Here is a 72089-nt window from a genome sequence, read left to right on the forward strand (position 1 = left end):
AGAAAAGGCATGCCCATTTTAAATGGACGCTAACCAAATCTTAAGCACAGCAGCTTTATGGTCAGTGAGTAGAGCTGAACAGGGATGCCCTTCTGACCTGGCAGTGTTGTCACAAGAATTCAAAAAGTTCTTTTTTTTTCCCAAGAAAATAATCTCAGAACAGGACTTGTCTCCTTCACTGGAGGTAACCTCTGCTGCTTGGGGCATGAAATTGTGGGAAGTGACAAAAAATGGCATCTGGACCTTCTTGGTGCAGGGGTCTCTGAAAGACCCCAGAGGGACACTGGCAGGGGTCACATATCCAGTGCCAACTTCCTCATAGGGTTATGCCGTGCACGGACATCTTTCTAGGCGAGGAGATGGGAGCAGGACAGCCGTGCCTGTGCCTTGCTGATGAGCCCTTCAGGCTGGTGCCTTGCTTCAGAGCCCATCAGCAACCCCTGGTGCTGATGCTGCAACCCCTCCTTCCCCAAACGCCCCAGCCCTGCGGCGCACCGACCCCTGAGCCCTCGGGGTGGCTCAAGTGCTTTTCTTATGCAGCTTAAGAAGGCTGGAGCAACCCCAAAAAACTATGAAAGTGCAACGGGATCCTTTTACTCCCCGGCTCCAGTTGCGGGGGACTCGCTTGGCAGGGGGGGCAGGGAGCCGAGCAGGAAGGTACACGAATTACACACACATCAGTGTCAGATGCGTGCGATAAGGACACCCCCCCGCCCGCCCGCGGAGGTGTGCAGGGCGGGGGGGCCGCCGGAGAGAGGGGGCGGGCGGGAGGGAGCGCCCGGTCCGGCTCCTCCCTGCGCACAAACCCGGCCGCGCCGCGCTGGGTGTGCGGAGACGCCGCCGCCGCTCCCGCGCTACTTAAGCGCGGAGGGCGCAGCCCGGCAGCCCCGCGGGGAGATCCGGCGGGGGGCGAGCAATCATAGTAGTAGTCGTCTATCTCTAAGAGAACGAGAAAAGCACAGCCGAGATGCTCCGTCCGTGACCCGCAGGCGGGGAAAGGGGTGGGGGGGCCAGGTTGTGAGTCCGCCAAACACCTGAGAAATAAAGCACGACCGAACAATTTTCGAGGCGGGCGGGGGAAGTGGGGGGCGAAAAGTTTGCCGGAGCTCGGGCGTCTCTGGGGGGGGCGGGCGCGATGCCGCCCTGGCTGCTCGGCAGCCTCTGCTGCGTCCTGGCGGCGCGGGCGGCGCTGGGCGGCGGCTCCGCGGGCGCGGAGGAGGAGGAGGAGGAGAAGCTGATCCGGGTGCTGGTGCTGCTGCCGCAGGACGACGCCTACCTTTTCTCGCTGGGGCGGGTGCGCCCGGCCATCGAGTACGCGGTGCGGAGCCTGCGGGAGAGCGGCGCGGGTCTGCCGCCCGGCTACGCCTTCCAGCTCACCTACGAGGACTCGGCGTGCGGCAACCGCGCCCTGTTCAGCCTGGTGGACATGGTGGCCCTGCAGCGCCGCCGCCCCGACCTGCTGCTGGGGCCCGTGTGCGAGTACGCGGCGGCGCCCGTGGCGCGGCTGGCGGCGCACTGGGACGTGCCGATGCTGTCGGCGGGCGCGCTGGCCGCGGGCTTCGGCGCCAAGGCCGGCGAGTACTCGCACCTCACCCGCGTGGCCCCCGCCTACGCCAAGATGGGCGAGATGCTGCTGGCCCTCTTCCGCCACCACCAGTGGAACCGGGCCACGCTGCTCTACAGCGACAGCAACCCCGAGCGCAGCTGCTACTTCGCCATGGAGGGCGTCCATGTGGTCTTCCAGGAGGAAGCCTTCCACATGGCCGTGCACAGCTTCGACGAGACCAGCCGCCACCTCGACCTCGACGACGTCGTCCGCGCTCTCCAGACCGGCGAGAGGGGTGAGTGAGTGTCGGCGAAGCGCCCGGCTTGGCTCCTCGGTTAAGGCTGAGGCAGTGGGAACCCCCGGGGAGGAAGGACCTGCGGGATGGGGGGAGTCATGGTCCGTCCGCGCCTCTGGGGAAACTCGCTGCGGTGCTGTGGCGGCATCCCCGGGTCGGGCATCCCCCGGCAGATGACAACTAGCAGCCCGGAGTGAGAGCTGTGCCCGCAGAGGTTCATTAGAGCTTTGCCTCCCGACGGCGGAGAGGGCGGCTTGCCCTCGGGGACCGCGATAGGAGAGTTTTGTGGCATAGTAGGAAATCTGCTTTCTGCTGACCGTCTGGTTTACTCAAAATTGCCCAAATCTACAGGTTTGCAAATGTGTTGCTTATTCTGTGACATTTCTGCAATGACTCTGTAAGTTCAAAGACTAAGCAAAGATGTTTTCTTCTCACCCCACTGTGTCATGTAGCGGGAGCTATTTTCACACGCCTGCCACTGGACGCCCCTTCGAGTACTTTATAAATAACAAATGCGTTTAGGTGAGAGGGTCATTTCAGGGGATGGGTGCGTGGGAATCGCTTGAGCGCGTGCTGTGTTATTTGCCACCAACTGTTAGCAAAACAGCGTGGAGATAAATGGCTTGTAAAACGTCTTGGACAGTCACCCCTGGGCTGGATGAACTGACTTTGCATCATGAAACACTAAAACAAAGTGCTTCAAAACGTGCAGTTTTGTATTTTAGATGTATTTTAAAGTGAGATCTTGCCAAGCAATGTGTGGGTATATGGGCTTATGAGAAAGATGTTTTCTGTTAGAGGGTTTTACCAGACACAGGCTTCCCCAGCAAGTTATTGCAAAAGAAAAGATGTATTCTGGGAGTGGACCACATGATTAAGTACTTCAATATCTTCCAAAAGAGTCATAGATGTGCAGAGCCCTTTGTATAATTGTTACATATCTTTGTTTTAGAGTGTTAAAATGGCATCAGAATTGGACAGATAAAGATCACGCGATGTGTGGTTGGCAGAACTGGTGTTCTGGTGCTGTAGGCTGTGGATGGAGCAGCCTTGCACTGCTAATGTTGTGCTGCTGTGAAATCCTTAACGTGCAGGAGTGTGTGTGAGATAACTGAGGTCTAACAGCATATGGCTATTTAATTCTCTATTCGTTATTCTATTCACTAGGTGCTTAAAATAGAGCTTTCCTTGTAAGTATGATTCAGGGAAATACAATGAATGGAGAGAGAGAAGTGTGTCAGTGCTGAAGAAATTGCTGTATGGGGAAAGATGCTTGTCATGTGTCTCTGTGTGTAACTTTCCTGATGCTGAGAGGAGCATAGCAGTGTACTTAGAGCAGGAAAAGACAAGTGCTTACTCCAACCCCACTCCTCAGACCATGCTGACAGTCAGGAAAGAGAAGCTTGCTTTCAGTGTGACTTAAATGTTTTGCTGAGGTGAGACCTTTGGTCTTTCACCATTCTGGAACTTGCAAATGACCCAACAGGAGTATTTCCCCCCCCTTGTACCCTGTGGGGTCACTCCATCTCACCTCTTCATTTGTCACCTGGCTCATGCCACTACTGCAAAATGCAGCAAGCGGGGCCCTCCAGCTTCCACTTGTGCCTTTCTGACTTTAAAGACTGACTGCAGGACTCACTTGGCACGTTCCTTTGGGACCTTTCAGGTTACCACAATATTTTAAGTTGTGCATTGTGTGGGTGCACTGTATGCTTTAGCTGACCAGATCAGGTCTTCATGTCTCCTGGGGACTCCTTGGAGCTCCCCGTTGTTGCCAACAGGGCATTGTCCAAAGTGCTTTATAGAAATGTTTTTGTTTGATTGGTTCCCAGTTTTTGACAGCTCCTGTGTCACAGCTACTGTGACACTGTGTTGGGCTCTGACCTTGCACCATGTCATGTTTCCAGAGATTGCTGCTGGCTAGAGTCCCACTCAAGTGGTCAGGCTTCGTTGACCTGCCTGAGTGGGAGTGGGCTTTCAAGCAGGTACCTACTTGAAACTCTCTCAGAGCTGAGAAGGAAACTGCCCCAGCAGCTGTCCTGTGGGGCCCGAGACAGGGGCTGACCCTATGGATTAGGCTGCTGCTGGCTGGGGGTTTGCACTGAGCTCTCAGCGGTCTGGGAGGAAGAGGTATACTCAGCCATGCACCCCTCTTTACCAGGGACTGCCTGTTCAGTCCCTGGAGCCACTTGAAAAAACTGAAGTCTTAGAGCCACAACAAAATCCTGAAAAATATGATACTAAAAGTTAGGCACTTGTCTTCAATTAATTTCATTAGTAATTCAAGCTCCCTTACAGGCTCAGTTAGCTGCACTGCAGACTTGATGCTGTAGGCTCAGGTCACAAACGCAGAACTGTACTTAAATGCATAAGTATGTAGTCCATGGGATATGTGTAGCAAAGGGAACGCTTACTCCTTTATCTGGAAATAAACTCTAAAAATTTGCAGGACGAGTCAATAATCCTAGTCAATAAATTCAGCATGCTAGTATTAGAATTACTGTGGTCTGCGTGTATTGTGCTGGAGGGAGAACATTTTGTGTATGTTTGCACTTACGTGTTTGTATGTACACAATAGTATGGTACAGATGCAGATTAAATACATAATTTGCGTTTTTTGAAGATCTTGTGAGGCATGTCTGCAGTTTATTTGCTTCAAAATCTTGAAATATGTAATCTTTGCTCTCCTGCTGGGTTAAAACCCCCATCCAAATAGTTAATATTACTTCCATTGCATTCCTTTAGAGGCTTACAAAATATGATTTAATGTATTTTAAAGTAGTTCCCCACACACACTCTTTCTTTTATTCTTTTTGGTCAAAGTCTTTTACTGGTGTTGTGGGAATCTCTTTGATTCCATCTACAGATTACAATTTTATGATAGATGTGAATTACAAAGGCAAAGTCAAGGGAGAATTGAGAGGGCAGCAAGGAAACGTTTCAAAAGGAAATCTCTCACCTATACTGAAATTAGGAACAGTGAGACAAATTCATTCCTGATGTGCATCTGGAAAAGATTTGGTCCAAATTTTATTGTAAGAATTTTTTTCTTCCTCTTTTCCTTCATGCTAATATACTTCACAATAGTCATGAAATATGTCTTGCTCTGTTGCTCTGGAAATTATTATATTACTCTGCTATAATCAGTAGGACAGAGCTATGCATGGTATAACTCTCCTGAAGCACGGGGATGTACTGAACGTGACTCACTCCGGCGGCACATCTGGAGGTTATGCCTGAGATGGCATCCAACCAGAAAAGCAATGGGAGAAGATTCATTGTGTGCGAAAAGATTTGGCCCGTTTGGCCTTTTCATTTCTTATAATAGAAAACACTTCTACCCAGAAGAGTTGAATGTGGTTTTGATTCATTTTTATTGTTGGTTTGAAAATATTTGCGTACATTATTGTAGCTTTTGAGTCCTGCCATGCGTGACGGCGTTCTTGGAAACGTGCGCGCAGTCGGTTTCGAATCATCGTCCTAGCTGGATCTCTTATGACTGTTGTAGGATATGTCCCCAACGTACACACTGATGAAACACTTTCCTGCTCCCTGTGATGTCAGTAGCTTCTTACCTGTAGTCTTGTGAACTTGCATAGCAGTTTATAGTGTAACATGCTCTGTGTGGGAGTTGTCTCCCTATTGCTGAAGACCTCACCTGAGTTTCTGCTTTCTCTTTGCAGAAGGAAGGGATAGCAAGGAGAGTAGTCCCCTGCCCAGCAGGTCTGGGGAGAGACCTGTCAACCACAGTTGTCACAGTGTGGATCAAGGTGCCCACACAGAGCACACCTGTGGGCTTGTAGGTCCCATTGCAGCAGTAAGGCCCCTGCTTAGCTCTTGGTCGGTGATAAATGAAACTCTGTGGTGTTTAATCTTGTACCCACCTTTAATCTTGATGCTTAGAAAGTGGCACTTAATTTTCCTATTTCTTAATATTAAGCATCCCATCAAAGATTGTTGCTTAGACTTATTGTATGGTCTCTGGAGAGAAAGTCATATTCTGGAAAGATTCATACCATTGACCTTGCTGCACAGGTGCACAGATGCTGATCTTCCTTAAGTGCAGAGAAGCAACAAATTCTATATCTAAATATTAGATATCTGAAGTGAAAGTGGTTGAATCTATGCCAGACTGTTCAATGGAATGGAAATTGAAATGGTAGTGCCATGGTATCACCTTAATTCTCCATCTTCAGATTGTTTTATGTTCACTAAGAAGTAACACCAGAGGCTTCTGGTTGCAGTGTACTCTACAAATATATGCAGCTAAAGAAATTTGGAGCCAGAACTTATCACATCTTGCACAGGTACAAAACTAGATCACACAGAGGCTCTATTTAATTATCTTCTTCAGAGGAGACAAGGGAGGAGGAAGCCTCCCTGTGTTTGCTACCTGTCTTTTCAGCTGTTTGGGAAATCAGCTTTGTTTGCTATCTATGTTGTCATGTTTGTTGCAACACTGGGAGGACAGCTGAGGTCACTGTCTCTGGCAGTATTCATGCTTAACAGGCTGTTCCCTGAAGTTCTTGAACTGCTTCTTATCTGTGTTTCTCATTTTCTTCCACCAGTTGTAATCATGTGTGCCAGCGGTGACACTATCAGGAACATCATGTTGGCTGCTCATCGGCAAGGAATGACCAACGGGGACTACGCTTTCTTCAACATTGAACTCTTCAACAGCTCATCATATGGTAGTGTTTTTCTTGCCCAGGTGTATTACAAAGTCTTTGTAAGCTTGGTAGTATTTCTAGATTTGTTAGCCTCAAAATATGCAGCACTGAGTCCCAGAGAACACCACTGTCTCTCCCTGTTGTTGCGGTTGTCTTCCTCTTGGGCTGTGGCATTGCAGGAAGTAAAACAGACCTTGTGGCTGTAGTTGATACTGGGTGGGTCACAGCATAGCACAGGGGTTACTTTTTTTGTTACTTTTCAGGGAATCAGCACCAGGCAGAGACATTGGTTATGGTGTGGGTACCCCACTCAGCACTGTACTCAGGTCTAGGTGACTTGCACTATCCCCACACTTGTGACTGCCAAATCTTGGAGCAGGGGTACTCCTGGCTGCCTGGTGACCTGTGGTCTAAGCAAATGGCTGGAAGGAGGCACTAATGACAGCCAGTGCTGTGGGCAGCTGCGGGCCTTGGGTCTCCAGAAATCATCTCTGTGCTGGAGTGTCCACACATCTAATTTATTTCACATTTTTTCAGAAACAGTATCTGCAAAAATATTCAGCAGTGCTATGTTGAAGGGAAAGCGCTAGATGGGACACAGGCAGTCAAGATTTATTAAAGTGGATAAAAGTGACTGACTCCACCACTAAGTGAAAAGGATCATATTTGTCAAACTAAACTATGATTTCAAAATGTGAATTAAATACATTTTCTTTTTAAAATACACCTAATATGTCTGTATGCCATAGTATCAAGTGTAACTGCATGTTACATCAGTGCATGGCAGGGACTATACCTGCTCTTAGGTGCTGCAGCTGTCCCAAATTTCCAGTAATATTGGAGCAACATGTTTGCTGAGTTTAAACATTAGATGGCTGAAGCTGGGGTAAGTTAGTGTCTTGAAACTAGGTCTTATTAAAGTGTCAACACGGCTTTTGAAGAGAGAACCTTCTTTTGCTTTCTTTAGAAAAAATATTTAAAAAATAATTTCCCCCCTGCAGATTGCTTTAATTAATCCACTACAATAACAAATTATTTCAAATTAAAAACGAAATGGGAGTTGAGAAGTGAAAACTTTGGATTTTTTCTTTCTTTAAGTCTCAGAGGCTGAGCAACAAGAACAAATAAATTCAAAAAAGGATAATTTTTTTTTAATTAATCAGTTAATCATAAATTAAGGTTTTTTGCATAAACTTTTTGTTACCCATCTACCACCACTGAGATTATTTCACCGTAACCAGTGCTGTTTGACACACTGTATAATGAAGGTATGTAACTCCTAGAATGCAGAGATCTAGATATGTACAGAAGTACAGATACTGCTACGTGTCTAGGTTAGCTAAAGAGTGCCAAGTTTTGCCAGGTAATAAGGAAATTGCTTAAATAACTAAAAGATAAAGTTGCAAAAGAGGATCATAGCCAGGGGTTTGAATCAAGGTTTGCTTGTTCAGTTGAGTGACTTTGGAGTGACTTTATCCCTGGGGACAAACAAAGCTATTTGGCATTGCAGCTTTATTCAGGACCAGAGCAAAAAGCTGAAGTTCTACCCATATCAGCAGTCACAAAATCCTGGAGTTTTTGCCCTTGTGTTAGACTGTGGGAGTTTCGTAGACTTGACTTTACTAGAAACCACTGATCAAATAACTCTTCTGACTGCCAGCATTGACTCAGAGTAGAAATGCATCAGAAGTGATTCACCTGGCCATGTGCGCAAGTCTGCGTGTGAGCTGGGCTGTCTTTGGAGAGAAGTAGGCACCTCTGGACAGCAATTCATTTCATCCTTAGGTATCCACTGTGGCTCAGATGGATCCCTTACAACTGGTGGTTTCCTTGCCTTGGCTGAAATGGGCTCAGGGTGACTACCTGGGAAGTAGTAATGTGGAGATTACAGCTGATGTGGGGTGAGTGTCCCCAGTGATGCAGCCCCAGGTAGATGGCACTTTGCCCAGCCAGGTACAGGGCAATGCTGGAATTCTGACATGCAGCCTCTGTGGGGGACAGTGGTGGGAGCAATTCCCATTTGCCCCCCAGTTTGTGGGAGCCTCAGCACCACCCTCCTTTGCATCACAGGTACTCCTATCTTCTTGTAGCCTTTCTAAGGGATTAATGAGAACTGGCTGTCTTCTGATGTAGTGTAGTTGGAATGTGGCATTTCCTGACATTTCTTTTAAACCAATTTTTCTGTTTGTGGATGTGTTTCCCAGGAAATGACTGTGCATCAGAAGTTGACTTCTATGCAGATGGTAACTGCATATGAAAAGAAAGCATAAGAGAAGTCTAGAGAAATTCCCCTAAAGCTCATTCTTCCCAGTGTGCGGAGATAGTAGATTTTGTACTTTATAAAATCTAAGAGTGGGAGTGATTGGGCAATTGGCACTGCCTTTATGTTTAGATGATTTTATTGCAGTTTGTTGTTGCCCTCTGTTCTGAATATTTTTAATTTTTCAGAAGAACAGGCATATTAAATGCCAAGGCTGCAATAGTTGTACACAATTGAACTGTAACGAGATGACCCCCCACAAAGTAATCCATGAAGGAATTTAAATATGTAAATTATTCTAGGAAAACTCTTATGCAAGTGTGCTGTCCCCACTCTCAGTGTCAGGATTTTTAAAATGAAACATGTATAGTGTCCAGGACAGAAACTTACACTACCTTCTGTATTTGCATCTATAATCTTACACTTTTTAGCCATCCCATCTCCATTTGTAAATGCAAAGCCCTCCTTTCTGTAGTCTCTGCTCTACTTGAATGTTGCACCTCTAAAATGCTGGTACCCAGCTGGGGCATAAGCTTTTTGAGACTCCTGCAGGGCTTGTACTTCTCTTTTGGGGAATGCAGCAAGATGTGCTAGCTTACAATTGCTGGAAGTGCATTTCTTTCTCTTGGAAAGCAGTAAGGAGGACAGGTACAGGCGCTGAAGGGAAGAGTGGCAAAACCAGACACTGGGATGTTAGTTGCTCTCCTGTATTTCCACTGGGTCTGATGAATAGAGTTTTGGTGTAAGTTATTTTGGCTGGTTAAATTTTGTATGGGGAAAAAGTCCCTAAATGGAGGCATATGCATCTAGAGCTTCTTCCTAAAAAAATGAAATCACTTAAAAAAAAAAAGAAAAGGAAAGAAATATCCAAGTTCTTGATATGTCCTGAGTAGTGTTGGGCTGTGATAAATAAGGCTTTCCTGGTGTGGAAAAGAGAAGGAAAGGGGCTTAGGTGCTCCTGTGTTTCCTGTCTTGTGCTGGGAATGACAGGAGCTGCCCTGGAACCAAAAGCTGCAGGAGAAAAGACTTAAGTTCCAGAAAAATGCAGGTCCTTTGCTCGTTCCCATGTGCTTTCTGAGAAAGCAGAGCAATTCTCCAGTTAATTCCCAGCAGCAGTGCCAGGGTGCTGGGAGGACAAAATGCAAGTTCTGTTCACCTGCTTCAGGGGACAGAGGTGGTATGTCTATGACTTTGCTCTTGCAGCCATGTGAGGCAGCTGGTAGTGCTGTGCGAGGAGCATCATGGTTTTGATGCTTGGATTCCATCTTCCTTAACGTCTCCACTCCCAAATCACTTACTTCTCTTGGTCCAAATGACACCATGGTCCTCAACCCAAGGAAAACCTCTCTCATTCCAGGTTCCCTTGTGCTTCCAGATCGCCCTTGGGAGTTTAGCATTAGTCTTTGCCTTGGCTCATTTAGCCATAATGGGGATTATTGCTGCTGTTCAAACAGTAAATTGTTTAGCTTTTAATTATTTGTAAACGTTTAAAGGCACACTGCTTAGGGCTACCACTGTACCCTCTAGCCTTTTTAAGTTATCATTTACATTTGAGTTATCGTTTATATTTTAGCTATAATTATTATTCACCTGCTCCAGAACAATGTGAACCTTTCCACTGACATCCTGAAGCTTTGGATCAGGGTCTCAGGGCCTGCTGTGGCCAGTGTCTGTTCTGCAGAAGGACTCCTCTGCTAATAAACAACTAGTCAGCTATCCTGCTTTTTAAAAATGTGGTTTCTTTACTGGTGGTCTGAGTTAAATTGTTCCCTTGCTGTGACACAAAACACGTGTAAATACAGCGTAGGCGCAGGATTCCATTTTGTTTCCAAATGTTCCTTTTCCTCTGAAAGCTGGGCTGGTATGGCAGCCACGGCACACATGGTTTTTTTCCTTGACTGCAGTGGGAGAGCTGCACCGTGTGCCTCCCATTCAGGGTGATGCTCATCATATTGACTTTACTGGTGCCTTTCTGACTGTCCAGGAATGTCGCTGGTGGAGTGTTGTGTAAGAAAGTCTTGGTGCTTGAATCTTCCCTCCCTTCTTCTAACTTAAATATCTCTGCGTTTGAGATCCAGCTTGTGTGTTTTGTTCCGAGATGTCTTCTCACACTCAGGCTTCACCCCACCCTTTGAAAATAATCAAATACAGCAAGGGAATAGTTGATCTTCAGTTTGCATGTTTACTTCCCACCAGCTATTCCTCACTGCCTGGTTTTCTTCGCATCTGGAGAAGGTTCAGTTTTCCCTTGTATTCTGCTATCTCCCCAAGGTGCACGAAAGGGGACTTTTGGGTGGAAAAAGGAAGGCAATCCTATAATGGTACCTAGTTTGGAGCAGGAAATGTGCTTGTTTTCCCCTTTAGGAAATGGTTCTTGGAGAAGAGGAGACAAACATGACCTTGAAGCCAAGAAAGCGTACTCGTACCTCCAGACTGTCACTCTGCTAAGGACCGTGAAGCCTGAGTTTGAGAAGTTTTCATTGGAGGTGAAAAGTTCTGTTCAGAAGCAAGGTCTTCATGAGGACGACTATGTAAGTACTTGACGAGATCATGGCATCTTCAAAAACTTGCTCCTAATTAAAGCAAAAACATCAGTGAGATCTTCCCAAGACAGAGTCACCTGGGTTCAGTTGCAAAATCCTCCTGTTGCATATATAATTATTTTTTTTTTTGGTGGATAATGTAAATAGCAAGAACAGACTTGGTCTAGGTGCACTAGATCTGTACACCACTATCCATGACTAGTTGGCCTGTGCTCATCCCTTAGTTCATCAGCAGGAAGGCTGGGGAAAGGCAGGTTGCCAGGTCTCTCACTTTACCACCAATTACTTGTCTTCTTCTAACAGGCAAAGAACTATAGTCTTCTTTTTTGTTTTCTCAGAATAATTATTTTTTTTTAGACTCAGGTCTCAGAAAGGTACACTCTCAGTATTGCATCTGACGAAGTTATTCTTGGTGTGAGTGAGAAAAGGGGTCTTATTTTCCAGCAAAGCATATTTAGGTAGTTGCTGTTTTTCAATTTGAACTGTCTAAAGTATCACTAAAGTCCTTCCAAGTTGTTTTAAGCCTTGGGGTATGCCCCTGTTGTCCCAAGATGGACGTGGGAAAGATTTTTTTAATCTCTCAAAATGTAGAAGGAAAATGCCTTTGAAAATTGCTTTTGAGGTACTGCTAAGCTAGTTCGTTAGGCATTTTTGTAGAAAAGTCATCTGTGAAGGCAAAAATGTATAGCACATACCTATAAGGATTCCTTCATGCTGATACAAGTGCTTCCCAGACAGTCAGCCTTCTCTCTGGTGCAGAGTAAACTTTCCAAATATAAAGAAAAGAAGCTTGAAGAGAGTTCGGTCAGCCTTTAGCTGTAAGAAATGAGAGCAAGGAATTAATGCCTGAAACTCGCAAATCAACCCAAAGCCTTCATTTTCCAGCTCCCACTTAGGCACCTACCTCACATCTTTGCTTCAAACATTGTGTCCCTCACAGGTAGAGACATCATCTTCAGTTGCATTATGTTGTGTTAAAGAACCTTTCCTGCAGTTTATTCTATAACTTATGCTGCCTTTACAAAATTTGTGCTTCTTAGAAATAGAATATATTTTATTTAAATATTAAAATGCTAAACTTGAATCACATCAGTAGTCTGTATTTTTCCTGTGGTACTTTCAAAGTCTAGCCTTAGTCTTTTGAAGGCATTTTTTTTTCTTGGGTTAGTGGAGAAACCCAACTAGCAATTTCAAGGTGCTGCTCTCTGAAGAACCTGCTAAATGAGTTCAGAAGAAGGCATGGAACTGTAATTTGTGCTGTTCCTCCCTTTGCTCTCTATGTGCCCCTTTGCAGGTGTTGCTTAGCAAGCAATGTACCTTGAATATGTTCTATGTGCCCTTGGTTATGATTGGTGAAAAATGTGATTTTGAATATTAAAGATCCATTCACCTGCAGTTTTGTGACTTTTTTAGTCTGGGCAGTGTGACATCTCCCCAGATCAGAAAAGCCTTATACTGCTGAGAGCTCAGGATGCTGCCTGTGGGTAGCTTGGTGGCAGGCGTGGGGATGCTTTGCTGTTCTGTAGGATAGGGACCCTCTGCAAACGCTGTACCGTGTGGATTTGTTCTGGACAGATACAAGATACTCTGTCATGGTCAAGCAGAAGTGAAAAGCAGAAGAGAGCAAATTCCCCTGTGCCAACATGGGGGAGATTTTGCAGGCTGATGTGCTTGTTGGGGAAATGCAACTGCACACCCACTGCCAGAAGTGCTCTTTTCTGATTCCTCACTCCATGGTCTGTCCTGGAAATGCTGTCTGAGAGCAGCTGTGGGGAATGTCTCCCTACCATCTCATCCTTGAGCACCTTCTGCCTGGCTCTGAGGGCTTCCTCTCTCTATGTCCCATTTCCACCTGTGATCCAGAGTTTTTCATCTTGTTCCAAACACTCCTTCACACAAAAACATCAGCTTTTGCTAGGATTGGGCAGTGGCATGGGCCCCCTCCTGCTGCTCTTCCTCTTCTTCCTTTCCCACCTGGCTTTCTGCACTCTTCCCACTCTGTTCTTGCTGGGACAGAGGGAGGATCTTGTTGTCTCTGTACACATACCACAGCTTCCTGCCATCTGAAACATCAATCCTTGATTCATAGGAAGCCTTAATAGTGGAGGCCGTAGGGATCTGGACTCTCAGTGGAGGAGCTACAGATCATGGCTATGGGGGAAGGAGGTTTGATTTGAAATGCAGAGCGTCCTGGATGCTTACCTTACATAGCTCTTAGCAGACCCTTCTCTACCTGCTTTCTCACAGCACTGTAACAATGGTAAAATAAAATGTCTTCATGAGAGTTGGTCTTGGGTTGAGTATCTCAAAAGAACATTAGCTGTGTTTCTCCATTAACAGCATGTGAATTTTAACTTTCTGGTTTGCTTTTCATAATTTATGGTGAATTATACATTTCCCCAGTTTGAACAGTGGGAAAGAGATGCTTCATATTCCCTTAACTGATTGTCCTGCTACCCTGTTCAGAGGAGAAACGTTTTGGTGCAGCTTTCAGAATTAAAAAAAAAAAATCCATTCTGAAAATTAATTGTGAAAAAAAAAAAGCCAGACTGAAGACCAATTCCTTCCTCTCTGAAAGATTTGTGGATAGTGGGCACCCATTAACAATGCTTCATTGGCAACATGGTAAGAAAGTGCTTTGGGTGTGCATTAAGCAAGGCTGTGTCCTCCAAGGGAAGACTTGGAGGGAGAACTCCTTGAGTTGAGTGGGTGGAAAGTGACAGTGATGGATTTTTCTCTGCTGGATTCTGCTCCTGAAAACAAAAACTATGCGGAAAGATAGTCAGTAGTTCAGTCCATCTCAAGTCCTATCTACGGGTGTTGAAATATAGTCCTCATTCTTTTCTGCAAGCTTTGTCCCAAGAGGATGAACTTAGGGAGGTTTGGATTTGAAGCATTCAATATTTCTGCTTTTCTGTGTGGATTTTTTCAGTGTCATGGGAAAGTGGGGCCCCAGGTCTGTGGTCTAAATTATCTCACAGTGACCCTAAGTCAAACAAAAGTCATTAGTGCTGCCATTTTGTCCTGGCTGCTTGCCAGTACTAATCCTAATGGCATTATTATCTAACAAAAAAGAATATCATAAAAATGGAAAATAAGCAGATGACAGAAGGAAAGATAAGGGAGACAGAAAGGGCAGAGTTCTAAAGCAGCAGCTGTCCCATTGCCAGATGCAGAACACATACGGCCCTTGGAGAAGTAACAGGTCAAAGAGTGTTGGCCGTCTCCATCTCCAGCTGTGAAATTACACAGAAAAGAGAAAAACGTGTTCGGGGTATGGCATTCCCAGGTCAGAAGTTACTGTGGTTTCTGCATGGGTGTTATCTTGTGGAAATAGAGAAGGTGGAGGAACCTGTGCCTTATGAATGAGCAGGAAAGTGTGGAAAAAGAAATTTCTTTGACTCTTCCGGGAATCTCTCTTCTGAGGGGAAAAAGCTTCTTTAAGCACCTTTTAACTAGACAGCATTGAAAATAAGAGAGGTTCTGAGAAAGCATCTCAGAAGTATTTGGGTAGGTTGTAGTTGCACAGGATGGGGCTAAAAATGATGATGTTCCCTCTCTGCGATGTCCCATTGCAACATCCCATTGCAAACAGTTGCCTGAGACCACTAGCAAATACTATTAGTTTGGTTGTTCACCACTCTCTGAGTATTGTCATGTTAATGCAACCCAAAGAACTGTGGGCTGAAGCATTAAATCTGTGCAGCCATTGTTTGAGCATTCAGCAGTGTCATTATGTTTTTTCAAGAAGCATCCTGTAGTTTTGTGGAAAGCCTGACCATTTTATTTTGTGCTTACCTGGAGAATGAATTTGCTGATAAAATATCCTCCAAAAAAGGAGGAATTTTTTCAAAAATCTATTCAAATTTGGGGTTCAATAAGGACATTAGAATCACTTTAATGCTTTTATACCAATGACAGCAGTTTTATGCATTATGCAGTTAATGCATTAACAAGACATTAACAGCAGTGTGTTCTGGTCTCTATAAACCAACTGAGATCCTTGGTTTAATTGCAAAATACAGGACAAGCTCTCCTTGCAGACCTGTAGCCTAGTTGAGCCAGACAGCAGTGGGAATTGCATGCAGTTACTTGAAAGAAGAATTTGAAACTGTCTCTAAATTGGTATGTGAATAACTCCCAACACATACTGTAGTTAAAAATGTTTATGAATAAACAGTATTTCAGTTAAAGTATATGCATAAGCCATTTTTATTAAATAATGCTGAACACTTAATGAATTGGCGGTAGGCTGCAGTTTGGAAGCTCTTAATGCACCTTCTGTTCCTGACTCAGGCCTAGGATTCAATAAATGCTTTTTTTATGTCCAACCCAGTATTCTGAGCTGGGATGATTTTACAGCCCAGGATATTTGCTCTTCTGAGGTTACAGACCACCCATGGCTTGTTTTTTCTTGTCCTTTAAAAGCTGAAAATGTAACTAATCAAACAAATATTTCTGCTGTGTTAACTACACGACAGCATTGTTCATGAGGTAGAGGCATGGGTTTTATCCTACCCACAGCCTTTTTCACCCTGAAAATGAGCATCAGGAAAAGCAGACTGGAGCCTGATTTGCCAGTTCAGTTATCTCAGTAAAAGAATGAGCTACATAGATTAATTAGATCAGCAAAATGCTGCTACCTATTGGAAAGGGCAACTCTGTTTTATTTAACATTTTCAGCCCTCTGAAATGAGAAATGGTGCACTTAGGAGCAACTGTTCTAGCTCCAGCAGTTAACTACAAAAGCTACATGGGAGGTAGCTCATAAAGTTTATCATCTCATCCATAACATCCGTGCCAGGCTTTTCTCTGTGTGTATTCCTTACGTCAGCCTTTTAATTAGGATTGCACACCAGCTAAGATAAGGTTGGGATAAGCGAGCAATTCATTTGTGTCACTGAGATGCTGAAAATGTAACTTATTCAGTGGTGTCTGTCCCAATTCTCTTTTTTCAGACACAGGCAGGCAAGATTAATGTCCAGCTTTTGTGTCTTCTGACTACATCAGAATGGGAGAGCGTTTTGAGGAGATTTAAGGAAAAAAAAAGGCGAAAAAAACCCCTGAACCCTGGCAGGGAATAATTTGTTCAAATGAATGGGTCTATTCAACTGCTGGAGTGCTTTGCTAATTGTGTTTGAAAGAATAAAAGCAAACCACAAGCTGCTTTCAGCAGCCGGAAAAAATGAGTTCACATGCCAGCTTATTAACAAGATGAATTCTATTAGGAAAACATAGTTAGGATTTTCATGACCAGCCCTTCACCCCTTGGAATTAATGAGAGTTTCTTCAATTTCTGTAAGAGCAGCATTGAACTGTAGACTGCTAAATTTGGTGAATACAACAGACACTTCTTTTTTTTCCTGAAGTTAATGCTTTCTCAGTGGAAGGCTAGTGTCATCCACATCAGGGTCTCAGGCAAAACTGCAGTGTAATAGTATGTTATTTGCCATTAATAGATGCCATAGAAGACAGTAAAAGAAAGAAATTATTCTTCTTTCTTCCAGTGGATTTGTTTAGTTTTTCTAGCCTATCTAAGCATATTTTTTGACCCTGTCTTAAGCCATGGAGGAGATAGTACAAAACTGTATGTATATATGAAAATAGTAACATCTGAACTCTTTGGGCATGTAAAAGTTTAGAGTTGAACTTCATATACATGTTGTATATTTTCCATAGCCCCATGTTTTTACTTGGGTTTCACAGATATTCACATTCCACTTTACTAAACAGACACTCAGACATTTATGAGTAAGGCATTCTCACTTTTGAAGTGCTTGCTAGAAATACACCTTATTTCCCACTTTCAAAGTGTGAAAAATATGTCTTCCTACAAAGTTCATAACCTGCTTCTGTTTTTAATGCCTCTCTATGCTGTTTGCATTGCTAATAATCCAAAGCTAATTTGTCCCATTGAGGCATCGTTTTTATGTAAAATCATAGGATTTTTGATGCTGATATTTAAATGGTCCTCAGGTTTGGCTCTGAAATGTTTGAATGAAGGAAAAGGTAGACTGTATCTTGTTTAGCATAAAATGACACTTAAAAGATGAAATACCTTTGCTAACTGACTTTCTAGCAACCAATACCTTTGTCTATGACTCCTGTTCCTGGATATCTTATGAAAAAAACCTCAGCTCAACAAAGCATGCAGAGAAGGTTTGGATGAGCCTGTCCTATGTCAGGATGCTGCTTCCAGTGGGCAACTGGAAGCTGGTTTTTTGTGGGAGTAGTGGACTTGCAGGATGGCTGAGGGAATGCTCCAGCCTCAGTACCTTGGGTGCCATGGATGGTTCACCTCACCTGTGCCAGTAACCTCACACTGTGGTAACACAAGTTGGGTTAAGAGTTCAGTGTTTGACTTCTGGCTAAGCCAAACAGTGTAAATGAGAGAGTTTGATTCTGCAAGAAGAAGGAGGGTGGCAGACGTTGCTGGGAAGGAGACATGATTTGTTTTCTTCAGGGGCGTAAAAAAAGGACAGTTCTTCAAGGCCAGAAATGTGTATTCCTTGTTTGAGAGCCTGAGAGCAGAGGAGACATTGCCTCCACAGTGGCAGATCCCACATGGAGTTGATCCAGGGAAGCTTTCCTGAACTCATTTTTGATACAGTGAAAGTGATCCTGAATGAGAGTGGGGCAAGGTCTAACCTTGTGGTATTCAAATGACAAATCTCCTGAGAAACAGTATAGATGGCAATCAGTAACAGCTGTGATCTCCCGCTGTGCCAGAGTGTTCATGTCGTATGGCTGAGTGCTCTGAGGTTAAGCAACCTGAATGTAGCTCTGACAGACTCATTCTCCAGAGGGACAAGTCTTTTTAACATGAGGGTATGCCAGCCCCGTGGGTGAGTCAAAGCACCCCAGTGCAGGAGTGTTGGCAGAGCAAAGGCAGGCAGCAGGGCTCAGGTGTGCTCCTGTGCTGCAAGAGATGAGTGTACCATGCTGCCAGCTCTGATGGATTGTTTTTTTTCTTTTTCCGGGGGATATTTAGCAATTTGTCCAATGCAGAGGGGGTAATGTAGTTGGCCTGTGAGGATGGGCTGGGTGAATAAAGGCAGCGGTGTTTTTGTGCATGCAAGGAGGCGTAGGAACCCACAGGAGGATACTCACAACTTTTCTTCTCTCTTTCTTCATTAGCAAGAGAAGCCTGATAAAAAAATCAAAAGGTCTAGCCCATTTTAAAAAGAACTAATATATCAAGGCGTATTGAAGAGACAAGGACTGTCTCTGTCCCAGAGCAAATGAATAAGAGGGGCATGAGAATGGGGCACAGGACAATGGGAGGAGGGAAGGTGGGGAGCTCTGGATGCCCTGCACTCTGTGGCTGGGAACAAGGTGGCATTCACTAGACAGGAGGACATTTACATTTGATGGGACACATATTTGTACAATGCATCCAGTTAGCCCATCAGCCTACAGACTCTGCAATACCTTAGAAAGCAAAATCAAGCAGGATCTCAGGGATCAGTCAGTCAATAAGGAACCAAGAAGCTAAGACAGTGAGGTTTTAGTTTTTTTGGACGGGCTGCAAATACTCAAATTTGGAGGTGTTAACTATCATGCTGCTGCTGAAGGGTGGGAGGATGTGTTTCAGATGTGTAGCTGGAACGTTACTGCCTGCTGATAGGTACACATAAATATCTTCTGACATAGCTGCTGCACCTATCCTTTCCCATGCTAGTGCAAGTATGCCAGCAAAGGGGTAATTAATCAGTCAGCTGAACACCTTTCATCAGATATCCACTATCTGGAAGAAAATAACAAAGCCAAGTAATTAATTTTTAAACTATTTGGTATGGAAGCATGATTAATAGCAGCCTGAGGGTTTACATTAGTTCCATGCCATTAAAGTTTACAAGTTCATATGCCTATTTACCCTGGTATTTCATAAAAGGATCATTTGTCATGGCAACCTCAGCCTCAGGTGGGCTCTTCTGGCAAATTATTGACACTCAGCCCAGAGGATCCCCAGGTCTTGGCACATCATAGGTTTTCCCCCGCACCTGGGTTTCAGCTCTAGGAGTGCCTACATCCCAGGATGCCCTGCAGAGAGGGCCAGGGAAGGGTGGAGTTCAGATTCCCTGAAAGCAGGGATTTCATCCTGAATTTCTCTCCTGCTAGCACAGTAGAAGTAGCCCCAGGGCTTTTAGATGAAAAAAGGGCAGGGAACTTGAAAGGACTGGCGCCCTGTGGGGTTTTTGTAAAGGCTTGACTGCATGTTCTTGCAGTGGGGAGCTGTTACCTGCCTATGTGAGAGTAGCAAGGTCACATCCATCCCTCATTCCTTACCTCCTCTGCTGGCAAGGATGAGGTGGGATGCTGGTGCTTATGAATCCTGATTTTGTGTGCCTAATTTTTGCCTGGTACTGAATAAAGAGATTAGATGACTAATCCCAGTTCCAAGCATACTTTCGAACTAAGCTGTGCTTTTTTGGCTGTGCCTGAATCATTCGTGTTTAGCCAGCCCTTAAGACTGCATTTAAATCAAGTGCTATGCTAGGTAGCCTTTGATAATCTGCTGCAAAGCAGAAATTAAACGGTCCTTTTCATCAGATGTGGTTTTTACCCCACTGAAGATTTCACCAACCCGCGTGTGTAGCACAGGCAAATTGTTTTAATGCATGGGTTGTCTCCGCAGTGATACAGTGATTTTTCTGAGTTTTGCCTGAGAACTGATGTAATCTGGAGCATTTTTGGTATGGAAAATAAAATATGTCTGTGATTTCCGTGGTTTTTGATGGTAATCTTAGAAATCCAGAACCCAAAACAATTGCACATTGTACAAGGATAAACATTTAACAAAAAATGTCTTTCCTGTTTGTCCTTGCTCTGCATTTCTTAAACCGGTTTAACTTATTTTAGCAAGTGGAACTGATTTTTTCAGACTGTCATTCTGAAAAACTGATATGTTCCTGCTTGAAAAACAATCTTGCTCACTGACATTAAAAACTTAATATGTAATGAAAGGACTGGGCTGGTAGTTTTTTGTTACTAGGTGTTTATCTGCAATTAATATGTCCCAAGTTAAAGGTTAACTTAAAACATAAGCATTCATTACAACTATATAACAGGTTAACATCAGACTACCAATGGGAATCCTTAGAAAAATCTATTTAAAACAAGTATGTTTTAATTTCTGTGTGTGTTCAGCTGAAAAGAGTAACTTCTTTAATATCTTTCATGTTTCACCACTGTGACTAGATGTATGATTTCTTAACATAGTTTTGTAACTCATCACATGAATGACCACATAGTTTGTTAGAAAGCAGGAAATTCTAAAAAAGGCAGCTATACCTTTTATGGTTAAGATCCCTTAAGTATTTAGTCAGTCACAGTATACTGCTTTGTGCTAGACACCCTTTGCATTAGTTGTTTATCTGGAATTAGAGATGTATTATGAATGTAGGGCATATCACATTAACTACAAGCACATATATTCTCTGATTCTATCCTTTTCCTTGATAGGTGACATGCAGCCCTTTAGGGCTAAATTACATAGGTGAATAGTATGTGTGTAAAGCATACATAAAGGAGAACCTCCCCTAAATGATCATTCTGTAGGTAGTTCACTTCTGGTACAAAACAGTGCTGCTCCTTAGATAAATCAGTTGTTCTCCTTTGAGGCTGATAGGTGCTACAGGAACCAAAACCACAGAGAGGTAAAATGGCTGGTAGCAGCTTGCAAAAGGAATCTGTGAACATGATGGATAGAGCCAGAAATAAATCCCATGCAGGTTTTCAGAGGGGAAAATCTGGTCCCAGAGGAGCATCCTGTTCCTGGAGCAGAGCAATTTTCAGCCCAGCCTGCCCCTGCATTGGCCATACCGTTGGAGGTGTGGAGAAGGTCTGAGACCCAGTGATGTCAGGCTGTGGGTTGAGTCCAAAATTTGTGCAAATGAGTGACAGTAAGAGCCCCTTTATGTGAACAGACTGTGCATAGGGTTCTAACTCTGCTGAGGTGGCAATTCCTGTGTCTATGTTTAATAGAAGGAACTCATTTTGTCTCTATCTGGAAATTTCTGCCTGGCCTGTTGGCAGCAGGCACTGGGAGTTTAAAGCTGTTTTCTAAATAACATAGGAGAGTGTTGGAAGCAATAAACAAACAAAGAATGGACAGCTCTAACAGGCAGTGGGATGGATGGGTTTCTCCATACCCTTGCATCTCAGTTGTTACTGTGCCCTGGTGTATTTCAGCTGACATTGCACAGCACAGCCACCCTGCAGCCTGGGACTGAATAGGTTTTGCTTTAGTTCACCATTGAGACAATAGAGCAACTTGTGGCTGCCCCAGCTGGATGACCAGGAGTAAATCTAGCAGTTTTCCAAGAATCGGCTATTAGGAAAAACAAGGAAGAAACACTGAAGAATGAGGATTAGATACAAGACAGAGCTGGCTTTGTGGTTAATTTTCTCCTCATAGCAAGAAAATAACCTTCACTGACAAAATCCCTTAACTCCATGAATTTAGCAGCCTTTTTTAAGTAAATCACAGATATTGGTTGTTAATACACTTTTCTTTTTGTTAATTTATTTTATTTTGGCAGACCTTCTTGTGGAATAAAAGACTTCTGGTCCACAACTGGCTTTAAAGTGGCTGAGAGTTTGTCACTAGTGGTACTTCGGTCCTGCTCGAGTAAGCATCCTCTTGTCTAGGTGGAGCCAGGGGAGCAGTGTTTTGGCATGCCTGGAGTGCACATCAGCTCGTGTACCAGCTGGTCAGAGGCATATCTGAACAGTGCAGGCAGGCAAAGGCATGGTTTCACCCTTAAGGAAATGGGTTTAGCTGTGGCGCCCCATCTTTGTGTCCAAATCAAACAAAGTGCAAAAAAAAGCAGGGATCTTTCCATATGCGGGCTCTTTCATGGTGGAGAAGGGTGGCTTATGAGCTGTGAGCAATGGTTGCTCCCCAGACTCCCTCAACCTGCACTTCAGTTGCAAAGTCCTCACACTGGGGCCTCGTTACCTGGCGCGCAGAGCACTGAGGTGGAGCACGCACCTCCGTCTCCTCTGCACTCAGCATTACTACTGTACCAGTGGATACTGGAAAGGAGATGGACACAACCAGACAACCTTGCTGGAAGATGCTTCCTTAAAGGGGGGAAGTGATGTCTTGTTCGACTGAGATGCTAAATTGTTAAGCTAGAATTTTAAAGTGGAGTATATGCTTCAGTTTTCAGAATTCACATAATAAGGTGACATGCTCCCCTATAAGAAAAATCTCTTGCAGGTTTCCACATAAACACTGTCTCCCTGTGAAAGATGAAATTGATGCAATAGTACTTGAATAAATCTTTCTTAAATATGCCCAAGGTTTTACTGTTACGTGACATCTCCTTGCACTGAGGAATGCTCATCCTCTTTTTCTAGGGAGACATGTGAGTTCCAGCCCCAAATAATAAAGAATGTTTGGACAGTTATATGTCCTTTAGAAAACAAAGTCCTGGGCCCTGCCCTCATGTGTTCTTGAGCAGGTGCCCATTTGTGTATTTATAGAGATTGAATATCAGTGAATATAGCGAGAAGCTGTCCTTGGCTACAGCTGCATTGCCCAGAATTTGGCGTAATGCCCTATGTTTTGAATTAAATATTGAGGAAATGGCCTTCTCTGAAGAAGGCACATGTTTCAATTATTTTTCCCTTTCCTTTTACTGTTTCTTTGAAGCACTAAGGTCCTTTAGAGGGGCATTCTGGTTGCCCAGGTGAACAGGCTGTATTTTTGGTCTTAGGCATCTAAACATACAGGTTTGGTTAACTGTCTTACAGCTACATCTTCTTTTCCAGTTGCTGGGCTGGTTCCACAGTGATGTGATCTCTGTGGAAACAGGTCTAGTCATGTATCTGTGTCTGCAGGCATCTAGAGGCATGCTGTTTATGACAGCTGTCTATGAGTGCATCCTCTGGCTTTGCATTTGTTATACTTGGGAGTCCTTGAAATCCCAATCCCGATGCATGGAAGCAGCTGTTATCAATAGGTGAGGTTTGGGAGCTCTGCGAGTTTCTGTTGCATCGTGGCATTAAGAAATCACATGAAGATCTGAGGAGGTGGATGGTATGTAAATGAGAGCTGTGATAATCCTGTTATGGTGGTAACAGGCAGAATCATATGTGGTAGTGTTATGCCTGTAGGACTAATAAATTACTGCAAAGCTGAAACTGGACATGATATTCCTGGTTTGAAATGCACTTCCCCTATTCTCAAGTAATGCTCAAGTGTAAGGATATTCTTCCCTCACCTTCACATTCTCAATCTACATCTCAGTTCCACCTAGAGTTTGACTTGAGTTTTTATAAACTAAAAGTTTAACAGAAAGTCAGTTTGTAACAACGATGTTTTATCTTTAAAAAAGGATGATTAAAAAAACCTGAATAGTTTCTATTTGTCGATCATCTATTGTATAAGAATCATGAGCACCTTATTCTGGATTTGTGCAGCTCAGAACAAGGGCATAGAAACTCATCGAGGAACTGCTGAGGGCCCCTCTGGGCATCCCAGTGCTTAGAACAACATCAGCAGCAGTGGCAATGTCCTACATGGGAATGTGCAACATCAACAAATGATATCAAAGAGAAAAGTCCCTGCTCCAGAGTTAAGTGAAGAGTGTATTGCTGGATAGTGAGTCAGCAGAACACAGCTGAAGATATTCAACAAGAATGCATGTAAGAAAAGTTAGCTACGTCGGGGTTTCTTAGAAAAGCTCGTAAATAAAGGATCATAATTATAATTGGCTTGCTGAAGAAGGATTAAAAAGAGAGCACTGACAGTTTAATTGCAACTGCTTAAAAAAATACTTTTATTGAGATATTAAAAAATACTTTTATTGAAGCAGCATGAGATAGCAGGAAGACATCTACCTAAATAGTAAGATGTGTTATGGAGAAATCCATAGTCATGAAGTCTGTGAACAAGCTTGTTACAGAATCACAGAATCAGTTAGTTTGGAAAAGACCTCTGAGATCATCAAGTCTAACCTTTGACTGATCAGCACCATGTCAACTAGAGCACGGCACCAAGTGCCACTCTTTCCTTGAACACCTTCAGGGATAGTGACTGCACCACCTCCCTGAGAGATTGTCATGAGATTGGTTTAAAATACATCATAGCATTTTTTTTTTAATATAGCTGCTGTATTTGAACTTTGTTGCCGTATTTTTACTGTGCTATAGTTTTACAGTATAACACAATACTGCTGAACTTCATGAGGTTCACTTACAGTATTCATAATCCTGATGTTAGATGAGTGCCATATGTTTATAGGATCAAACTTCCATGCTTGATTGCTTAGTTTCATCTGTGTGGAATAATCTAAACCAGGGTGAAGGTGGACTTCAGTGGGCATTATCTCACCTGAGCATCATGTCAAGTATGTAAATTGATAAGATTTTTGCAAAAAGTCTAGGTACAACCCTCTGCAGTTCTGCAAGGTCTTCACTGATTTTGGCTGGAACTATAATTTGACAACTTGAAAATCACTGTGGATATACTGGAAAGTAGATGCAGAGACCAGGTTTGGGAAATGTTAGTTGTTTGCCTTTGCAATAGAGAAAAAGTGCTGATGATGCTCCCCACCTGGCACTGAAGTGGTATATTAATTGCTGTAATTGCTGTGATTCAGAGCTGGGCAGTTCCAGATGGGAGAGAGTAAGCTTGCTTAACAGCTAGTAGGCAGGATATGGAAAATTATGGGTCCTGCATAGCTGTAGCTTGGCTCTCTTCCATGTCAGTAGTATTTTGCATTGCTGTGTATGCTGTTAACACCTTGGTATATATGAATAGTGTGGTCACACTATAGCTGCTTGGGGAACTATAACTTTGAACTGTGTAAAATTTATTCATGTGATTTCCATTGAGAGAGGTTGTTTCTTTTTTTTTTTTTAACCCCCGATGGAAGAGAATTATTTAGAGTAGAAAGGCAGGAAAATAAAAGGGGTGTATGTGTGCTTATCTTATTTAGCTATGGAGTTAGCTTACCTGCTTTTTAGGTATTTGAATAGGATTTGAAAGTAATATGGAAGATCTCATGAAGACATTTCCATATATTTATACTGCAGCCTCCAAAGCTGTTCAGCAAACCTGGTAGCTTCTGTGCTGCCAGTGGCATTGCTGCCACTTTGAAGGGTGGCTCTGCTGTGCAGAAGGAGCCAGGGACAATAATTTTTTAGTTGACATGCAAGTTGTGAAGCTCAGCTTGCACCTGTGATTAAAAAGCAGCATAAATGAAAATTGAAAATACTATAATCAAAATTTTCTGCTTTTTATTAGAGCTCAACTAAAAGACTTTTACTTACTTACAAGAGTAGTTGACCTCTAATAGATTTTGTACCCTCTGTAGATTTTATCCCAGGAGTGTCGAAGGTTGAACCATGCACATAATTACTTACCATGGACACCTTCAAGCAGCCTGTGAAGACATCTTCATATTTACTCTGATTTCTATTTGAAATATTCATGGAATATATATACTTCTTTTTTCCTATTTTAACCCTTTTCACCAGCAAGGAGCAATCCCTTCAAAATTTTCTGCAGCTGTCATTTCACATGTTCCTCTGTCCTTCGCATCATGCAACCCATGTTCTGTGTGGAATTATGGAAACTTCTAAATGATTGAGCAAGATGATATGCATAAAAACTTTATGCCCCTCATGGTATCTGGTATCCCCTTTCAAGAACTGGTGCTTGAACATGTTTCTGGAATAATGTGAGAAGTTGCAGGTGTGCCCAGCAGATGATTTGGCTGGGGAGTGTAGGTGCAATCTCACCTCTAAATAGTAACTATTACTCTTTTAGAAGAAGATTTTAAATGGCATAAATTACCCACAGTTTCACCTTCCTTGGCAACATAAGATAAAGTGCTGGGGTTTGTGTTTCAGCAACTGAGCAGTGGCATAGATGACCCTCTGACAATTTTCTAATGTGATTTTTCATATGTGATGTCAGGGGGTTTGGCCAAGAGGGGCTTTGGCAAGAGGCTGTGGCAGTAATCTCCCAAACTGCCAACTGAGTTTTGACAGGGCTTATCTGGCAGATCTGCAGTGTCTACAGAAGTGTTTCCAGGCCTGTGACATGAGTAGATTTTAGGTTGAGCAAATTAGCTGACAAAAAGGATTTTGAAGGTTGCTGTGTTATCCTGAGAGGTCTTTGCCATGGACAAAGGAAGTGACAAATAGCTTTCTTTGAAACAAGTGCCAGCCACAAGCTGTAAATCAGCCAGCAGGGAGGTAGAGCTACTAGAGAGACTAGAGAAAGAATGTCACATAAAGAAAACCCATGTTTGATCATCCACAGGCCACTTGGACTGTAATACTGGCGCATGAAGCAGTTGTCGAGCTTTGTGGTTTCTTGGTTTGGTTGGGTTTATTTCAGCTCTGAAAAGTTAAACCCCCTGCTGGCAAAGCCTGTCCTAGTGTGCACTCTGTCCATCAGCTCTTGTTATTCCACTAAAAGCCTGACTTTCACCTCTTCTTTCATGCTTTCTCTCCTTAGCTCGAAATAACTGCAGCTGCCCTTTAGTCTGTCAGAGTGAGCTGAGCTGTCTGTGCCTCCTGTAGCGCTGTGGGCTCTTCCCCTGAACTGTAATGCATTTTCTTAATGCAATATAGTTTGGAGTTACTAAAAGTCTAGTTTTAAATGTAAGAGCAGTGTAAACTTTTGTAATATTCAGTAAAGAATTCCAAAATTCTTCTTACTGTTGGCAAGTGCTTTAAGAGTGAAGGAATGTCTTGGATGTAATTACATTATCAGGGTTTGATTAGTTTGGCTTAACCAATCAACTCTGTAATACTTTTTATCTATGGAGCAGTTATTTACTTAACTGGCTGCATGTTTTTGTCTTTGAACGTTTCTGATGTCCAGGTAAAACTGTGAGAGTTAGACTGACGCTTTATGTATTAGCATTTTAAATTGTTTAGATACACTGAAGTGGAAGATATCCTAAATCTATCTTTTTTCTATCCAGGGCAATATTTGTAGAGGTGAGTTGTTCACTGGAAATGGCAATAAGAGACCTCATAATGTGGTACAATCCTTGCTAACACCTCTGCTGGGATGTCAGGAGGTTTTTTATTGTAGTGAAACTCTGAGTGAATGGGAACATCCTTCTCGCAGCTGAAAAGATAATTTATTCTGAATTACTGTCATAAAGTGAGTGCATTGCATTGCTGATGTGTAAGTTGCTGCCTACAAAAGAGGAATACCTGTGCTGCTCAAGTTGTGTGTGTCTCCTTCTTCTGATGGGTTTCCATCTGGACTCAGCTCCTGCAATAATTATTGCTTCACTACTGAAGCACATCAGGCTCCCTGTGAGCAAACCTGTAATGTTTCTGCAGCACTCAGCTTTTAAGTGTTGTTTACTCAGTGATACAGACCAAAAGCTGTAGTTTGCCTATGGAGACTCATGTGAGGCGGAGCTGGTAGGTAGCAGTTTTCTTTTGTATTAGGGTTATAAGACAACATTTTATTAATTTCATGTCACTTACTGAAAAAACTAGAAAGGACAGGCGGGAAAAGTTCTGGCAGTTCCAGAGAATGCATTGCTGGAGAGGTTAAGTAGTTTTCTCCATTGCTCATTTGCTAGTGGAGAGATGCTTGGCTGAACAAGGGCCAGTAATGGAAGCGGTAATCATTAAACAAGCAAAGACACCAGTTGTGCTCTCCAGAAAAAATCATGACAGAACATACTTCCCAGTCCTGAGACGTGCTAAGTCCCCTGCACAAGGGGAGTGGGACTGCTGCGGGATGAGGGTGCTCAGCCCCTTACAGAATCTCACGTGGTTAAGTGCAGAATTTGTGCATCTGGGCATGGGAACTGTGTGATCTGTGAATTTCTTCCCTATCTGCAGAGCTGTTCAGACACAACATTAAAGTGTGATTTGAGTGTTCAGAATAGCAGATAGGGGTTAACTGTTTTTAAAAATGGGTCGAAAGTTGCCATTTTCCCCCTGAGGTTTTTTTGAGACACATTCCTTTGGATTCCAACAGTTGAGAAAATAACTCTCCAAATTAGTCATTGTGGTTAATTTGTAGATTCCCTCTGGTGAATCAATTCCATAGGGAAAAAAAATTTGTAATGTGTCAATTGCCATTGCTTTTTTTTTCTTTTTTCTTTCTTTTCTAGGTGAACATGTTTGTGGAAGGATTCCATGATGCTATTCTTCTTTATGCTCTAGCTTTACAGGAAGTCCTGAAGTTTGGTTTCACTAAGAAAGATGGGGAAAAAATTGTTCAGCAAACACGGAACAGAACATATGAAGGTAAGAGTTACTGTGGCATTCCAGATTTTGGAGTCAAAAGGATTCAGGTCTTTGTTATGTGCAGAGTAAGGACCCGTGCCTATTCCACTCTTCAATGAGAGGGAAGTAACATACGAAACCAAGTACATCTTTAAGGCTGGCTCACATACCTCATTTGTCTGACTTTTTTTTGCACCACCTGTCGAGGTCTTACTTAGTTCAAAGTACTCTAATAATTTAATGACCCTCACTGATGTGGTAAAGAAATACCAATAATTTTCTCAGGCTCCTTCTTTGTTTTTGAAAAGATTACATCTGCTCGCTTTACTCATGTTCATCTATTAGCTCTGAGATTGCCTCATTTTTTCCATGTCACTTTTTTATCTTAAAAGCCTGGGAATGGATAGAAGCAAGCAGGTGCCAGAATTAAGGTTATTTTGTGTTTCTTGATGGGACTCCGTTGGGCCCTAGAAGGATTTCCCCCAGCCTCCTTTCAGGAGCTGTGCATGTTATCTCAGAGGCAGCAGCTGAACACCACTGTGCCTTTCTGTGCCTAATCCTGGACATTACAATTCCACAGTGCAAATGGCACTTGTGTATCACCTTGCTAATGCAAAGCAATGCAAATGCTTTTTCCAGGTAAGAATTGTAGTAAAGAAACTGAGGATTATTGGTTTCATTTGTCATCTCTTAAAATATTTCCATCCGTCTCTTTATGATGTTCCCATCCATCTCATGTAATACTTCAGTCATTTGGTGTAGGATTGGCAAGATTTCCTATGGAAATGCCTAAGAGAAGTAAACATTTCCCCTAGATAAGAAATGAATGATTCATTTGAATGTGTAAGAAAAACCCTGGTGGCCAGGTTCTCAGCTCTAATAACACACTGGATGTTGTGTAGGAAGGCAAGAAGGGCAGCAGCTCCAAACCAAGTTTTTATTCTCAAACTGTGGCCTGAACAGAAGGCAAAAGGATACCGAGGGCAGCTTAAGGGAACTCAGGGATTGCTTTAAATTATGCTGGTTGCAGTCATCCCAAAGAAGCCCTCCACCAGCTGGAGATTGTGCTGTGATGTCCCACTACCTCTCTTCATATCCATGGCTTCCCAAAACAGTCTGTTTTGACAGAGGGAATTTAATGTTTAGGGATTTACCTCAGTCTTTGCTTGTCCTGTGTATGAACAAATGCCCCAGTACAGCCTGTGTTTTCTCTACTCCTGTTTCTGTGCTCCAGGAAGCCACCCGCTGGGCGTGCCCATGTGAGTCTTTTGTAGTACCATGTACTCCATGGGGGTTTTACGTGGTTGATTCTCACACCTTGCGTGTAGAACCAGCCAGGAGGAAGAAATGTTCTCTCTCCTCATTGTGAAAACCAGGTTGTTTTTGATTGCTGATGTGTACACTTATTCTAAAAATGTAGCTGTAAGGTTGGGCTGTGAGGGTGCAGATGAAAAGGTCAAAACACCACCTAAGTCATATCCCATTTCCTCCCCATGGCAGTATTTTGCTGGACATAAAACTGATTTTGGAAGAGGCCTTTAATTTGATATCTTGCAATCCAGTCCTTTTAGGAAGGTCATGTCCCTTTGTTCTTCCAGTAGACCCTTCTCTGCAGTGGCTGCAGCATTGCAGAGTGCAGTCCCTGCACACACCCATCAGGCTCTGCTGCAGGACTGAGGCTTTATAATTCCCTTCAACTTTTGCAGGCCTCAGTGATGAGAACTTCAGTTTCATTGATTACGTTAATTCAACTGCTGACATTTAGATATCTAAGTTCCTTGGCACCTCATGTTACAGCTTGGTCTGACCCATCAGGACTCCGAAGAGGATCTGGATGCTGCTTCCTGCAGCATTCCGTCTGCCAACCACAACTGCACAGATACCATGTGCTTAGGAAGGGTTCAGTCTGAGGTGATCAAAGGGTCTCTTACTGCTTGCGTTGTTAAAGACACGTTGGTGTGACTGCAAGGCACATTTTGTGGAGACTATTTTCTATTAATTGGAATTTCCTCTGAAAAGTAGCAAAATGTTCTGTATGTATCTGTATGTATCTCACATAACAGAACAAAAAGAAAGTCTAGATAAAATCCTTCCGCCTTCATCCAAATCCAGTTCTCAATCAAGGTTGTTTCAGAATTTCCTACCTATGTTTTCTAAGGAAGAACATTGCAGGAAATGTCAGCATTTCAAACTACCTGTTTTGATTCAGATGGAAAAATTAAAAATTAGTCTTTCCTGCTAAAAAAAAAAAATCCCATAGGAATTCTGAGTTTCAGTAATTTTAGTACCCACTTCCAAAAATTTTTGGTTTTCTTAGGCCAGGTTAACAGCTCCTGTCAGATTCAGAATCGAAATTGCTGTGTAGGCCAGTGCTCTCACAGCAAAGTGGTTGTTACACCCATTCTGTTTTCCTGCAGTAATCGAATTGACAGTTGTTTGATTACTGTCTTGTTATAACGAAACAGATGCTCAACCACTGCATATTTTGAAAATCGCAGCAAGTCAAAACATTCCTGACATCATCTCTAAATCAGAACAGAGACAGGATGAATGAAGATGTGTTAGTCTGTTGCATGTTCACTGTCATTAGGCACGTTGAGGGGAATTTATACTCTGACTGAATATCTGACCTCTCTCTTCTGATTTACCATCACTGAGAGCCTGAGTCTCCACAGCTTTGTGTCTTCTCTGGTCATGTAGGTGGTGTAACATGGATATACAGTGGTGCCTATTTGCCTTGCACATGTGTAAATAGCTGTGTTTGGTGTCAGGCAGTGGAGGATCACATCTGAGAGTATCTGAGGTGATAAAGCATATCAACAACTTCATAATGTCTTCATCATAGTTAATTGGTGTTTGATGGTGTTTAAGAACCAGTTTGACTTACACACCAAGAATTTGGAGCCATGCACTTTTTACACAAGGACAGAGATTGTAAGAAGAGATTCAGACTGAATCCAAGGATGTGTTTATTCCTTGTGACATCTGGAACCAGTTGCCCTAGTGAGGTTGTGCAGTTACCATCATTGGAGGTTTTAGAGACTAGATAAAATCCTGCGCATCTCTCTCTTCTGACCCTGCTCTGAGCAGGGTGTTCGGCTCTGATATGGTTTGAAGCTGGCTCCCTGCCAAGTCTCCAAACCTTACCACAAGAAGTCCCCTCCCCCCCCCAAACCTCAGGGAGAAGAGGGAGAAAAAAACCCAAGAAAACCGAAACAAGAGAGAGATAGCTAAAGCAATATATATAAATATATTTACACTTATGTTACAGTTATATACAATTGATGTATATATACAATTTCACGAGGGAAAGGAAAGGGGGAAGGGAGAACGAACAAAACCAAAATCAAATATATATATATATATATATTTATATATATCTTGATTATATATATATATATATATATCTTGATTAGTAGCCCAATATCTAGCAACTAAAAAAAGTTAGCAAAGAAATATCTCACTACTCTCCTTGGGACAACCGAAAGTCACTCTGGAATGATCGCCGACAACCTCCGTCTCCCAAGGTCAACAAGGCCTAACCAGGCCTCGCTCCCCAACACGGCAGACTCAACAGCAGGGAACCTGCACCTCCAAGCCGCCGGAAGGAAAGAGAGCAAAGGCCTTCCCTCCTTTCTTCTTATAGTCTGGCTTACGTAAAAATCGTAGGGAGTACTGGGTAAATCTGGGCTTTTCCTTGGTTACAAACTGGTCACCAAGGAAGGCCTAGACCAAACTACCACAGGCTCGATGTCTCCTGAAGCCGCTTCAAACTTGAGATATCCTATGAGTCTATGATTCCCAGTTTCCCTAAAGTTTCCCAGAAGTTGTAAAGGAAGGAAGTGAACTGGGGGTCTAAGAAATATATTACAAACAGCATCGTATTATGTAGTTAATCTTATGTAAATGAACTACATGCATATGTAGTGCACATGGTGCCTCTTGTTCATACCCTCTCCAGTATCCCATTAGATGGAAACAACACTGGACTGGCTGTGTGGATGCAGTCTGTGAGATGTAGGTCTATGTCCTCTGCAGCACGAGCTGGGCTCTTTTTATTGAGGCACGATTAGATATTTCAGGGTTAGGCACTCTGTAAATAATTCACATTAAATATATTTGTGTTTTATTCTTACATGCTGGCTTTTGGATTAGATTTTTCTCACGTAGTCTCCAAAAAGTCTCACACATTTGATATTTAAAAAGGAGAAATGTTAAGAATTCAGGAATGCAGGCACCAAGATGAAATTACAATTTCTTTTGGAATGCCAACAAAAATGCTGGGAGACTGATGAGATTTCCTGTCATATTGGTCTGTAAAAACCTGTCCACTGTTTTCTTGTGTTCCTTGAAAAGGCTCAGTATTTTAACTAATTAATCTTCTGATTCCTCACATGCCATTCTTTAGGCATTGCAGGGCAGGTGTCCATTGATGCAAATGGAGACAGATACGGGGATTTCTCTGTGATTGGAATGACAGACCCAGAGGCAGGCACACAGGAGGTAAGGAAACAAACACCATTGCACTTGGCCACTGATGAATTAGCCAGTGTAATGTAACATGACATCATCTCTTTACTTGGTGGTTTAACCTTATCAACTTAAAGACCAAATCCTTTCTGTAAAATAACTATCTTGAAGTGGTTATCCGAAAGTTTTTTAAACTTCTTTTCTTTCACAATACATCTTTCTTCACATGGTGTTAGCCTTTAACTAAAGTGTGAATTCTCACAAGCCAGCTAAGCAATTATAATTCTGAATATGAGAAATTATTGTTCAAAGTGAGCGAGGCTTTTTATTCACTGGTAGGAAAAAGGATTGATCTTAAAGCAGCAGCGATGCACAAGTTATCCTGATGTATTAACACAGCAAGTACATGTATTTCAGTCTTACACTGAGGTCAACCACAAGCAGGAGTGCAGACCTTGCTTGGCCTTGTTTATCAGGCCTAAGTGCCTTGTTTTCAGTGTTTAAGAGACATTTTAGTTAGATGGCTCCATATACACCACATAGGTTATTCCACTGGATGCAGAAGGAGTGGAAGAGATGAAAAATAGCACGTCTGGGCTGAATTTATTAATACATGCATTGCCTAACTCCAGTTGCACCTTTTGTTAGTTACAAAGTCAGTTTCTGCCTGAGCTCTGCTGGTCTGCCCTATTTCATCAAGGTCAGCTGTAAAGCAGCAGTGCATCTGAGCTGGACATTTCCATGTGTGGACTTGAATCCAGTGAAGTTATATTGTTCCTGTCACTGCTGCAGCAGAGACAACTCAAGGAGCCTTTTTAAAAGTGTGAGGATGTCTTTTGTGCGTTAGTGGATAAAAGTGGATAAAAACTACAGCAGTAAACTGCAGACACTCACAAGGGTAGTAGGAGTACAAGTTGTTTGTGATAACTTTGGTTTGAACAACCTGTATTTCTTCTGTTTATTCAGTCCGTTAGCTTTTTATCTCATTTATCAATTTAGTCTCCCTCTCCTACCCTCCCTTCCATTGCTCTTTTACTTGCAATTTAAACTACCTTTTACTTTTTTAGTGCTACATTTCTTCCTTTAACTTACTGTTCAATTTCCCTGTGCTTTACTGTGTATAAAATATACATACAATTAACATTTTACATGTGATTACTTCCACTTATCTGCTACATCATTTCTACTCTTACTCTAAAAACATTGTTTCTTCAATAACTTATTTTATTAGTTTGAAGTTTTTTTCTGTGTCTGTACAAGAACGTTTCTCAGCTGAACTGTGCCAGATGAATGGGTGTTTGGGCAGAGCTGTTTTCCCAATTCTGTTCACACAGTTTAAAGCTAGAAGAAAACTTCAGATTACCTAGTTTGACCTCTGCCATTTTACAGACAGTCAGGTTTCTTACCCTTGTATGGAGCCCTGTAGTTTACACGTGACTAAAGCTCAGGCTGTAACAGGCATTTATTTTTCCTTTGGAGACACTGAGAGAACGGGGACTGCCTCGCACGTTCCGTCAACGTTTGTTCCACTGTTTAACCACTCCTGCTCTTCAAAAATCTGTATCGTCCTTCTGATCTGAATCTGCTTGGTTGCTGCTTATAGCTTTTTGTTCTTAAGCCGTTCTGCATACTTTCATATTTAGTTCATCCTGCAGGTAGAGGACTCTCTCACTACTGTTTGATAAATTAAACCATCATTTAATGAATAATTTGCTGCCTGCAAATTGTCTCAGAGGTTTTTTTCCTCTGCTTTTTCCAGTTTACTGAATTTGCCTTTATTTTTGAACAAACGTTAAAAAAACCTCTTTCTGCAAAGAACTTCTATTTCAGTGGCAACAGGGAGAGAAATTACCTCCTTCATCTAGTGGAAAATCTACCTTTGTATGTCTAACCAGAGCAAATGTTCTCTAAACTTTTTAGCTTCAAAATGAAAGTTAGGTGAAAAATTTGAACAGGCCTTGAGTTCTAAACCCAGTGTATTAATACGTGGGTTTTATCCATGGTGGGACAATCTTTTGATGTGTTTCTGCCACCGCTTCTGACTACTTCAGTGTCATGATATTTGGCCTTGCTTACTGTACATAGATGTTTTTAGACTATTTTCAGATTAGTGAACTACTGCTGTTAGCACAATTTAGTCCCACAACTTTGCAGTAGATTCAACAGTTTACCTTGAAAAAAGCCTGGACTTAACTGTTAAAGGCAGGACTGAAATCCTGAAGTGACTGTCATAGTTCTTCAGAAGATTTGAAGACTTTAACTGACCTTAGTCAAGTACCTCCAAATTCTGACAAAATAGAAGACTCCACCCTAGACTGTGTAGTTGGAAATCTCAGCACTGAATCTACTTGAAATCATAAAACCATAGGACCACAGAATGGCTTGGGTTGGAAGGGACCTTAAAGATCGTCCAGTTCCAACCCTCCTGCCCTGAGCAGGGGCACTTTCCACTAGACCAGGTTGCTGAGAGCCCCATCCAGCCTGGCCTTGAACACTTCAAGGGATAGGATATCCACAGCTTCTCTGTGCCAGTGTCTCGCCACCCTCACAGCAAAGAATTTCTTCTTAACATCTGGTATAAATCTCTTTTAGTTTAAATCTGTTCCCCCTTGTCCTGTCACTACCTGCTGTGATAAAGTCAACCTCTCTCTATTTCATAACCCTCTATAAGTACTGGAAGGCTGTAATGAGGTTTCCCTGGAGCCTTCTCTTTTCCATGCTGAGCAACCCCCATTCTCTCAGCCTTTCCTCATAGGAGAGGTGTTCCAGCTCTCTTATCAACTTTGTGGCCTCCTCTGGACTTATTCCAACAGGGCCACGTCCTTCTTGTGTTGGGGACCCCAGAGCTGGGTTCTTTGCTCCAGGTGGGGTCTTACTAGAGCAGAGCGGAGGGGCAGAATCACCTCCCTTGGCCTGATGGCCACCCTGCTCTGGATGCAGCCCAGGACAGGTTGGGCCTTCTGGGCTGCAAGTGCTCATGGCTGGGTCATGTTCAGCTTTTCATCCACGAGAACCCAGAAGTCCTTCTTAGCAGGGCTGCTCTCAATGAGTTCTTCCCTCAGTCTGGACTCATGTCTAGTTACTGATACTTTAACTTGGATGAGAGTCCTGGGCACTCAACCCACTGTGCAGCAAGTGAAGAAAGCCCAGGACAAAGGAGGAATATTCAGAAGGTTAAAAATCTTAAATAAACAGGATTTATATAGAAGAGAAGCCTGAGGGCAGACCAGATAAGGGCCTGTGAATATGTAAAGCAATGTTTCAGAAAGGAAGAGTCTCTGTGTCCACTGGCAATTGGGTAAGTAGTGACTGGACAATTACAACAAAGGAATTTTAGGTTACATGCTAGGGAAAACAACTGACAGTAAGGCCAGCTAAGTTCCGGAATAATTCCCTGAAGAAATTGTCAAGTCTTTGTCTTTGAAGGCTTTTAAGAACAGATTAGATAAACATCTGTCAGGAATGCTTTTGCTCAGCTGATTCTGCCCTGGGGCAGTGCATACACTACATAACTTCCCACAGACCTCTTCAGCCCTCTTCTTCCAGGGTTCAGCATTGTGCCACAGGAGTCCAACTGAGTGATGCTGCTCTCCTGTTTGTTTTACTTCTCCAAGTTAATAGGAAAATCTTTTCGTTCCTTTCGTGTTTTGCACAGGTGATCGGGGACTACTATGGAAAGCAGGGGCGTTTTGAGATTCGATCAAATGTGAAATACCCTTGGAATCATGGCAGGCTGCGGCTAGATGAAAGCCGAGTTTCAGAGCACACAAACAATGCACCGTGTAAATCATGTAAGTTTAGTGACTTAATGCTTCTACCCCAGCTCAAGAGAGAGGAATCCACGTGTTGATGCAACGTAACAGACCATAATAAATTGCTTTAGCACAGTTGTCCATCTAAGACATAGTGACTGTTTCTCTCTGCTAACTGCTTGGGAAGTAAAGGTCTGGCAGCCATGGGTAGTACATGGCCTGAATCTCTTCCCTGAACTTAAGCTTGACAGCAATCATGATTCACAGCATGGAGCCCTGGAGGCTTTAGGAGTTTCCAGGGGCCTTTTCACCAGAAAGAAGGATATAACTGAAACCTGAAACAGAGAAGAATCACACTGATAATTAGCAGCTGTGCTGCCAGTGCTGATGGGAGCAGCATTCTCCCAATGCAGAATGATTTTCAGTGCTATGAGAAGGGATTGTGAGAGGTCCAGTAGGCTGAGAAGTGAAGTTGTTTGAGTGGGGTAACATCTGTGAATTCTGAAAGCTCAGACTGTCCTCCACAGAGCAGGTGTCCATATTTTCCAGCAAATTGACTTTCCAGACCATGTTGTAGGATTGCTCTCCGTTGCAAAGGAGATCAGCATAGGAAGATACCAGTGCCTCGGTGGCAAAGGGTGGTCTTAGCTTTTCACAGAAAACAAATTGCTAGTCCTGAAGTGAAAAGGTAACTCCAGCCTGATAATTCTTCAATCCTTGAAAAACCTGTGTGTACACACGTGATGTAGAGACTGTTTCCCTTTATGGTCAGTGTGGTGTAGCTATGCACCTTGTTCCTGCTGACGTACAGACAAAATCCCTTCAAAGGGACGAGGGCAAATGAAGAGAAGGGAACAGTTTAATTTCCTTAATATTTCTCTGTTCCTTTCCACAAACCCAGGTGGACGAGGAAATGGGAGCAGACTACCTGCATACGAAAATGCTATTGTTCTTCAGCTGCCTGTACTTCCCAGTGACAGTTTCTCCTTGGGCTCCCCTTCAGCCACTGTGTCCCTGCTCTGCCTCTGTTGAGATTTGGAGCAAGGCGAAGCTCATGTGGCTTTAACTTGAAACCACATATCTTCAGGAAAAAAACCCAAAACCAAAAAAAACCACCCCAAAATTGAGGAACTGTTGGATAATCATAGTCATTTTAATAAACCCAGGTGATAGAGGTCTGTGATGCTAAACCAGGTGAAATGAGTTTGTTTCTGTTACAATGACTCAGGGCATACTCAGTGCTGATTACCATTATGTGCGTGACTGTAATCCTAGTCTGTGTTATGATTCAGACCAAGCTTTCCAGAGAAGTTTCCTAACAACGTTCCCTTGTATCGTATCTCCAGAATTGTGTTGCCATCTGCCACTGGTTTTGGAGGCTTGTTTAATCCTAAGGAAAGCATGTACAAAAAACAAACGTGTAGACACTGAAACAGGTTCCCATGGAGTCCTGAGCTCTGAAAGGCTTTAGTTATTTTCTGATGTTGGTCACTAATTTCCTAGTTGTGTGTATTTTCCAGTACATGAATGCAAACAGTTCTCAATATGAACCCTGATTGTTTATTTTTCCCCTTCTCAAGCAGGTGGTCTAGGAGAATCAGCAGTTACAGGAATAGTTGTGGGTGCCTTGCTTGGAGCAGGATTGCTAATGGCTTTTTACTTTTTCAGGTTAGTCCAATTGAAATTTTGTAAACTTTTTATTTGTCATCTAAATGTCTCAGCTCCTGGCACAACATCCTTGATGGGAGACAGAGAAGCACCATAATAATCTGTGGTAACGTTTTCACCAAAGACAGTGAGCACATTTTGATTGTCCCTTTGTGTTTATCCAAATAATTTTATTGATTTGGGTCTTCATCCTGTAGCTACTTACATCTCTAAGTAATGTGACTCATGGAAGTAATTGCAGTGGGTTCCAGACATTCACAGTTGCTTTAGTAAAATGCCCTGGCCTTGAAAGCCTTCTTTGTTTGGTACTCGTTTCTAGCACAGTTGTGCAGGATGTGATTGTATGAGAGGTTTGCATCGTTTGCCTGGTACTGAGCTTATTTTTTTGCATGTTGAGTGGAATTGTACTGGAAAACAGAAAGAAATTTGGGGAAACATCGGCAGTTACGTGAAGACTCCATTAGATCTCATTTTTCTGCTGCATAAAGAAAGAAATTTCTGTTTTGGTCTGAGAGATTATTTGGGTAGCAAAGCTGTGCATTTAATTTAATAAGCTGAGGTCAGTGCAGGGGAATCAGTGTTTTATTCTTGTTTAAGTAAAATAATTCTTACACTGCTAGTCAGCAAATGTGAAGTCTTGATAGCTGATCCTGTAGTGACAGAATAAATTAGTTATACACATTCAGCACCTTATATATACAGTAATTTATCCTCATGATATGGAAGAGTAAAAACATATAGGAGAAGAGAATTAACCTCTGCATATAAGAATGAAATAACTCTATCCAATAAAAATATGTGTTATAAAGAAAGTTAACAAAATAAAACAAGCAAAAGCTGCTTCAATTCAGTGGGACACTTCAAAGGTCCCAGAACCGGGGTTGTTCATCAGGTGCTTGCAACTGAAAATTCTGCAGGGTGATTTTAATCTTGCATGTGTTCAGTGCTTATATAATATGTTGTTTGGGTTTGAGACAACATTAAGTTAGCTTGGACTGATTAAAGACTATCTTTAAAAGAAAAAGAAAATACGAGTCTGTCTTTATATTTTATGTAATCAGAGATTCTTGCGTCTTATATAGATTCTCAATCAGATTACAGTTGTTAGGTGTTTTTAGCATTGCTGATAGTGGGAGAGAATTGGTATGTAAGGACAAGAAATGAGGCGGTAGATATCCTGAGCTGGTATAAAGCTATGGGAAGTATCATTGTAAGAACAGGACTTAAACTCATAGTCATCTGACACAAAGATTTGGATTGGAAATCCATGTGAGCAAAGGAGGGTGTCTATAAAAGTAGATGTACACACCTGAGTTCAACACCCAGTCTTTTTATGTACGGTCAGAGGGGGGAAATGAACACTCTTTTCTCTGCAATTCATGTCATTCTCATGTAAAAGCTAAACCAGGTCAGAATAATGTCTCTTAGAAGAGCCTGTTTCTCTCTGTTAACTGAAGGAAGCTGCGGGTACTGTCAGATGGATCTGCACATTGGAGATGTCTAAAGACATATGCGTGAATTTCATCCTGGAGATCTGATTGCAATTGCTCAAAGCAGGAGTAGGGACAACCTTCTTATTCCACCTGTAGAGTAAATATCTGAAACATAATGTATCAGGATGCAGGGGTTGGATTTTCAGAAAATACAGGTTTAGCAGTTGTGTGTCTGAAAGTAATTTGTACCTTTTAAACTGTATATGTACTTTATGACTGTGTCTCATTTGAATCTGTCATTGTCACAAATGAGTATGCAAACACAGTTTTAAGTGTGCATGCAAACTGTTAAAATATCTGGGTAGGAGTTTTGATATGTAACTTTGACAGGACTTAAGCACTTGTACATCCAAAATGTGGACCTATCCTTTTGCAAGAGCTACTGCTATGCATGCTCTGAGCCATGGAAGAATCTGACATAAAAATACATAAAGGAAGTAAGCAACACAGTTTTATCAAGTTATTTTGGAGCCTGTGATACAGACACAAATATCTAGGGAATATTTTCAGAACTTTTAGGTTGCCACTTTCTATTCAGACATGCTACCCAGATTAAAACCTTGGTGTTTTGAAAATCATTCTTCCACTGCTACATATGCTCTGACTCTGGCTACACGTGCAAGTGGAACAAAGCTTTCCTTGGCATACAAGCTTTTTGCCATGCATCTCCACAGGCAGTACAAGCTCATGGGACTGGACTAACATCTTTTGGAAAAACTTGTCCTGAAGCTGAGGAGAAGCATAAATGCAAATCATCTTATGATTTTTGGAGCAGGTTTGGGTACTAAATGAGAAGCTGAAAAGTAGTCAGAGGGCTTGTTTGATGTATAAAGTAACATAGCAGAATTCTTTTAAAGGCCCTAGAGGAAGACACACAGGAAGAGCTGTGTCTGATGCATGAGCATTTGTGTTTATTTCTTATCTGTCCTCTGCATCCCTCTCCTTAATTCATCATACTACCTCATCTGACATTACAAACATAGTAGCCTTCTCAGAGGGAAATGGGAAAATCAGTTAGTTAATACATAGTTTTGATGAGAAGTGCAACTGAATAGTCAGTTCTGTTGTTTGAACTCTCCAGAAAGTGCCCCCCCCCCGCATAGTGAAAAGAAATTTGTCTTTGATCAATATAAAGCAGTGATGTGACACAGTTCACATGACACTTCACAAAAACTCCTAATCACTTAGATCAGAAATTTTCAAAGAAGCAAATGTCTGTGTCTTGGTGCTTTGAGACCGCCATGTAGAAATTAACAGGCATTCTTGAGCCTGGGTAAAATGTTTTGAGGAAAACGACTTTAATCTTTGACCAGGGTTTCACATTCTGCCACATTTCATTTTTCAACTGGCACCCAGCTGTCCCCTACAGGCATTCTTTGTAAGGGAAGTCTGTTAGCCTATAGCTGGAGAAGGATTTCTCACTCTGGTTTTTTCTTTTCATGCAGAAAGAAATACAGAATAACTATTGAGAGACGAACTCGACAGGAGGACTGTAACATGGGGAAACATCGGCAGTTACGTGAAGACTCCATTAGATCTCATTTTTCTGCTGCGTAAAGAAGAGGAAAAAGAATCCCATTCTTCCTAGGGAAAAAAAATAATTAGGGAAAAGGACACAACCAAAGACATCAGTGTAAAAAGAGGCTCTTGAAGAACATACTCTTTTAAGCAGTAATTTTGTCTTAATTTCTTTCAGAAGCTCAGGAATGATTTACTAATCACATTATGCCGCATGGCCTTTCATCTCATGAAAAAAAGGAAAATTTTGCGGTTTGATGTTATAGGGTGTACTTAATATGTAAAGACAGTATTTCTTAAAGCATGTATTGAGGGCAGCAGATCTGGGTTTAGTTGATGGGGAATGCCTCATTGTGTTTCTTTTTTTTTTTTTTTTTTAGCTTCTACCACCTCCTTCCATAATTGCATCTCATCCATGGGTGTCAGATATGGTTTCACAGGCACAGGTGCTGGTTGCTGTCAAAAGGAAAAAAAGAGATTTATTTGGGGTATGATCCTGCATCACTGAATCACTGCCATTGGTTCTAGGGGATATAAGATTTGGTGTACGGAGTTTAGTTCTGGGAGAGAACTGGCACTTGGGTCTAATTAACTCCACTGAAAAAGGCAGGTGGAAACACACACAATTCTTTCCTTGTTTATGTGGTATCACAATCAAAAGCACTGTTTCTCCTTCTTAAATGCTGGGAGTTACGAAAGTCTTCAGTGAAGAATGGGGAGTTTCGGTGGTGTGAAATAGGGAGAGAAGACAATCAGGCCTTGGAGAGGACTGTTTAATTCCTCAGTCTTACATGTGTTTTATCACGCTCTTTTCTCTCCACTGCCATGACTTTTCAGAGTGGCAAATATAGGCCGTGTCGAGCCTGCTCCTGTTCTCAGTGAAGTCAGTGGCAAAATCCCATTAACTTCAATGAGCACAGGACTGCATCCAAAACTGTAAATATGAAAGTGTTTGTATAGTTGACGCAATTAAAAAGGGGATTTTTTTTGTGTAAAAATGACATTCCATCCTTCCATTTTATTTTTGGGATATTTTTTATCTTGTATTTTTCTATTAAAGTATCTATTTTTGCTTTGGTAGGATTAAAAATAAAGGAAGAGGATGTTTTGAAGACATATTTTTTATGATAGGAGTAGTATGCAGGGAAAGTCAACAGCTGTAAATACATTTTAGAACTAGCATTTAGGGGAGGAGAAGTGACTTTGTTGATAGTAACATTTCTTCTCCAGGCATGTGCAACATTCAGGTAGTTACTTAAACAATATAAATGCAGTTATTGAGTTGTCAATGGGATGATGGCGCTGATGGTGAAAATTACGAATTTTTCATGTTAAAGAGTCCTACAGAAGTTGGTGAGATTTAGCTGTCCATGTGTGTACAATTGAACAGCCAAGGAACTACCTTCAGGAATTGGGTGGTAAAACACTCTTCTAGTGGTGACTTTAATCCTGCTACCATCAGTATCCCTGGGACTTTTGCCATTGATTCTACCAGGAGCAAAACTGAATCTGTGATGAATTAGCTACTGACAGGTTATTTTATACTAGACAAAGGAAAGTTTTGCACTTTCTAGTCAACAAATGGAAATGAACCGTACACTTACTGTAAATGTGGTGAAGAAGACCCATAAAATATTGTCTGTGGGAAAATTGAGCTATGACTATGGTTCTAGTGCATGAAATATTTTGGTTTATCCTGTTCTGATTTTGTAAGAAAAAATTGCTGGTCTCAGATGTCATAATCAGATTTGAAAATTAATCTCAAAAATGGCTCTGAAGCCTGACTTCTACAAAACTTCTTATCCCTGAGAAGCTATGGTACCAACTCTGAGAAACCACTTTGGGGTTGCTGTAAGTGAATGAAGAGTTAAAACCAGCTATGCCTCCTTTCTGATGCCTTTTATTTGTTGATGGACTTTTTTTCCCATTATATTTCACTCCTTTCTTAGCATATGGAGAGGTTCATCACCTGCCCTTGTTAAATACTGTCCAATTTTCCAGACAGACAGAGGGTAGGTCTTCCTGACTGTCAGAGCAGCTCCAGTACAGGGAGTAGATTTGCATCATCCCATTGCCACCTCTGGGCCTGTGTGACTTCTGCAACGGTGCCTTGGGCAGGTTTCTGAAGTAGCCCTCTTATCTCATGGGTACCAGAGAAGAATGTAGGCTAGAGCAGCATTCATACCACTATGGAGTTGGGGAGAAAAAAAGACTTTGTGATTAGTTTATTTTTTTCAAGCGGTTGAGTTTGCCTAGTCCCTGGACATGCTTAAAGTTTGGGGTTTTTTTAATAGTTTCCAAGGCAGTTTTGATCTACTTCTTGTTTTGCAAAGTTGCATTTCAGTATCTTTTGCCCGTTTGACTACTTTACCACAGGAAAAAAAGAGAAGGAAAATTCTTACATGTGTAAAAATAAGAGGGTGTGATTTGAACCATAAACTTTTTTTGAAATTATTTTTGTTGTGACTTTGCAGTGTAAACTAGTACTCAAACAGTCACTTAAGACAGTTGTGTAGATTTTATTTTTCCTGTACCATGCACAGTTGGGTCAGACCAGAATATCTGAGACAGGCGATCCAGCTGGTACAAGAAATTGTTAAGAGAGTTTGTTTATTTATTGTGTCATTTTATGATAACTATAAAAAGGTATAGTGAAATATTGCTTTTTATTAAAAAAATAATGATTCTGATCCTTGGTTTTATGTAGGGTTTTAAATCATGATCTCAAGAAGTGTTTTCTGTGAGTGTTTCTATGAGATGTCTGTTGGTAGGATGCTGACAGAGGCTTAGGCAAAACTATACATCTCAGCACTTCCCAAGAAAGGTGAATCTTTCTTGCACATTAGAGTGTTTTAGATCAATGGGGTTTAATCTTTCTATGTTGATGCACACAAATGTGTGCGTTTTTCCCATGGAAGTGTGGAGATTGTTTAAGACATTTCAGGTAAGTAGATTCCTGTATAGCATAAACAGACTTGCTCATCTTAGCTGCCTTTCATAGGCCTCTTGCAAATAGTTCCCAGGTCTTCTCTGGACCATAGATCAAAAACTGCCTTGGGTTTAGATTATTCAGCGGAGAGATTCTTTACCGGCTAATGCACTGTGCCTTTCTGGTTCATCTGCGTTAGCTCAATGCCACAATGTTTAAGCTTCAAACTCTGCAAGGGAATGTCTAATCAAAATAATAATAATTGATTCTCAAAAGAGGTTTCAAGACCTACATTTTTGGCTTCAGCAAATTACCCGTATTACAAACACACATCTGTATTACAGAGCAGCACAAGGAGACCCTTCACCCAGCTCAGCACTTCAGAACATACTTAAAATATGTTCAGCTTCTAAGTGCTTTGCTCACTTGGGACCAAAGGATATGGTCCTGGCCATGGCTGAACCAATTTGCCATGTGCTTGAATTGGAGAAAGGTTGACCCTGTAGGCCATATGTTTCTTGCTAAATCTAACAGTTGTGCCTGTTAAATTGAAGTAGCAGCTTCATACTTTTGTTTGTCAGGGTTTAACAAATTCTGCTAATTTTGTTTTTGTTTTTGTTTTTGTTTTTTTTAATCACCAAATAGTGATCAGCTTAATGGCTGATTCACCTCAGAATCTTCTTCCCAAGGATTCTGACAGTTTACCTGTCACCTTCTTAACTTCAACACACAGGCTTCCACTGCAAGTGACAAAGATGAAGCAACACTTTGAAAAGTATCTGTAATTTATTATCCTGAAACCCACAACTTCAGAGTCAGATGCCTAGATGTTTTGTCCTGAGCCACTGGTAGTTCTGGAAGTTTTTTTGTGGACAGTTTGTGTCTCCTGAATTGTCCATCAGGACAAGGCTACCATCAGGACTACCATCATGACCAGTTAATTACCAGCTCCTGCTGTGATGTGCTTCATTGAAGGCTACACCCAGCTAAGCTCTGAAAACATTCAGTCATTGGTAAAACTGATGGTTGTGAGTGGTCTGCACCTTGCAAGATTGTGGCCAGAATTCACTATTAAAGAGTTAGGTTAATTCATGTATGAAAATAAATTGAATTGATCTATTTTCAGTTTGGTTTTAAGAAATGCGTTATTGCATTATTGAAAGCTTTTTTTTTTGAGGTTTTTTAATGTATTAATAAACTGTAGCTAATGCTTTGAAAACATTAGTGCTGGAGAAATTAAGAGTCTTCTCCCTTACAGAATGTTTTACTGGGAGGTTGATCTCTGAGTCATGTTTTGGCTTGGAAGTGCAATCATACTGTCATGAAGCTGACAAAAAAACTCTCATTGATTCAGTGGAAGTAAACTCAGGCCCTCAGTGCAGTGTCTTTAGGCTTGAAGCAGTTCAGGGTGAGTTTCTCAGCTTTGCAGTAGAACAGGCTGCATCAGCCTTAGCTGACCTTGGCTCCAGTGCTATTTTCACCTCATGAATGCCATAATGCTCCTGGAAAGCCAAGAATAGACATCAAAGACAGGAAGCTAATAGTCCTGGTCATAAATTTCTCTGGCAATTCAGTCCACCTTTCCCGGAGCTCAAGACATTTCCACATCCTTCACTGCCCTCCTCTGTGCTTCAGAGTGTGGCCATGTAGCAGTTCTAGTTCTTTCAGTAAAGCAGTTGAGATTATTTTTCCTCATTTTTGCCCAGGGTAGAGTAAGCAGTCTTTAATCCCCCTTTTTTTCATGGTCTTTTGTGTAGATTTAGAAGTACTTTGACAAGAGACAGCCATTTTCCATAACCTAATCAGAAATGTTCCTTCACTGCAAGTGTTGGCTTTCATGTAATTTCAGACATGGTTCATTGTCTCTATGCTGCTCAGCTGCCAGCACACCTCGTGTTGGCCCGTGGCCACACCAACCACTGTGGGAGATCTAGACCCAGAATTGTCTATTGGGTTTTTTTATCCTAATTGTTACTGCTATAAAATGATGTCAGATCTAGCCACCACCTTCCCCAAAGCAGGGCATATGGGAAGAGAAATACAAGTTTCTAATGGTACATTACCTTTTCTCTTGGTTAGCATTGTGACCTAGTAACTCACCTCACAACAGTAAGCAATAAAGAGACAAATTTCAGCAAAGTGCATGTTTTGGAGGAGTCAGTTTTAGTCCTTTTTAGAAACAAAGGAATACAGGAGTTACTTTTTGGAAAATATTTTTAAGGACATGCTGGAAAAAGTTTTGCCTTCAGATATGTTGTATGTGTCACTTCTCCTCCCCCCTTCTTGCTGTTGAAAGCACAAAAAGATTTGTGTGTGTGTGAAACCTTTCAAGTGGGAGAATGGAAGAGTTTGCACTGTGTGTATCCCTGCTTAGAGATGGAAATTAATTCAGATGGCTTGAGGCCTGAATTTTTTTCCCTTCTTAGATACCTTCTAACATCTGAGGTCTGAAACTGATGAAAAATGATTGTTGAAATTAAAACAAATAGCTGTTTGTGCGAGACCTCGGACTTGACTGTCTACAGGGGTCAGCAAGCTGCGTGGCAGACATTGGTAGTGTCTGTTCTCTTCTAGAGAATAAAAGAAAGCCTAAGCACTGGGGTTTGTCCCAGTGAAGTCTTAAGTCTGTCTTAAATGCAGCTCTCCCTTTATCTCACCCACAGAGGAAGAAAGGATAAAGGTTAATGTTGGTATTTTTATGGTGTTACTGCTGGTTTCGATTGAGAAGATAATGCTGCCATGGTTTTGAGGCTTTCTTGGGCTAGTGTTTAATTGTGTCCAGTGTATCATTACATAGACTGTTTTATTACACTATTACTTCTTCCAGAATTTACCTTCTAGGAGGTTCTAACTGACATGCACCAGATTTACAGAATACCAACCTAGCTTTCAAAAAAGAGAGGCTTAGAGTTCCTTCAAAATCTTTCACTAACCACTAAGTTAATATTCAGCATCAAAGGCAAAATATTCTAAATAACCTGACACTGTTAAAGTTTGTATGTTAAGCTATATAACTTAAGAAATCTTAGGTGGATTCATTAGATGCTGAATCTTTGAAAGGTTAAAATCCACTCTGTGTGAACTGTTGCTTGGTGTTTCTGTCATGTGAATGTTTCTAGAGGACACTTGAGCAAGCAAAGAAAATGTACCAAAAGGAGTATTTAAGAAAATTATCTCATTTAGTTGTTTCTTTTGTAATCTCAAATGGTATGCACAGAGAACACACACACAATTCTTCCCCAGCCCCCCAGCTATGGACAGAGGTTTTGCTAATTAGTTGTTTACTGACAGCAGACATAATGAGCACAGATGTCTTGGTTCATAGTTGAGGATGATCTGGACTTCTCTTTCTCTGAGAATAGTGTATGAAGTGTGATAGAGGAACGAACCATCAGTGGTCATTTTTCTGGGTTTTGTGTGAGAGGTAAATGTTTCCTCGCATATTTAGTAGTGCCCTGATGGAACACTGAGATCACTTCTGCCGTATGTGATCCATGGGACTAAAAGATCTGTTGAAAATACAGATCTTTGGGTTAGGGTTAGAGGGGACCTTAAATATCATAGTTCCAACCCCTCTGCCGAAGCATCTGCAGCTGAGAGAAGAGGGAAAATGCTCAGGGACTGACTGTACTCCCGCGATGATGCTATTGACTGTATGGAGGATGGGACTGAGTTCCTTCTGCACAGTACCATCTCTCTTAGAGACGCAGCAGAAAGTTTTTAAATCTCACACAGCCCCCTGCCTTAAATGCAGACAGGATTTAAGTGGTGCATGGGGCCTGCTCAGTGTGTACTGTGTCCTTAGGTCGGGTATTTACCCAGTAACAATGTCGTCTTTACTGCGCAGGTCTCAAAGTGCTGAGAAAACTTGAGTGAAGTGGCAGGACGAAGGCAGTGGGTAGAATTAGCAGTGTTTCTTGTGCATAACTATCAAAAACTAAGAGGACTCAGGATAGACGCTGTGGACATTAACTTTGTCCCCCTTTTTTTCAGTGATACTGTTATTAATGTAAAAATACTGGACAACAGAGAAACCTAGTACCAGTCTAGTAGAAAACAAATGGAAAGCTGCACAGTATATTGTACTGATGTAAGTAGAACTATCTGCATATAATGTGATTTTATTTATTGTTGGTTTTGTGTAGAGGAGAGTGCGTATTCATGTCTGTGGATATAACCTTTTTTTATGTGTGTAATGTATTTTATTTCTTTTATGACTTGGTCTTTTAAAATATCTACATTCATTGGTGTCCTTTGACTTTTTGTTCTGTGCATTTTCTTTCACACCTTTTAAAGATACAAGATTATCACATAACCTAAATTGTAACAAAATGTTTCCATTAAAGACATAGGAATATGTTATCACCTGTTTCTGTGGTGTCTTTTGTCGCCTATTCACTACATTCTTGGTCTGTTTCATATAGAGAGTACTCTCCTATGGTACAGAGTTAATAACAGGAGGGTTATTCTGGGTCTAAGACACTGTATAAACCCCTGCTTTTAATGATGTTTAGCAACTGATTAAATCGGGAATCAATCTAACCTTTCTCTGGGAAGAAAATTCCCCCTAGTATTTTAAGGTCTGGGAAAGGTTTTAATCAGTAAACTCCAAATAAACTTTGGATATTTTTGTATTTATTCTCAGTCCTCTAGAAATGCAATTAATTATGCACCAAATTATTTAGATGCATTGGAACCGTAAGTAGGAAGCATTAATTTTTATAGCCTGCAGAGAGGCAAAACTTAGGATGTTTTCCTAAGCTACAGATTCATTTCTTTGCAGCAGTCTTATCAAATTGGAGGGATTTGATTCTGTTTCTTTCCTGTGTTATTAAATACAGTCTTCACGTTATCCTGTTTTGTCTAGCCTTCTGCTTTCTGTATGCGTGTGTCTGTAGGAGCAGTGTTGCCAAAAGTAAGATTTGTGCTTGAGAGTATGCCAGGCCTTTATAATCTAAAATAACTTGGAAATGAGTGTGAGGTAGAAGTATCTGATCACAGTCCTATCAAAACTACAAGTACTAAGAATTCACTGGAGAGCTGATGGAGAGATAGAAACATCCTCTGGGTTAACTGTGGACCTAAAGCCTTTCTACAGCCTAGGAAACAAAAAAGAGCAGAGAGTAAAAATACAGATTTAGAGAGGCCCGTTCAGTTAGGGAAGGGTTGAACTACTTTCCTAATTGCACTGCCTTTCACTTGTCAATCTCTAAATTTAATTAACTCTACATTTAATTAACTCAATACTGCGAAGAAAAAAAAATTAATAATACCAGTTTTTACAGCTGATTAAAAGTCCAAACAGATTAATTTTCTTGTAGAAGATATTCTCAATATTTGTTAGAATTGAGATTATTTTAAATCTGCCTCCTCAGATACACTTATAATTATATGCATGTTGTACAAATAGAAGTAATTATTTCTCCTGGTTTTGCTTGATGACTGTGCTCTTATGTCTTCAACCCATTGCAAACAGGATTTCTCTGGAAGTACCTAGTAATTTTCCAGTATTTCTGTATAAAGCATTGTAGAAAAAAAATGCACAAATAGTCTTTTGTGCTCCTGATAACTGCAGTAACCCTTAAGGTGCTTTGTGAACAAAAGTGCACATTTTACATGACTCATCTACAGTCTCCTCTAGCAATTTAAGATTTTAGTCAGGGTAAACTAAAGATTAGTTTACTAATGTTTGTTAATATTCTAAATTTTCTAGAAATCAGTAATGATAAATGTTTTACCCCCACTATATATTATACATCTTCAGGGAAGACGGCAGGAAGACAGACTTCTGACATCTTTCCTTCATTGACAGCAATGGAAAAAAATCTCATCAACTTTCCTAAAATGTACTTTTCACTCAGGCTTGGGAATATGGCTTGAGAGATCGTTGACTGAATTTGTGTTCAGTGCATGACCCCTGGGCTATTAGTGCATGCCCAACATGTCATTATCTTCACAGTGACAGGACTTTCTTCCACTGTCGCTAGATTAATCATTTTTTTTAGTAACTTGTCCTTCAAAATAAATGCTTGAGATATGTGTGATGAATTGTATACATGTATACCTATATCAATATTTATGAAACAGTTCATCCAAGTGTGTTGGGTATCCTTTTGTCAGAGAGCATCAGCCAGTCCGACAGGTAAAAATTTCATGTAGTGAAATTACTTAAGGCAATTGATCTTCAGTGGTAGCAACTTTTGGATATCATTTTAGATATCCTGAAACCTAGCTGGACACATTTTTGTGGCTTTCTTAGGAAACTATTTCTTGAGGAACATTCATCACATTTCTGAAAAATTATGGTGGCCTTTGAGCCAAATCTTGGTCTTGAACCTCTGCCAATGTTTTCTTGAGTTGAAAGAGCACTGCCAATAAAAAATAATTGTACAACTGACAGAACCTCTTTTCTTGCCTCCTATGAATAATTTACAGTCTATCATGCCAAGAAGGGTCTGCCTATGTACATATACTACTCTTGGTAAATATTCCTGAATCGTCTTAGGGTTGGTTTGGTGGTCTTTAGTTCTCTGCCTCAATAAAAAATAATCATATTCCCCTTTCGATAAGTAAGTGCTCTGCCCAGCTTTTTGTTCTGGCAGTGCACTGGTTTATTGTCAGTGTTTATTACTTCTTGACATTGCCATCTAATTTAGACAGTAAATCTCTGGTTTCAAATTTTCAATGCACATACATGTAGTTCAGAAATAAGCTAATGGCAAAAGTCATAACCATGAATTTATAATTGTCCAGGACAGGCAACATAGGAAGCCCATGTCTATGTAAGCCCTGTTCGTCTCCCACTTGTGTTTCTGCAGTACCAAAACAATGTCCTCAGCCTGCCCTATTCCTACTGCTCACTATGTGAACAACCTCCAGCAACTACTACTGGGCTGCCTGTAAGCCAGCAAACTTCCCCTTTTGGGGTCTAGCAGGCTGATAGCACACTTATACCATATAAAACAGAAAGGAGAAGCAGTGCTTGAGCTTCTTCCTCCCACATCTTGCCTATGGTTACAGTAGTAGTGGTATGACTGGGGGAAAACCAGCATCCTGGGTTTGGATGAGGTATGGAGCTGCAGTTTTTCTGCCTCCCAAGAGAAAAATATGAATGCAGACCAGTGTTTTGCTCTACTCATTTACTGTTGTATAAAAAATGAAAATGCTGCATGTAAAGGTATTTAAAATTAATTTTCCCGTAATCTAAATGCCTAGACTGCTAGACTACAGCAGGCATTTCTCACTTCTTATTTCTCTTGCTGCAGCAGAACAATTTTTTTATCATTATTTTGTCTTCAAATGGGAAGAGCGAGAAGGTAGGCTATACTGGAGCACAGTGGCAATTTTCACAGCAACATGGATTTGAGGATTTAAATCCCTCTTAAACCCTGACAGAAGAAAGGTGTGATCTGGTGCTTGTTTCAGCCCTGGTAATAAATATTTATTAAAATGACTGTAGTAGGAACAGTCCCTCTGAGTGTGACTTATGTATCCTCGCCAAGTTAGATGCCTGAATCAAGGACTGGACTAACATCTCTGACATCTGAAGAGGGAGGAAGCTGCTCTCATGATGAAGAGTTTCAGATGGGGAGGAAATCCTGACAGCACTGTCTGTTGTTGAACTTGCACACATGTGATATGCCCCTGCTGAAAAGGATTGCCAGTAACAATTAACTTGACTGTTGCTTGGGCAGCCTTAGAGTGTATAGTATGCTGAGACTCCTCTGCAGTACTTACCTCCATCTGCAGGAAGGAGGGTCTAGAGGAAAAATTCGCAGCCCCTGACTAAATCCCTTCATGCAAGATTTCTTCAAAGCAAATGAAGGGATCCCACTTGCCCCCACTTGATTACTTCAGTGTTTCATGGAATATCAACTGGAATAACAGTTTAAGAAATAACTTTCTCTTTTAAGAAAAAATACTTAAAGGAATACCTTAGGCATCAAAAGGACCAGTCCAATAAAACCACCCTCAATTAGGTAAGGGAGAACAAAAAGCGCAGCAACAGCCTGATGAGTACAGGAAATTAAACTGAAAGTCTTAGGCTACTGGGTAATGACTAGAAAAAGGCATATTATAGGTTGGGGAGACAAGGGCTTTGGTCTCTATTCACAGGATAGATTTACCAGAGCAGAGAACTGGCCAGTATCCAACCTCCTACCCTCCTGGGATAGAGAGAAACAAGGCTTTCTACTGGGTCCTGGGCAGTTTCAGGGAAGAAATAATGGAGCCTGTCAGGAAGGCACCAAAAGGTTTAAAGAATGTGGACTAGTCCCTGCCTTTTCACATGCCTTCTTAAACAGAAATAAACCTCAGAACCACCTGGGATTCACCCAGCACTACTTATAAATATGAATAACGGAGTAAAGACATCCAACAAAGGAAAATGCAGGCTATGTATCAGAAAAAATTGCATAAGAGTGTGATCTATTAGCACTCGTGCACTCCTCCCAAAGGGGGTGGAGGTGGAATTTCTGTTGCTCAAAGTATTAAAACCCCAGGCCCTTGGGAGTGTGCTGCAGGAACAATCTCACACTGACTGGAGGGAGGATGAGGTGATTTAACTAGTAGTCATTTCCACCTCCAAATCCCTTTTATGTACATGCCAGGGTACCTTTAGTTCAACCTTTAGTACCTCTGCAGTTCAACGCCAGAGCTGAAAGCAGCCTGGACACAGCTCGAAAGAGTGATTCAGAAGAAGTAGACAGGAAAGGAGGTATAGAAAGAGGAGTGGGGGTGTTAATTTAGCTGAGACAAGCCAAAGAGCATAAAAAATTTTCCAGTTCAGTTTCGGATAGGAACTGAGGCTGAAATAAAGAAAGAGTAGTTAAGTGATCTCATCATTCCTTAAATATTTATAGACATATGTCACATGCCAGTGGCAAGTATATTAAAGCCTCATTAACACTACTTTCCTTAGTCAAGGCCTGACAAATTAATATAGATACTAAAGGCTTCTGCCTCTGCCACAGATACCATTGCTCTCTAAGCCCTCACCTGGATCTGACCAGGGGAAATTCTTCTCCTGCCTGAGCTGCAACAAAAGTTTCCATCGGCACCAGCAGCAAGCACTTAATTTCCTCCTCCCTACAGCTCCCCCTTTTCTGCCAAGGAAATAAAAATGAAGGAGAAATAACCTTTCCTAATCATGAATGTCTGCATAAGAGATTATATTCTTTTTCACCCCTTTGCGTTGTCAGTTGTTTCTATAGTCACTCCTTTCATTACTTGTTTTCACTTTGTCATTTTTTCCCTTTGTTTCCTCCATCGTCCTCCCCAGTGCCTCTACTCCATCCCTAACCTGTGTCCTTCCCTCTCCCTGCCAGTTTTCCTAAGTGCATTCTTTCTCTTTCTTTAAAGCCATTTTAAAAATTGTTGTCTTGTTTTAAAGAGTCTACCTGGATTGTACACTCCTGTGAAAAAAGCGTCAGCCAAGCTGGCAGCCTGATACAACAAATCTCTGGCCCAGTGGTGTTGCCATTGGTTCCCCCAGGCTGTGCTGAGGGGATCTGCATTGTGCTCCCATGTTCCCAACCTGCTCTGAGTGTTACCGTACCCCCTTACTGCTGCAGGGACTGATACTGAGGGAGAAAGTACCTTTCTCTGTTGCTATGTGGCTCTGATTTTATTTCTGACTCACAGCAGAATAGCTGCAAACAACTGCATTCCTTCAGAGGACATTGTGTCTGTCACCTGTCCATTAGCAGGTGTCAGACAGTGTCATGATTTTTTTTTTTCATAAAAGGCAACACAACTTTCTTCAGGATATTTTGAAGATTTATTTATTTATTTATTTATTTATTTTTTACTAGGTATAAGAGGCTTCTCTCTGATTTCTCAGAATCTAACCTTCCAGACTGGAAGAATGATCAAAATCCATTTGCAATATTGTAGCCTTCAATAGCATACAGACCACCTGTTGAAAATAAAGGTTATTGTCTGCCAAACAAACATTATTAGGAGTCTATGTCCTGCTAGAACATGATGTACCTAACTTGGCAGACTAATGTTAACAGGATAGTGCCATCACAGAGGGAGGAGGCAAAGACACGCCCGTACATATCCCGTGATGCCAGCACAATTCTTCCTATTCCTAGAGGCCTATAAAATTTCAAGCTGACTATGTTATCTGTAGACCTACAGCCCTGTGTTTAGGCAGCAAAGAGAACCACAGCACAGGGGAAGATCTTCAAACACTGATAGTAACTACGACTTACACAAGGCTCCACAAGGGTAAGAAAGTTCTACAGAAACACCAACCAACACACCCCACATGGCATTGACAATGAACAGTGCTGCCTCTCAAGGAATGTTTTAATCTTCTGGCTAAATGCCAGCTTAGTTTTCCTTGTGAAATAAGTTCTTCAATTGAAACTCTGCATAAGTTGATTTCTCCCATGACAGATCAGGCATCTGATGCAGCCCTTGCACTTCTGTCACTGATTTGGCCAAATGTTGAACCTGACTATGGAGCAAATGCCACAGCTTAGTTGCATCAGAGTAGGGTGGTTAGGTTAAAATTCTTCCAGATGCAGCAGCCAAGGCTTTGAAAAAGTACTAAAGGTTTTAAATCTCTCAGTTCAGAGGATGCCTGATTTGAGATACTTTGATGTGATTTGACTTTGTCAAAGGCTTACTCTGAGAAAATCACAGTTTCTTTAGATGCCCATGTATAAACAATGCATCCAAAATCACTAATCATTTGGAAAACAGAAGTATTAAAAAAAAAGGTCCTCACATCCTCTTCAACCCCCAAATCCCTAGTTACTACACAAAAAAAATCTGATTATTATGTCCTCTTTTTGTTAACTGGTTACTTCTCACTAGTAGTTTCACAAATGCACATGTAAGGGAACACACTAAAATAGCAAGAAAAGTGTATAGGAAACTTTGAAATATTGGGGAAAAAAAAGAACCACCAGCCCTGTGAATGGAACAAACCTGAAGTTGTTGCTTGAGTAATACCTGCACTCAAAATGCAACCTGAAGCAGGGCTTTCAGTCAAAAACATCACCTTTCAGGCCTGCAGCTCTGGTAGCTTTAAATGTCCACATACTTACATTACGTTTACACTGCTCCACTGCTCTGTGTTTCATTAGTTGCTTAGGCTCCCTTGTGGTTGAAAGGCTAACTGGATTAGTCCATGATTCCCAAGAAAATTAGTGTCCTAGGTGGGAGGCAGGAAGATGGGCAGTGTTGCAAAACAATTGTTCCCTATTGTAGTTCCAGTTTAAAAATCAAGGAGATAATGTTATACTATGCTACTTATTAATAACTAATGTTATTAATAAATAGACTAGATATAAATCTAGTCAAATTGTATCAATGCATTCTCATGCACAACACACTATCTTCTGTATGATCATGACATATATATATATATATGTAGATATATAGACATATGAAATACCAAAAGCATGCATTAACTACGTGGTGGAAACAAAGCTAAATTGTATAACTATGTGTTATTTTCAAAAAGTCAGGCCTGAATGCTTTGTGTGCCATAGAAATCATGCCTGCTCATAGATATACACATTTCTTTCCAATGTTAGAGAGCAAATTAATAATTGAGGAGCAACAGCTTTTTATGGGAATGAGAGCTCTTTTCTCTTCTCAGAACTCCCTTCTTTGCACAACTTTCTTCAGGTTTGTCCTGTTCAGAAAAGGAAAACACAGATCTTAAGTATAAAGGACAAGCTTTAGAAACTGTTCAAGGCATGGTCTATCAAAATACATCTGGTAGAATTATTTCCACTGTCCCACCCTTAAGACACATGTGTGCAAATTTTCTCACAAATACTTGTGTACAGTTCTATCAAAGTAAAATACAGTTATGAAATGTCTTGTTTTATTTTCTATGTATTGCCGTTCTTACTCAAGATTGGATGATCACATCTGAAAAGCTTCATATGTGAGATTGATTGAAAAATGTGCATCCACACTGTGAAAAAGAAAACACTGTTGAGCCCTGCTATAATGCTCTTTCCTAGAAAACCTGTTACAACTTTTTAAAATTAAAAAAAATATTTTCTGTCAGCCCTTTTTTTTAAAAGAAATCAGTATTTTCTGCAAGAGGAAGAGTCCTTTTTTTCTTTAAATAGGTCTGTTGTCAAGCATTTAACACTATATTAGGAAATACTAAAATGTAAATAAGTTAAGAAATGCTACCTTCATCATTTTTTGCTGAAAAAGAACCGAAGGTTCAAGCAAGAGTTTTGTAGCAAGGTAAAACTTAAAAGAAGGTTTTCTGTAATTAAGGTCCTTCCTCTGTGCTTATGTGGTTTCCTAAAGCAATGAGATCATGAACTCCACTAGTTTATCCATCAGTGGCAAGTTTTGAAACAGTTGTTTATTTTCAACTATGTTTGACAGAGGGGTGGATGAGTGAAAAAGATACTTGGGGTTCAGAGATTTTGTTTAAATGGATGATTAAGTACAAGGAGGGGATAAGAATCAGAGGGAGAGAGAAACAGCTGAAGGCCTCTGCTGATGGAAGGAATCAAAGCTGGGTTCAGCATTTATCATCTCTGTTGTCCTGGTGCTACCAGTACCAATCCATACACTGAGCTGGTGGTCAAGCATGCTGTCCCAGGCTCCTTTCTCAGTAACAGGATTGAATGGCAGTGTAACTTGGAGTCATTACTTTTCATTTGGCATTGAAATAGACAAAGGAAAAAGACAAAGGAAAAGACAAAGGAAAAAGACAAAGAAAGGAAAGGATAAATATTTCTTCAACACACATCTAAAACACTAATAAGCAGGAGTTTGCAAATCAAAGGAAACGAGGAAGAAACCCTCCTAAGTTTAAACTGAGAACAACTACTCTTATTTTTCTTTTTCTGCTATTATCTGGAGTTTTCCTTCTTCCTAACATTATCATTATTACCTTACATTGAAGCCTATGCTAAGTGTGATTTAACACTGGAGACAGAAAAACAGAGAGGTCTGTTTTTTCAGTATCAGGGGTGTCTTTGTTGTGGAAAGCTGTCAGCTCCCAAATGTTGTCTACACTGCATAGATCTGTATACTTTGGCAGGTTTATAGCTCAGAATCTAGCTCCCCAGAGACTTGCTGCAACTTGTAAACCCATAAGGAATTTTTCAGGCCAGTTCTATATCCTAATTCATTCACTTATGAGAACAGTTTCATTGTAAGACTTTTAAAAGGCATTTTCAAATACTTGTTTTCCTTTGTCATTTTTGCTGTAACTGTGATTTGAAACATTGAAAAAGATGTCAGGTTAGGTTCCTGGACCATATCTGGATTTCAAGGTGGAATTCCTAAAGTTTTGGGGTTGTTATCTGAGATGCAGAAAAACAGACAGGACAAAAAATATTGCAGCATTTGTTCTTGGCTTTTTACTTGGATTTATTTCTAAATGTACTGCTTGCCCTTTAGGTCAAATGCCTATATCAGCTGTGCAGCTGGACAAAGTATTTCCATCTGTAGAAGGTGAAAAAAGCAAAAAAAATAATCATCAAATTAAACATTTTATTTTATGCTTAGCAGCAGAGTTCAGGTAACCTGAGACATTTTGGTGTTTTTATTTTTTCTCTTGCTGGGAAAACAACCTGTTTTCATTTCATTTTGATCTGAATCTGTTTCTCTCTGCACATGTTTTCAGCTCACTTAATTAATTGCTGATAAAGCAAAAGTATGAATAAAAGATCATTTAAACCTACTCTTTCATTACATATCTAAAATATTCCATTTATTTCAGGGGAATAAGTAACACAAAGCTTCTTTTTTGACTACAGATTGTTCAGGAACCTCCAGTAATATGAAATCTTAGCTCAGTAAATTATTTTACACTTTGTCTCAGGATTATAGCTTCTTTGGATGACTGGATTGCTTGGCTTGAATTTTTTATCTTTTTTTCTCATCAGTTCTTCCAGTCTTCCGCTCTTAGTCTTTCACGTTCTCTCTCTCTCTCCATTCTGTGTGACCTTTTCTTTGTACTCTTAAAGCCACAGATACTAACTGGTTTTTTGAAAGACACACAAAAAATTGACTCACTCCTGAATGCCAAGAGTAAATTGCAAATTATTTCCACCACCATTCCAGGGGGCCCATTCAGAGCCCCCTGAGATGAGGGCCTGCATTCACAATGTAACGCGTACAGAAAGAGGATGGCCAAAGCTTTGCTGTATTCCAGCAATTCCTGCCTAAGCAATGGCCTAGAGGGAGGCTGCTGCAACTGGAAACACCTTGAAGTCCTGAGAGACCTTCCAACATGCCTCTGTTCCTGCTCGAGGTGAGAGACGATGGAGGTGATTTACTGATGCAGCTGATCCTTTCACTTCCTTGCAGAGCTCCGGCACGCCTGGAGCGCTGCCCCACTGGGACCAGGAGCAACGATGAAATCAGCCTCTGCCAAATGATTCAAAGAGTATTGCGCAAAAGCACATTTCTGATAAAGTATTTACACACCAGTTTACAGTGTTTTCATGCAACCTGTACATCCTCCTATTCAGTTCTGGTTCATTCCCCCTACCCACAAACACAGTATGTAAGAGTGTCCAGAGGCAGTGTGATTATGTCTGTTTTAACAACACACACACCATCCTGTGGAAATGGGACCAGCAATTAAAATTAAATTATGTTTCTTTTCCTCTTTGAAATCACTGATGAAAAAAATAATCTAAAAATATTGGCTTAACCTTTTACTAATATCACTGTGAACTTTGGTTTAAGGTCTCTTTATTTAACTGTTTAAAAGAGGAAATGATAACAAATGTTTCAAGGAACATTTTTCCCCAAAGACGTAGGAACTCTGTCTCCAAGCAAAATACTTAACCACTTCTTGTTTACAAGAGGTATTTTCTGATGTTCTTCTCTGGTTTGAAAAGTTCCAAAACTCACATTAAAAAAAAGGGAGAAGCACCTTTGTTGAACTCACAAAAAAATCCCTCACTTGCATTGCAGTTGGTTTGACAGAGAAATGTAACAGAAGACATGAGAAGTACTCAACAATGAGTTTTCTCATAGGACTACACTGTGGAGTACATAAGCACAATTGAATTTAGTAACACCTAGCCATGTTAAATTGCAGTTAAATTAGAGCTTTCGCTTACTGAGAAATACTTGATTTAGCTGAAGTTTCCAATAAAGAGTTTTAAAATTGAATGGAAATAAATAATTTAATGCTGCAAAATGTTTGGGACATTGTTAACTAAGTTAACTTCTTTAATTGGGGGGGGGGGAACCCTACACATGTTATTAACTGACTTTTGCACAGTGCTGAATGTTTTGTCCACATTCTCTCCATGAAATTGACAGAGCTAAGTGGAAGTAAAGAGGCATGTGAGAGGAATCATCACTTTAATTTGATTTACTTATCAAGGCACATCTAGGAACCTGCAGATTGGAGAGATTTTATTCACCAATCTTTAGTTACAGAAATAGTATTACTGCCATCAGAAGAGAAGCAGGCGCCTCATGGGCTTTCTGGGCACGTTAAAAGTGCACATTGAAAGGACTCAGCACGGAGCTTTTCAAACCTCTAAGTATTACCAGTTGAAACAATTTTTAGGATTTATGTTGCTTCATTCTTATGGATGTGGAGACAATAACCTGGCCTGCAAAATTCAATTGCTTCTTCAGTTTTTTGCAGCTGTCCTGGACAGTTGCTGGATCTGGTCTCTTGTGAGAGTTCTCTGTTGAATGCTTTCTAACAACTGGACAGAAGGACCCTTGTTTAGTTTTTTAGTTGTTTAGTTGTTTTCCTCCTTGCAATGGAAAGAAAATTCACTCTACCAGCTACTTTGAGGAAATCTTGATATGGAGGGAAGAAGAAAACTTTTAAAGAGGGTGATATTTAGCGTTTTTAAAGGTGAGGAATACATACCAGCCAAACTGTCAGACCACTGGTACTCAGAAGCAAAGACAAAACAGAGAAAAATTAATTTGTCTGGAGATTTCAGTCCTTCCCTTGTATAAGGCAGTAAGAGTAATCACAGTAAAGTCAAGAAGGTCCCTCAACTGACTCAAAACAAGGTTTTACTTTTAAGCGTGGATGTAGATGTTTGGTTAATATCAAAGAAGTTCTATTGCTATAGCTGGGAAAAGAAACCAGAGAGGTTGATTCTTCCTGGTGAGGGACATTATGGCTTTTATCATTCTTAGTGAGAGATGAATGCATTACTCAGGAGAATAATAATAATGAGAAAGATTTTCCAAGGGATCATTTTATTTAATTTTATTCATGTTATATTTATTTCATTCACTGTGTTTGACAGTGGTCACATAGTTTAAAGAAAGCTGAAAAAAATCTCATCAGATAAAGCCTTCCCAGAGGAGGAATTTCTCCCAGTCTGTATCAGTTAGTGATTATTTTGTATCCTGAAGCAAAGGATTCATACATAAACATAAGCCACAATTTCTATCTGAATTCATACAGTTATGTGTCTGTGAAAAAATAGCATTTTCTGTGATGGGTTTCCAGAATATTTCTGTCGGATATTCCTGTGCCTTGGGTACTTTTGAAAAACAAATTAAAAGCCATTATAAAGTGAATCTCTGAAAATGGGATGTGACACAACTAAAAAATGGGGTCTCTGGACATTTTTCCTATGCCAAAGCACCACAGTGGGACTAAGTGAAGGTTGCATGGTACACTGCACACCTGACATGAAAAATAGATTTAAAAAACTGCAGACTGTACAGACCTTTTACAGTTTTCCTCAGAGAGACCCACTGTAACAACCAAAGCATCAAGCTGGCAATGACCACAACAGCAGCTCTGTCCCAGGGCACTGTCAGCTTCCTAATGCTCCAACTCATTTGTGACTCTGCACAGCTCTGAGGAGTTGTGTTTGAAGGCTGGAATACTGAAGGACTACTGCTGACTGGATTTACATTGCTGGAATAACTGCATGATGTGCAAAATCTCCTGCAACTTCTTTTTTCCTCATACTGCTTTATCTCAGCATGATGAGAACCCCTTCTGCAATTTCATTAGGTGGGCCTGAGCTGAATACAAAATGCAAACTCTGACTGGTAAAGGATGCTTTCCTCACTCAGATGAAAACATTTGGTCTTAAGCCAGATTTAGAGCTTTCACAAGAGTACATGGTCGTGAAGCAAGGCATCTTGATTTTTGCCAGCACCTTGTGTAATAAGAAATCTGTCTAGCCATTCCAGGAGGAATTTTGGATGTGTTTATTTCTCACATAATTTTACAGTTTTTAAGTACTTCTCACTTACACGTGAGTAGAAGGAAAATGATAGTCAGGACAGCAAACCCTGCAACAGAAAGTTGACCCTGGCAGTGCTTCCCTTAATCAAGCTGAAGTGTTAACCATTTCTCATAGAAATTATTTCCTGTCTGCTGGACGTATTCCCACAGCACCAATAGAGAGCTGGTGTATTGCTGTAATTGAAAAAGCTTAAGTTGTCCAGGAGGCTAGCTTTGTATGAAATGCAACACAGAATATCTACTACTAGATAGCAGAAAATACAGAAATTAATCCAAACAAGTCTATGTTACTTTCAGCTCAAAAAAAAAAGAAGTTTAATAAATGGAAAAACTAACAGTGATTGCACTATGCAGTATGCTATGCTACCCTTTTAATAACCCTGACTCTCTCACCCTTTCACAAAATCACTCTTTACTCCATCATACTACGGTAAAACATTTTCTCATTCATTCTGATCTCAATTCATTCATTTTCCACAGTATTTCCCCTCTATCCCACAATGTCTAGTGCCTACTTATGCAGAGTTTAATGACAGTTTAATTCCACATATAAATGCCTGCATCTAAGTACATATGAATTACTTTCACATTTAGTGGAGCTATATACAAATCATCCAGGCACCACTTACGGTACCCAGGCTTCAGTATATAGCTGTTTATCAGATCTGCTGTGCATTCATGAGTGTTTGGAATGCATTTTGCAGCAATTAGACAGGCCTGTCTATTTATACTGGTACTAATCTAAATCAAACCTAAAATAAATTTTATTCAAAAAAACCCCCTACGTCCTTCTCATGCAGAGATTTGCAGAGTACTGATCAGAAGCCATTATCCTGTTGTGCAACAAGAAAATTTCAATCTCAGGTTGTGCAAATCTGACAACACACTTACATATTTGCAAGCATCCTCTGCATTTCATTTTAAAAAAATGAAGAAAAAACTTAAAGGTGTTGATGCTAAGTTAAAAGGGGACTCCTGCAAAGTGTCTGTCCTCAGGAAAATGGTCAAGTTACCACTTTTGGATATTCTTGAGGTTTCTGAGAATAGTAAAATGACCGTTCTGTTCTTCCCTCTGATTTTGGTGCCTAATGACCAATTTCTGAGAGCTAGAAGCCTGTGGTCCCTGAGTTTAGACACTGTGATTAGTACAGCAGCCACAGACTCCCCAGTGCCTGAGCATAACCTTTCACAGAGTTCCCTTTCATGGGCAATTTGACTTACAGTTCATGTCTTCAGGGATGCACGATCATGGAAGCAGACAGACATAGCCCTTGAAAAAAAATCTATTAATCTTTACTTCTGCTAGCATAACTGATCTCCAGCTCATTAACGTTTTCTTCTTCCTACTGTACTTTGACTTTTTCTTCAAAGCACAGAGTTGAAACAAGCTTTTCTCTACCCTTTTCCAAAATGTCCACTAGAAAAAAAGAGTTTTCTTTTATAACTTACTTTATGATGACAAGATGACTAACTTTGTTTAATTTCTCTCTCTCGGAGTGCTCGAAAATGAAAAACTAGTTTGTCCTGAGCAAAAGTTCTCCTCAATGCTATTTGAATGCACAATCGCCAAAAAGTTTAATATATTATAATTATGTTCCATTATTATCCCTGTAACCAGTGCAAGATTCTTTCTTGACAGTGCTGCTGAGGTTTAACCTAAGTAGGAAGGCAAAAGACAGCAGCAAAAGAAGCCAAGCTCCACCTCCAAAATAGATGTTGCAAGCTGACAAAGTCATGTGCGTATGGAAATCTCATTTCACATGGACATTTTCAGTGACCTTTTTCGTTATTCTATTGCAGAAGTGATATTCTGCAATAACTGTGTCCACATGGCCAGCTGTTTCCTACTTAATTTCTATAACAATGGCATAAAGACAGCGGGGGCCTTTTTCTGGGCAGGAATCCTGTGGTGTTTTTTCCAGATGGTGAGCTAGCTGTTTGTGTTCTGGATCTTGTGGTGTGTTGTGATTGCATAGCAGAGCCAGCTGGAATCAGCCAGAATTGCAGGACTTGTGGTCAAACTACAGATTTCCACTGGTTCATCTCCTTTTGGTGAACCAAAGCATTTTCAAGCTGCTGTCAGTGCCCACAAAGGGAACTCTTTTGTCTGCCATGCCCCTAAAAGCCTCTCATACAAAGGGGCTGAGATCTCCACACTGAATGGATTTTCCTATAGAAAGCACAGGATATTTTAACAGGCTATTTAGCAGCTCAAATGAGGTGATAGGCACCAGGAAGATGAGAATACTAGGCAGGAATAAACTGTTTCTGAAATAATTTTATTTTGTGAGCACAGTTGAAAGACTGAAGGTGCTGGGGAAGGCACAGTGCTGCTGATCTGTCATGCTTAGTGGGGACAAAAATAATGTAAGTATTATGATGATTTCTGTTCTTAGGAACTCTGCCATGCCAATCTTACAGGTATGGAAGCAGCACAGCAGCATGGAACATAAGTCATAGAAGGCATGGGAGATTCTTGGTGGCATTACTTGCTTGTTCCCAAGTGATTTTAATGTACTAATGGCACCCCATGCCCATATTTTGCCCACTGCACCAAGATGAAGCATTCTAAAGAAATATGTTTAAAGAGAGGTTTCTCCACAGGTTTTGATGGCCTGGTTGCTCAGTATAGAGGCTTCTCCAACAGCAGCATCACAAACTCATGTATACATTGAATAAACTGTGACATTGCTCCAAAACCCACAGGGGATACTTGCAGTGTTTAAATTCTTGCTATTGTTTTGAAAAAAAACCCAAAAGGACAGCTTACCTACCATTCCCCTTGCTCATGAAGCCTTTAAGCAAGAGTCCTGCAGAAGCTAATACGGGAAGATGTATTAGTTTTTCCTGAGAAACTACAGATAGACAGTGGAGTGTGCATTTAAAAATCTGAGCAAGAAAAGAGAGTGCTTAAATGGATGACTGTGAACACTACTCCCCTACTTGCTTGCTCTGGGCTGATGAGAACAAAGGAGAGCATTTTTCATGTAGGCAAAAAAAAAGGTGTTCCCAGACAGCAACTGACAATGACAACAGATTCAGAGAGGATTTGTCTTCCTACATGGAACATCAAAATAAAGAGACTTCATTCATCACATCTTTTAAGCATGGGAATTATGCTTTTATGGAAAAGAGAATGACTTTTCACAGAACAGCACATGTTAAGTATGTCACTTTGGTAGGAGAGGCCACTTTATAAACTGTATTTTGCTGATCTGCGTTAAGACCAGTGCTTTTATCAGCCATACATTGTGCATTCAGCTTGAGGTGCTTTGCCTTACAAGAATCAAATCAGATATTAAAAGAAATATTCTTATCAGTCAAACGTAGGATCGTTGGACGTGTAAGCTCTATGATCATTGAAAAAGACAAAAGGTCTGGAGAGGGTCTGACTTCCTACCACTCCACTCCCTCAGTGAGTTCAGCAGCATACTGAAAACTTCGCTTTCAAGCAGGAGGTAATGTCCCACCCCCAGCAGCTCTGTCTGCCCTGAAGGGAGCTGGAGATACAGAGAGGAAGGTGCCGCAGAGAAAATTTCTCCTCTGAGCAGGCAGCATTCCCAAATACTCACATTTGTCATTGGGTTGTTGTATTGCCCAAGGCTACTGTGGTCTCTGAGAAAAAAACAGTAATAACAAGCACTTGTGCAAAATCATTTGTCTTTTCTCTGGTTGCTGCCTCTGTTTGCCTCTGCCCTCTAAATACTGTTGTGGAGTGGGTAAATGGTCTCTCATGTGCTGCCCAAAGTCATCAGATATATCCTTAACTTTCTTTATCTCCTCCTTTATTTCCATGTGTTTTCACTTTCTTCTGTGATTTTGATAGATTTCTGGCCCATCTTCTTTGTTCTTACCCCTTCTCATTCAGGCCAGCAGTTATTAGATAATAGTGAATTTCACCTTGGGTGTCTTGGCACTTTGTTTATGTTGGTTGTAGAAAAAAGAAAGGAAAAAAAAAAAGGCCCTATCTGTGGGTGCTAACAAAGTAACATTTCCTTACTCAGACTCCGTCAGCTTGCACAAGATGACAAATGGCATTTTCTCAAGGCCAAATTATGAATCTTCCTACAATGAACCACATGCTGCTACTGGTTGTGTGAAGTAATGGTCTGGACCAGTGGACAACAGCATCTGGCTTTACAATGTGAAGTGGGACACATTCAGCACTTAAAAAATGCAGCAGTCACAGGCCTCGAGTTTGAGGTAAGGGGAGAGTGAATTGGGTGGGAGAAGGATGGTAATCACACCTGCATGTCTGCGGCAGCCTTTATGGTGTTGGATATGAATTTTTGGATTTACTGTTATTAGAAGAGACTGCTCACAAGACAATAAAGATTGAAAATGTATGCGAAAATTATGAACCAGGTAAACTCCTCCAAAATCTTACTGGAAGGGAAATGCCTGCTTATATGTAATTGCTGTACAGTCCTGCTGTGCTGTCCATCTTCTGCGCTGAAACAGAACATCCCTCTGCAGATTTCTACATAGATGTCCTAAACATTTGAGGCACAAGCATTTTTTTGTGTCGACAAGAAATCCTGGCTTTGAAGAAGGAGCTCCTCATCAGTAATATCTAGGACATATCTCACTAGTCCCTTTATTGTTGTTCTCCACAATCCTGGATGCTGAAACAGCCACACAGGCATCGGAAAGTAGAAGAATCATTGGGATGCACAAAGTTAGCCAACCAGGAAGACAGCAGAGAATAGAAAAGCACTGAAAGACTGCTGTGAAGTACAGATACACACATGCAAAGATTAGTCAGCAAACACTAGCCAGCTAAACACAAGGAACTGGAACCTTTTTCAATATAGTCAGAAAAAGTCATCAACTGGCAGGTGAATTCAGAAAGAAAGACTGCAGAAAGAGTAAGTGTGGAGAACAGGCTAACTCAGGCATGGTCACAGATACTGAAATAAAGTTCCCTCTGCCAAAGATCCATGAACTATGCAAAAATTTCTTTTAGTATTAAGTATGAAGCTATTTTTCTGATTTCTGTGTATAAGCACTGCAGAAATTGAAGCTTAGGTTCATAGTCTTTCAAAAATGCACCCAATTAAACTCACTAATCAGGTGCAAAAAATTCAATTCTAGATATTAGCATATAGCCCTGTGTAAATAATTGATTTTTTGGTTGACTAGGCTAGTGTTTCTGTTCGATTTCACTTGAGTACCCAGAGGAGATACAGACTCCTCATTAACATGGAAAGAAGCATCATCTATTAGTCTTTGTACCTCAAAGACTACTATAAAAAACACAGAATATATGTATACCTTGATACAGTTAGAGTAGGAGGTAAGGTTTAGTTAGTAATTTAATGTTCTATTTCTCTCTATACAAACATGCTATTAATTTTTGAAAATGGTTTTGTTGTTGATGTTCAATGTAAGTTATGGAGACGTGACAAACAGCAAATGAAAGTAGTCTTGGCTTTAAGTATGTCCAGATGAGGTCCACTTTCTAAGAGTCAAAATTTTTCAAGAAACTCTTCACTCATGTTTAGGTTAATAGGTCCATGGCTTTGTGTTCCAGGGCAAAAACAACTACAGGGATAAAATGAGTTACACATACACAGATTCTACACCACTGGTGTCTCTTGCAACAATAACTCACAACCTCTGTTATGGAGATTTGTTACAACACAATAAAAGTGTGACCAGGCCCCCAAAACCACAGTTATGCTTTGATTGAAACTATACTGCCCAGGCTGGCAAATGTAAATGTCCAGATGTGCACCAGCAAAGGTAGTGAAAGAAAAGCGCATTGTTCATCTTTAGCTGTGAGGAAATAATTTTTGTGCATCAGGTGACACCAGTTCTCAGAGGTGATCTCAGTATCAAGATCATGCCAGCTTTTGAGAAAAGGATCGTGCTTGGCTTTAGATTAAGTAAATCTTAGTGGTTTGGTAAAAAATTTCATATGAATATTTCTTCCATTTTCAGTTTGCACCTATACAAAATGAAACATTTCACAAAAGGATTTTGAATTGAAACTTGTAGGTAGTTGACATAGGTGGAAATTTTCAGCCTGAAATTTGCTTAATAGAAACCATGTTGAGCTGACCTTATGGATACGCAGCAGGGGAATCCAAGGCTCACGCTGAATGCAAGGCAGAAGACATTTAAGTGCTTGCCAACCTCAGCCAGTCTCAGCCTATTACTCAACTCAACAGGGTATGAAGCTCACATACACATATCTAAAGTATCTAGAAACATTATGAGATCAAGTCAAATCCACACATGTATGACATTTAATTACAGCAAGTATTGAGCTGGTTCACAGATGTTAAAGTCAGAAAGGATTGCTGTGAGCTTCAGCCTGGCACCTCTACAACAGAGTATAGTCATATTGTGATCATCTGACTCATATGAGCATTGAAAGAAAACGACCACTGAGTTCAGTGAGCTGATATACTCTTAGCAAATACAGTTAATTACTTTTTATTATAAAATTTTCGTGCAAAATACCCTCACTGATGAACAGCACTTGATTTTCCAGGGTTGTTTGATGAATTTTGGCCAGGGACAGCCCTAACGCAGTCCAGAGTTAATCAGGGTAGTGGATTGCTGGTGTGGCCATGGCCTCGTGGTTTACCTTTCCGTGCTATAGGAGCTGCTAGGCATCCCTGCTGCCAGAGGTGAGCACAAGAGCTCATGGAACAGCAGCTGTGGCTGGAGTAATCACTGCACTGCTAAGCAATGACAACCACCCTGTGCCCTTTCCACTTCCTGGCTGGATTCTCCAACCTTCTGCCTTCTTCCCTCTCACCGTTCCTCTTCCACGATGTGAGCAGCTCGATCCAAGTCAGGAGCATGCTCCTCACCTCCAGTGCAGCAAAACACAACGCAGCCTTTGATGCTAAGAAGCCTTCAGTCAGCCCTGAGTCAGGAATCCTTTAAATTAATAAGACGTGTCTTCTGATTGCTGACAGGAGTCCCTACACCCTGTATTAATCATTATTTGTTAACAATCCCAAACTAAAATCTATAGGAACAAAAATTCCTTTTGGAAGTAATACCATTCAGATTTCCAATATACTTGGAATTTTGCTTCATGTTGCCCTCAGGTGAAGCATGAAAGGACTAGGATCACCCATGCCACCAACTAAAGTACCCAGAGGACCTCTTACCTCATTTTTACTGCATACCAGAGATTTATAGTATGAGACCTTTGATTTTATAGGGTGCTGTAAAGCAAATTCAGACACTAATTTAAATACATGAAGACTCTACCATTCAATTTTGTGAGCTATTTCCCTCATGGACAGACACCTATCTGCTGAAAACAAGTGAAACCTTGGACATGTGGGGATTTTTTTGGCTGGTTTCATGTTGGGGTTTTATCCAAAGGGACCTGTGGGTCATGGACATTTATTTTAAATAAATGTGTGTTCCGATGCATATAGCATAGAACTCAAATTTTCACCCAAGGCATGTGTTTCTAGGCACAATCTGGGGTTTGGAAATACTTGGGCTACATGCTGGAAGGGAGGCTGTTCCGTGGCATGCTGCCACATCCCTTTTGATTAGGAAGCTCATGGCTGGATAACTTCTGAAAACAGGAAGGTATGACAGCAAAACTTTATTTCGAATAAATAGCTCCTACATAAACACAGGAATTCCACTGCCATTCCTGCTTCTTATCCTCAGCAGGTTTTGCAAGGACAGACTGGCTGGGTGACAGGTCTGATGGCTCTCTGCTGGCCACAGGTCGCTGAGAGCAGGTTCCTTACCTAGCTCAGCTGTCATCTGAAAGAAATTCTCTGAAAAGTCACAACACAGCCAGTGTTGGCAGAATTTACTGTTCCTCTGTGGATCTAGTGATTTTATAACATTTTCATGGAGACCTGAGGGGAAACTTCCAACACTTCCAATCGTCTTACACACAAAATGTCTGCTGCCTCCCCTGACTGCCAGTGGTTTGGAAGCCAACAAAACAACTGTGTTTTCACAGTGGGTGAAAACAAGCAGAGAGAACAACAACAGAGAAAAACAACAGGAGAACAAGGGAGGAGGCAGCCACAGGGTGAGGGCTGAAATTGGTTGTGGGTGGGAGTGGGACGCCTGGTCTGGGCCTGTCTCTTCGTGTGCAGTGTGGAGGGAGGTCACCCCTCCTGCTGCTGTGTGGGTGGCTGTCCGAGGCTAGATTTTAGCCTTGGAAGTCTGCAGACACTTTGGAAGTACCGTCCACCATAAGTTCGACTACTAGCAGGAAAATGAAGAGCACTAAAACTGGATTATATTTAACATATCAGCAGTGATCTTTGACGTGTGCTTGTGTTTGTTGGGGCCTGGCTGAGGTCAGCAGCCAGGAGCAGCGCCATTTCTAATGCTGGCAGCTGCCGACTAGCAAAGTAGGGTTTTCCTGAATTGTTTTTGGTGTATTTCAAACATTGCGGAAAAAATTTCAAAGATGTCTTTAGAATGAAAAAAAAGTATGTTCTTTTCTGGTGAAAGAAATCACCTGTCTCAGGTATACTGCGTGTCTTCTAACAGGGCAGTGAAAGTATATTGGTGCAGGAATTTGGAAGGCTGAGGACACCAAGCGAGCAGGGAAGTCAGGTAGAGGGAGGTGGAAAGTGATTAGAAGACCACAGAATGGAGCTGGGGGAAGCTGCAAATGGTAGTAGTGTTCCCACCGAGGCCGAAGGGCGCTACTGGAGACCTGAAGAAGGGTTGAGTTCAGCTTCTGGTCTGCAATCACTGAGAAGAAAATGGATCACTTGGAGGTAGCTCAGGCTTAGGGAGTTGCAATGGGGCATGGAGGGAGAAGTTCACAGGGTACAGAGGTGAAAGACACATGGAGTTTTTCAATTATCAGATAGAAAAGCATCATTGCTTTGTGTCTGCAAGACAGCTGTGTCTGCAAGACAGCATGAGAGGCAATAGAGAACAAAGCTCTCTAGGCTATATTGACTTTGGTCCTGTGCTCAGTAGCATCTTGAACACTACAGTTAAACATGAATTGACCTATGTACTAACTACACGGTGCACATGTAAAAATCACTGATTCATAAAAATTGACAGAATGCAATCTAGAGAAAAGATGCAGTAACTATTTGATGAAATACAGGTGTAAGAAAATGTTGCAATGGTAATGGTACAAGCTGTTACTAATTTGCTCTATTTATAGTTCAGTTTCTCCTAAAGTTCTCACTGAGGTTTGACGTAAAGTATGAAGGATTACTAAAAATATTTGTTAAATAAACAAAATGAAGCATATACATTCAATTTCTTAGAAGGTTGGTTAAATTCATTTTAACTTAAATCATCTGCTTCCAAATCATCATAAAATTCAATCTCACACAAAAAAAGTGAATGTGGAACTGACTCTTGGTGTTTATGAAGCAATGTTACATCATTTCATTCCCACATTTAACTCACCTTTTAGCCATGGAGTCACACTTTCAGTGTTTGTATACTTACAATGTATTGCAGTTTCAACAAATCCCTCTTTAGAATTTGTAAATATTCAGGTGAGAATCAGGTAGAAGAAAATCCAAACCATATTTGAGAATTATTATTTAAGTTCTACTCTCTCTTGCACAAAGTTTAAGAATATTAGTAGGAATCTGTTATCTTAACCATTTTAATCTTAATGTCTGCCATTAACACTTTACTATGCAGTTCCTAAATTAGTGGATGTTAGACTAGGCTTGTCATTGCTTCCACAAACTCACCTGGACTTTAAATGCAGACAAGCCAGAAAATTTTCTGTATGTCCACCCTTGTGGACCTCACAGTTCTGATAAACTCTAAAAAGTACTTTGCACTGATGAATTAAAAATCCGTCCTCAAAGTTGCCCTCTAATAGTCATACGTTGTTTAAATATACTGTGCAAACTGTGACTCCTTAGAACAATTACACAGATCAGTTGCCTATATTTCTTTATAAACAATACTGAGATTAATTAGTTGGAATGGCTTCCTTTGCTTCGCCTCTGATGTCATGAAAATGCTATTGCTAGCTCTTCCTTGGACAGAATAAACAAGAGTATCTGATATGCAAGCTAATATAATATCCTTTATTTACATGATTGTAAATCCTGTTAGCTTTAAAACAATTTTGAATCTAGGAGAGAGCCAAAAAGAAGAATAACAAAGGAGAGAAGTGACCTCAGCGATTCCACACTGACGTATCTCCAGTCTCAGAACTGTCATGGGAAGCTTGTGTTATCAGTTGGCTTGGGAAACCTGAGTGATGGCTCTGCCATTCTGCCCAGAGCAGGACATAAACAACAACTAATTGTTTCAGGACTTCATATCTTTTACCTGTATCTCTGTTAAGCTTTCTGCGTAGCATTCATAGGGTATCAGAGATGTTGAGTGGAGCTAATCCTTTAAAACGAGTTAAACCAGAATTTTAGGGCTTCATCTGCAAAAGAACTTTGTATTCAATATCCAAGTGTTTTAGGCTTCTACTATAACATCTATGAGTATTTTTTTCTGTGGCTGCACATCATATTATTAATTTAAGTATCTAAATAGGAAATCTAACCTCTTTCAAAAATGGCAATCATAC

The 72089-nt window shown here is 41.1% G+C and overlaps 1 protein-coding gene across 2 annotated transcripts; it reads left to right on the forward strand.

The window, feature by feature from the left end:
- Positions 1-825: 825 nt before the first annotated feature.
- Positions 826-48748, forward strand: NPR3 (natriuretic peptide receptor 3). Of its 2 annotated transcripts, none has more exons than XM_051804467.1 (8): positions 826-1841; positions 6410-6532; positions 11136-11302; positions 28426-28561; positions 32949-33043; positions 36666-36801; positions 38346-38430; positions 41369-48748. In XM_051804467.1, the coding sequence occupies exons 1-8, from the start codon at positions 1136-1138 to the stop codon at positions 41478-41480; spliced, it is 1560 nt and encodes a 519-aa protein (XP_051660427.1). In that variant the 5' UTR covers positions 826-1135; the 3' UTR covers positions 41481-48748. The 2 variants fall into 2 exon arrangements, with proteins under 2 accessions (XP_051660427.1, XP_051660426.1); XM_051804466.1 differs by having other exon boundaries at positions 38343-38430; positions 41369-48747.
- Positions 48749-72089: the final 23341 nt, after the last annotated feature.

The sequence above is a fragment of the Manacus candei genome, unplaced genomic scaffold (assembly GCF_025592945.1).
Source record: "Manacus candei isolate 608988 ecotype Guabito, Panama unplaced genomic scaffold, ASM2559294v1 h1tg000061l, whole genome shotgun sequence".
NCBI lineage: Eukaryota > Metazoa > Chordata > Aves > Passeriformes > Pipridae > Manacus > Manacus candei.

Bases quoted from the DNA above. Each gene is read 5' to 3' on its own strand.
- NPR3 (XM_051804466.1), top strand. From the start codon at position 1,136: ATGCCGCCCTGGCTGCTCGGCAGCCTCTGCTGCGTCCTGGCGGCGCGG. The intron at 28,562-32,948 runs GTAAGAGTTACT...GCCATTCTTTAG, and splicing joins ACGGAACAGAACATATGAAG to GCATTGCAGGGCAGGTGTCC. The intron at 33,044-36,665 runs GTAAGGAAACAA...TGTTTTGCACAG, and splicing joins CAGAGGCAGGCACACAGGAG to GTGATCGGGGACTACTATGG.